Below are 72,089 nucleotides of genomic sequence, written 5' to 3' on the forward strand. Positions count from 1 at the left end.
AATAGAACTTGTAAGGGCTGAATGTGAAAAGTATATCGATGTACGAATAAATCATGAAGTCAAATTATTTAATTCGGTAAAATCTACGAAAAGGCAAATATTAAATAAATTAATATTATTTAGAGGACAATAAATATATTTAAATTATTTTGTAGTTTTATTTAATATGACACTAAAATATACTATTTTCTGAATTACAAACTTAAAATTGAATATTTGTCATAAGATGCAATATAATGTTCAATATGTAATAAAAATATAACTTAATCCGAATCTGCTTAAAGATGCGCGCGATAAGATTACCTTCCACACTCCACTTCCCCGGATTTTGCATTCACTGGTACCCGTGCATTGGATTGGAATTAGATACGGCCAGTCTAGGTGGTCTGTGAACTGCGTCAATATTGTAGAAAAACGCTCATACCCGTCGATTTTAGATTAAAAGGGGACATTCTTTGCTGGTATTTTTGACTCCGCCATTTTCACCCCCCAGCAAGGGTAAGCATCACCCCAAAATATTTAAATGGCATTGGGGGTTGAGTAATATTTCTTTTGACAGCTCTTACAATTCTCTTTACAACAGACTTTAAAGTTTATAATTCCGCCCAATACTTTAAGAATTTTGATTTTAAAGTTGAAACTTATGTACAAATAATTAGTAACAGTAAAAATGTCAGTCATTCGAGTTAAAATATGCCAATGGTGTTAGTATTTCTTGCGTTACATTGGTTTTTGGCGATTTGTTATCACTTTCGTAAAAAAAAACACAATTGTAAAAAACAGAAATGAATGCTATACACACAATGAACGTAAAATTAGTGGATTCCAAATTATTTTCTAGTATTATTTGGATGCGTTGGTTGGTAGTTTATTTAATTGTGTTTTTGAAAATTAAACACTATGGTTTATGCCATTGCGGAAAGGGTAGATATCATTTCGCTTTACTTTATGAACAATAAATGTGCGAATAGAACAGCTCAGCTATTTAATGAACAACATCAAGATCGACATGTCAGGAGGAAGTATGTTATAGAGTTACTAAAAAAAATTCAAGAGACAGGGAACGTAGCCAATAAAAAATGAGAAATTGAAAAACCTATAGTTAATGAAGCTATTGAAGTTGCAGTTTTGGGACAAGTTCATCTTGATCCTACATTAGTACGAGGCAGCTGGCATCTGTGTCTGAGATCAATCGAACTAGAATACAAACCATTTTGAAGAGGAATAAATTCCATTCATACAAAATACATTTAGTCCAGGAACTTCATGAGGATGATTATGACCGCCGTTTGCAATTTTGCTAAATAATGAGTGAGCGAGCAGGGAACGATACACAGTTCCTTTTTAACATCTGTTTTTCTGATGAATGCAGTTTTTTCTTGAACGGGACGGTAAATCGTCACAATTGCCGCTATTGGTGCGATTCAAAACCAAGAGTTTTTCACGAGGTGCATACACAGCCACCGGAAAAAATAAATGTATGGGCTGGAATTTTCGGTGACCGGCTGGTGGGTCCTTTTTTTCTACCAGGTAATTTGACTGGCTAAATGTATTTGCAATTACTGGAAGACGCTATTGACCCTACCTTGACTGATATTATTGAAAATGTTCCACAGTATGATGAAGATCATTTGATTTTTCAACAGGACGGTGCTTCTCCGCATTATGCGTTAATTGTCCGTCAGTATTTGGACCAACGTTTTCTACGGATTTGGATTGGGAGAAGAGGCAGCATTGAGTGGCCTCTACGATCACTGGATTTATTGCCCCTTGATTTATTTCTTTTTGTGGGCATACCTAAAAAGTAAAATCTATAAAACACAGCCAGGGTCGCTGGAAGATTTGCGTCAAAGAATCGTCGACGAATACCGTCGAATCACTCCGGAAATGCTTCGGAATGTGCGCGAACGTTTCGAAGAAAATCTTTATTCTTGTATGGAAGCGGGTGGTCGTCAGTTTGAACATTTAATCAACTAAGTAGTAAGTAAGCAACTAAACATAATTTAAATTTTAAAATGTAAAATTTTTCAAAGTATTGGCGGAATTATAAAATTTGAAGTCCGTTGTAAAGAGAATTGTAAGAGCTTACAAAAGAAATATTACTCAATCCCCAATGCCATTTAAATATTTTGGGGTGATGCTTACCCTTGCTTGGCGGTGAAAGTGGCGGAGTCTGAACGTTTTTCTACAATCTTGACGCAGTTCCTGAAAATGGCTCTGTTTCGTTTTCATTTGGCCACCCTGTATATGCAATTTCATGTATGTGGTCGAAGTATTCGATGTTGAAGGCTACTATAAAGGTCTACAAAAATATAGGAGTCTACATCTAATAAACTTGATATTGCAAGGAAAATCCGAGGAAAATATAGCTGTTCCTTATAAGAAGAGACATTCCGAACTTGTGCAAATTCTTCACAATCTTCGGCAGATGTTATGTGTTCCGAAAATGGCAACAATGCTACAAGGGTTGTTATTAACGGAAAGGAAGTTAAATGTGATAAAACAAAAAACGAAATGTCTATTACTATAAATGTAAATGTTAATGTTAATGAGTAAATAAATTAAATTTGATTTATTATAGGTTTATTATTTTATTAAGTTATGTACTTTATTCCACTAGTGGATAAAGTATCACTTTATACGGTTCATATATGTGGATAAAAGTCCGATTATAAGGTGATTTTAATTTTGCATCATCATCTGCATACGTAACAGAGAGTTTTCAACCATCTGTAGATACGTTATCGAATATTATTTTAAATTAAATGAGAATAGAAAAAGTTCGAAATTGTAATCATACAAATTTATTGATAAATTAGAAAGATCTACAGTGACGTTTTGAGAGATATCTTAATTTCACAGTAAGTTTATAAAAAATAGTAAACACTTTAAGCTTTGGATAATGTAAAATCCAAACCGAGATCTCAACCATTACAAGATGTTCAGATGTTATCGACATTTTGTTAAAAGAAAAAAAATACATGCAAACGATTTTCCTTTGTAGTTAATTGCACAGATAACATCAAAGATACGGTAGGAGTGGATATGAAATAAAATCGGTCTTAATGACTGATGTAACGGACATTTACTATTATTTGATGTGACTGTGAACTTCCATTTCCATACAATGAAGAAAGGCACCGGCTTAGCTATCAAGAAAGGTAAATAGTTAAAAGTTTGTGCAAATATAAAAATTCTTTACATCTTTTAAAAGAATATATAGTAAAGTTTAAAGATTTGTATTTTTAAAATTGCTAAAACAAATAGTTGGTATAATTAGTTAACACTGATTTTATTTCCCGAAAAATTTATGAATCTTAACGAATTATAAATTTAATTACCGTAAGTTATTTGTTTTTTCTCTGCTGTTGGGTATTTTGCCAATTGTGAAAAATTTAAAAATTTAACAATGATAATAATAATACGCTGTTTATTTTTATAATTTTTCAAACTTCTTTTAATGCCTATTTGGAAATAAAATATAAGTGTATATTGAAGATGTTTCCAATTATTAGTAGATAGGTACTCCTGCACACTGTCCGGATGTGCGAGTTCTATATTCGCGAACACGAAGCGAATGTAAATATTGCAAACTGACATTCACTAATCCGAATTCGAAAGCAAATGTTACCAAATAAAAAAAATAGGTAATTAAATTAAATGAAGAAGCTCTATTAATGTACCTAATAGTAAAATAGTAACAGATGGGAAAACAAGGTGTAACTTAAATACTTACATAAAAATAATTTTGAAGGTGATTCTCTGTCGTAAACAATCGTTAATATTCGATATAGAATGTTTTTAGTAAATATAAATTTTGCCTGTTCAAATATTTCTTAGGACAAACAGTGGTAAATATACAGGAGGATATAGCTGCTTAATACCTCTTAATATGGAATTTCGATTAGTGCATTTGATTTCTAATTGTATTTTGAAGAAAACATTTTCCATTCTATTTGGAAAATCATTTTTTCCATTTCCTAATTATTTATTATTGTAACTATTTTTTTTTTATAAAAAATGAGTTTATTACATTTGAATGTTTAGAGTAACTCTAAAGTTACTAATGTTTTATATAGGTGTTGTTACAAATAAGACTTTAAATATAACGTCGTCATTAAATGTTTATAAAAAGTTATTGCTGCAAAAACTTTAATTATTTTGTAAGATTTTTAATTAAAAAATTCAAAGCTAACGATTTTTTTAAAATTTTGACATTATAACAGTATTTATAACAAAAAAAGTATTATTTCTATAATAATAATAATAATAATAATAATAATGATAATGATAATGATAATGATAATGATAATGATAATGACCATAGTGTGACCATATAACAGAGGCATATTCTAATTTTGAACGGATAAAAGAATAATACATAATCATTAATGTTTGATTATTCTGAAAACTTCGACAATTCCTGATTACAAATCCTAACATTTTCAGTGAAGATAATACAGTTTCACAAATATGAGCGTTGAATGAAAATCGTTTAAAACGAGTTACACAGTTTTTGTAGGTTTATTTCGCTTTATTTCGCTTTATTAGATTTAAAAAAGAATATTAATAGTTTAAAACTGGTTCGTTTTCCAAATAAAATTAAAAGTTTTTCTTTGGATTACGATTTAGAATCCAACGCATTTATCGAATTTTGAAAATATTAGTGGTATCATATCTACGTATCCCCACCACCGGTTTACATAACTGTATAAAATTCAACGACTTTTGCCTTTGTCCCAAGTTTCATCAAACGAGGATAAACTCCAATACTTCTGAAAAAGTTATATTCCGCGAAAACATAGTGTATCTCGAAAATCAATCAAACAATTTATAAAAATATGTAGTTCGATATGGACTTAAATAATCATCTTCTTCAATATTCAAATATTTGATATTCAAAAAGAAAATTTTAAAATATATTGAGCATTAATTTGTAATTTATAAAATGAAAATCACAACTAAAAATATATACTTACTATTATGTATTTTAAAATGAAACACGTTTTCTTGCGAATCTCCAAAATTTTTATTACAGATTATTAAATTAAAGATGCACAAACATACTGTGCATATGAGAATGCTAACTTAAATTTCGATGCAAAAGAGGATATTTTATAATTAGGAGGACCACTGTTAGAAACTGTGGAATAAATATATTAGCGAGAATTCCTGTAAAATCATAAATGTGGAAACTACATAAATCTCCAAATCGACATATAGTTTAGTTACTAACATATATATAAATAATTGCACTAGAATGGAATTTCACAATGAAATTCAAAACTGTTTTAAAATTTCTTTTTTTTTTCAGAAAAAATTGTTAATTCATCCGTGAAATCATGAGTGTAATTATCCATACATATGTTGCTTCTGAGATGATAATTCATATAAAAAACATTTTGATTTTTAATGGAAACGGCTACTGGTATATTTAATAGAAAGTGCTGGCATTATGAAAGCATTTACTTTCGTGTATTACTTAACTTCTTTTCTGTTTTATTTGTTGTTATTTAAACCTCACAAATATTGTAAGTTATGAGATTACGGTGGCCATATATCTGGCCGAGAAATAGTCAAATTTCTGGCGTTTTTAGGTACTGAAATCCTGAAAAGTAAAACGTGTAACAAAAGTAAGCACAAAAATAAAATCCTTGGTGTTCTGTTTATTCATTGTTACTATTTAAATTAACTCAAATAAAATAATAACTAAAAAAGCGTTTCAAAAAAATTCGTTTGCTGCTATCCTAACCCCACATTTTAAGAATTATTTTCACGTACTTTAAATAAAAGTAAACAATTTTATACAGGGTGTTTCTAAAATAGGGTTCCAAACTTCTGCTGCGTTTATAACTCATTAAAATAAGCCAAAAAGTAATAATCAATTTTAATTTAAAAAATTAAAGTGGGTTATTCTGATAATGAGAAATAAAACATAATTAAACTGTATTGTTCAAGTGACAATAATGTGCAAGATTTCGGCAGGAATATCGATAAATTCGTTTTAGAGGTAGAATCCCGTCAACAAGCACTGTAAAAAAAGTTTGATAATAATGGATTTATTTTTAACACAATAAATAGTAAATTAAAGTATATTTTCAACTATATCGTTCACAATTACGGGCAAGCGGAAAAGTTGTAAAAATTGGTAGGTATTTTAATGTTATTTCGTTTTTAGGTGCTCTCCTTATGTTGTTACGAAGGTTAGTTATAAAAATAGTTATTTGTTATTTAAATAAGGACGTATTTTATTTATTTTAATGAATTTTTACTTTAAACGTAGGTATATTTTATCCCAGCAAATTTTGTTAATGTCAAAAGAAACAGAGGAAAAATCCTTTTGTATTTAAAGTTTTTTTTCTATCTTTAATGACTGAAGCTGTAAGTGAGTGTTAAAATACAAACAAAACCCTGTACTTACTTACATTCCACGACGTACTAGCAATCCACCTTGTATGTACTCGTAAATTAAATAAATGTATAAAAATTATGGCATCATCAAATATTAAAAAAATATATATTACAAGCTGTTTAAAAATCACTATGAATTTGTTTATTTGAAAATATATTTTCTGCAGTATTTCAATATCAAAAAATGAAAATAGTAGTAGCTAATTAACAAATTCATGATTCAATAACTTAACCATGATACCGCTGCAATATCAGACCATCGATCTGAAGTTCACTACATAGGTTTTCGTTGATCCTTAAAACATTTTACCAATAATAATTAATAAAAAAGTGTACAAAATAAATTCGAGCGTACACGTGACGACATTGATAAACAGTTGTTTATGCGTTGCTAGGATACGCGTAGGAATGCCGGCCGCTGCATTTCATTCTTCCTAAAATTCTGCTGGTGGTACTCTATCGGCCATTCGGAATTTTAAAACTGATGTACTATTCCAAGCGCCGTCTGGAGCGATAAGCTATATTGTCTGTGTAAACTTTGGGGGCGATCATGAAATGAAGTGAAGAAAAATACTTATTGTTAGATTTAATCGAGGCGTACAAAAATACCTCAATTTTGTAGGGTATATACACATAAACCTTTATATGTTCCTTTAATCCATCAATGAGGGCTCCACAAACTTCGGGTACAATGTTTCCAATAACTTGGAAATACGCAACCAGTATTGCAAACTTGTAAATAGGTATATCTCCACTTGCCAAATATCTCAGTCACAGCTAATCTGTCTTGCAATGAAATAGCTTCCCTAAATGTAGTATTTCTTTTTTGATCTTTGGGTCCCACTAGACTGATTATACAGGGTGGCCCAATTAGAACAGTTCACCTGAAATATTTTCAATACAGCAGGTTTTTCCGGAAAACCCCGAAACAGGTCGATTTTGCTCTCAAGGAGAGAATTAAAATTTGTTTGAAAACGTTTTTTTTTCGATTTATTTCACCGACACTTCCTACAGGTGATTTACATTAATTTTAAGGCAGAACAAAAAAATGCCAGCATGTCTGTTAGGGATTTGAACTACCTTTAAAATGATGTGCCACTTAGGCCCCCGTGCCATTTGAGATTGGGATAACCCTACATCCATGAATTTATGATCAAAAGATGTCCCCCTTGAAATCAAAATCGACCAGTTTCGGGTTTTTTCGGAAAAACCTGTTGCAATGAAAATATTTCAAGTATACTGTTTTAATTGGGCTACCCTGTATATTCAAAATCTGAAGTAGGTATACTTGCGTGTGAAATTTTTGTAATCTCCACTGATTGATTGAAATTTCAAATCTGAAAGTAAAGCAGAGCCGTTTCTTTCTTTGTATGTACAAAACATGTTTCCAAAATGTTCGTGGACGTTAATAATTTTCTGCTGTACCTAATAAGCAGCACTTGCTATCATAATAGATTTGTCTGGAGACGATATGTTTTTACAACGAACGCTCTTCGAACACTGCGGATAAAAATGTTTGTAGTACGATAAAGGCCTCACGTACACATTGTGAACCGATACTGTATCAGAGCAATACTTGATACAAATGCAGATATGGAGCTGAACTCACATAGGTAGAGCTTCTGTAACTACAATTCTGTTAACACAAAAGTATCAAATAGCTTCCTGGAAAGTAGTAAGTGTTATTGAAATGTTGGTTGGAAAATATTTTATTTACATACAGGGTGGCCAAATGAAAACGAAACAGAGCCATTTTCAGGAACTGCGTCAAGATTGTAGAAAAACGCTCAGACCCGTCGATTTGAGATTAAAGGGGGACATTCTTTGCTGGTATTTTTGACTCCGCCACTTTCACCCCCAAGCAAGGGTGAGCATCACCCCAAAATATTTAAATGGCATTGGGAGTTGAGTAATATTTCTTTTGACAGCTCTTACAATTCTCTTTACAACAGACTTTAAAGTTTATAATTCCGCCCAATACTTTAAGAATTTTGATTTTAAAGTTGAAACTTATGTACAAATAATTAGTAACAGTAAAAATGTCAGTCATTCGAGTTAAAATATGCCAATGGTGTTAGTATTTCTTGCGTTACATTGGTTTTTGGCGATTTGTTATCACTTTCGTAAAAAAAAACACAATTGTAAAAAACAGAAATGAATGCTATACACACAATGAACGTAAAATTAGTGGATTCCAAATTATTTTCTAGTATTATTTGGATGCGTTGGTTGGTAGTTTATTTAATTGTCTTTTTGAAAATTAAACACTATGGTTTATTCCATTGCGGAAAGGGTAGATATCATTTCGCTTTACTTTATGAACAATAAATGTGCGAATAGAACAGCTCAGCTATTTAATGAACAACATCAAGATCGACATGTCAGGAGGAAGTATGTTCTAGAGTTAGTAAAAAAATTTCAAGAGACAGGGAACGTAGCCAATAAAAAACGAGAAATTGAAAAACCTATAGTTAATGAAGCTAGTGAAGTTGCAGTTTTGGGACAAGTTCATCTTGATCCTACATTAAGTACGAGGCAGCTGGCATCTGTGTCTGGGATCAATCGAACTAGCATACAAACCATTTTGAAGAAGAATAAATTCCATCCATACAAAATACATTTAGTCCAGGAACTTCATGAGGATGATTATGACCGCCGTTTGCAATTTTGCGAAATAATGAGTGAGCGAGCAGGGAACGATCCACAGTTCCTTTTTAACATCTGTTTTTCTGATGAATGCAGTTTTTTCTTGAACGGGACGGTAAATCGTCACAATTGCCGCTATTGGTCCGATTCAAACCCAAGAGTTTTTCACGAGGTGCATACACAGCAACCGGAAAAATTAAATGTATGGGCTGGAATTTTCGGTGACCGGCTGGTGGGTCCTTTTTTTCTACCTGGTAATTTGACTGGCCAAATGTATTTGCAATTACTGGAAGACGCTATTGATCCTGCCTTGACTGATATTATTGAAAATGTTCCAGAGTATGATGAAGATAATTTGATTCTTCAACAGGACGGTGCTCCTCCGCATTATGCGTTAATTGTCCGTCAGTATTTGGACCAACGTTATCTACGGAATTGGATTGGGAGAAGACGCAGCATTGAGTGGCCTCCGCGATCACCGGACTTATCGCCCCTTGATTTCTTTTTGTGGGGATACCTAAAAAGTAAAATCTATAAAACACAGCCAGCGTCGCTGGAAGATTTGCGTCAAAGAATCGTCGATGAATACCGTCGAATCACTCCGGAAATGCTCCGGAATGTGCGCGAACGTTTCGAACAAAATCTTTATTCTTGTATGGAAGCAGACGGTCATCAGCTTGAACATTTAATCGACTAAGTAGTATGTATGCAGGTAAACATAATTTAAATTTTGAAATGTAAATTTTTTTCAAAGTATTGGGCGGAATTATAAAATTTAAAGTCTGTTGGAAAGAGAATTCTAAGAGCTTTCAAAAGAAATATTACTCTACCCTCAATGCCATTTAAATATTTTGGACTGATGCTCACACTCGCTTGGGGGTGAAAGTGGCGGTGTCAAAAATACCAGCAAAAAATGTCTCCCTTTAATGTAAAATCGACGGATCTGAGCGTTTTTCTACAATCTTGACGCAGTTCCTGAAAATGGCTGTATTTCGTTTTCATTTGGCCACCCGTATATTTTTATTTTGCCGACTAAAAACAGAAATAGTAGCTTTCTCTCACTCTCTTCTTCCTGCATTAAAATGAATATTATTTCATTTTCGAATTGTAGAAAGAACTCATTTTATTGTCCTGGACGCATCTATACTAAATAAACCAAACTGACTGTATTTATTCGTCCGTGTATGGCTAATTTCAAAAGTATTCGAATAATCTCTGTTCTAAGTATCTTAAAGATTCTACTCTTTCAAAATTCATTGTAATATGATCAATGTCTAAATCACTACACTAAGTAATTTTTTGTTGTTTCAGTGTCTTTATGTTCCCTGGATAACTATGGATTAGCGACAATTAAATCGAAAGCAGAAAAAGAGAAAGATGATGCTCCAAAGGACAGGTTCTTCTACGTGCACATATTATTTTTGATAATGGGACTAATGCACATGATACCTTATTCGTTTTTTATAACTGCCAATGCTGTAAGTATTTTGTGACTGATACGAAGAGATACTCTAACCTTTTTTGCAGTACTGGATGTACAAGTTCAGAGATGTCAATGCAAATTTAACGGACGCATCCGCCAGGACGCTGCTCCAAACCCATTTTTCTCCTGCCAACAGTATAATGCACGCTATAGTTTCCCCAGCTACTATGCTGATGTCCACTTTTTTCGGGTTCAAAATCAAGGCTAGAGTTAGGGGGCTGATGTCGTTGAGTGTTATGTCCTTTAATTTTATCGCTGCCACTGCTTTCGTCAAGATCGATACGGATTCCTGTAAGTATATAGAGATTATATTACCTAGCTTTTACAAAACGTTTTAAATTATTCCATAATTAAGAGACTTAGATACGGAAAAGCAACCTGTGACACAAAACCAGTTCCTGAGGGAATCTGAGGTTAACTCAAGTTACAGAGACTTACTTGTCCTAATGCATTAATCCAACCTATGTACATATAGTCTAGGAGCCAGATAGGGTTCCGTGGCCAATCAAAATGCCACGACCGCAAACAACTTAGTCGTAAGTATTTTGACCTCCTGAATCCAAAAAACTTGGTCGTAAAATCTGAAAGTGGTCAGTTTAATTGTTATTAACAAATTAAATGTTTAAATGGCTGTAAAAAGTTTATTTATTTTAGCTAGTACAATTTTTTATGCGTTAATAGATACGTTTTCTCATAACAAACATATACGTTTTTGAAAATTAAAAAAATATTAATTTGAACCAAAGTTATTGCAAATTTAGTGCAAATATCTTACATTTTTCGTGTCCGCACGCACTAATTTTATCATATATCTGGTTCTATTGGACGGATTGACACCCACGACATCTTATTTTAAAGCTTGAATTTTATTTTACAAGATCGATAAGTTCCATTTATTAATTTATTTATTTAACAATTATTGGCCGCTTAGAAAGTTGTGAAATTTCAACGAAAATGCTGGTTTTATTTGTTTATAAAGCTTTTTTTATTATTTAACTTCGATGAAAAGCCAAAAAAGTTACCGGATATTGTTCCTCGCATCTTAACAATCATTTCATACCTTATAGTTATTAGTTTTTCTTTATCAAAACCCATCGAAAACTCAGTGCAAGAGCGCGACCGGTCATAAACTTTTATTATTAAGAAGTCACAAAGACTAAGGAATAAAAAAGCATTAGCAGTTGGTTTAATTACTGAAATTTATAAGATTTATATAAATAATAACAACAATTGTTTAGATTTTAATTAATTTATTTCTTTTTTAATAATGGGCTCATCATAGACATTTTTGCAGGTGCTTTGCCTTTGGCAATAGTAAAATGAGCAACCACACAAACACATGATCTTGTAGAGCATACTTTACAATGTGTAATTAGTGATGAGTTCATCTGGTGGAGGAAGCAATATATGTATTTTTTTTTGAGCAAGTGTATCTCCATCATCTATCCAGCCGAACATGTGTAGGTCTTACTTTGCAGCGTGGTTATTTAAACAGTTTACCTGATTGTAAACTATACATATTATACACCTTAAAATGTGCAGTTGTATTGACCCACTTGTAGGGGGGGTAGATCTTCTATTAAAGCGGATTTTGAATGGTGATAAGACCATACTCGTAGGTCAATAAATTTTTTACAGGTTGTACCTTTCTTTACGACTTTAACTAAATATTATTCTGCCATTTTAATATTTGCTTCGATAGTGGTTTCTGAATAATCTATAAAATGAAACATCACATTTTTAAATATTTAAACTACCGGTTCCGGTTATATGATTAATTTTATTAATGCCCTGACAATGAAATTTACTGTGAACTACATTTTACCTATTCCAAAATGTATCAAATAAGGCATGAAATGATTGTTAGGATGCGAGGAACAATATCCGGTAACTCTTTTGGCTTTTCATCGAAGTTGAATAATAAAAAATCTTATAAACAAATAAAACCAGCATATTCGTTGAAATTTCACAACTTTCTAAGCTGCAATTAATTATTAAATAAATAAATAAATTAATGGAACTTACCTATCTTTTAAAATGAAGTTCAAGCTTTCAAATTAGATGTCGTGCGTCTCAATCCGTCCAATAGAACCAGAGATATAGTAAAACTGGTGCGCGCGGAGACGGAAAATGTAAGACATTTGCACTAAATTTGCAATAACTTTGGTTAAAGTTAATATTTTTTTAATTTTCAAAAACATATATGTTGATTATGAGAAAACGTATCTATTAACGCATAAAAAATTGTACTAGCTAAAAAAATAAACTTTTTACAGCCATTTAAACATTTAATTTGTTAATAACAATTAAATTGACCACTTTCAGGTTTTGCGACCAAGTTTTTTGGATTCAGGAGATCAAAATACTTAAGAATAAGTTGTTTGCAGCCGTGGCACTCTGATTGGCCACGGAACCCTATCTGGCTCCTAGACTAATACGACTGTGAGATTATCTGCATGTTTAGTTCGTATTAAATGAACACGATGGCGGCATTCACTTCTGGGAAGTAGTTGATGATGATTTAAAGCCCAATTTGGAATTTCCACCACATCTAACATGACATTCAAAGAATTTTCTTCATTTGTACTGCTTACTGCCCTTCCACTTTTTCGTCGATCTGCAATACCTCCAATTTCACGAAAAAACTACAATGTTTTTGAAACGATTGATTTAGAAATATGTACGTTCCCGATCGAGATGAAATTCATGAAAAATATTAACTATTTCGTCACCACTTCATCTTCTATCACCATATCCTATGATCATTAAAACTTCATTTCGCTCGGTTTCACTTAAACGTGCCATTTCTATCGCCATTCTTTAAATACTTCCTCGTATAAAAATTTTTGTGATATAAATAAAGGCATTTTTATTATTATTTCTGCAAGAAAATTATTCACACTAAATACAGTTTTGACATATTGTCAAGATAATCACTATTAGACAATAGAACGACGCGGCATTGTTATGGATTTAGAACCTTTCAAAGGTATCTTGATGGACTATAAAATTTAATGCACAAATATTTTTGTATAATTTATTTGAAAATGATTTTCAATGTTTGATATCTCGAAAACGATCAAGTTAAGTAACTATATGAATTTTGTTGAGAATTTCGAGAAGGGTTGAAATATGTATTAACATACAGGGTGTTCCATTAAAGAAAAAGCAACTTTGTTTCATTATGAATTTTTACTGGCCCTGTTTACTTAATTTTTCTTTATTTAAAAAAACCCTAAATCGTTTGTGTTTTATGATTTTTCGATAGTTGTCTTATTTAGGAAATAATCGACAGTTTCCATACATATCAGCAACTCTGTATTTGGTGAATTAAACGCGTTGCATTAATAATAGTTTTTTGTAATAAAATCTGAAATTTTAATTCACTTGAACTTGAACGTTTCAAATTAGGTTAAAAAATCTCACGCGCGACGAGGGCGGCGTTCACGCGCGTGCGCGGGCCTGGCGCTCCTTCTCCCGAGTAACGTTAACTGTTACTGCTGCTAACGTGTTTATTACATGAACTATCAATGTAAAACTTTTTGGAAATAAAAGTTTAAACCTTTCTTTGTCTCTAAAATCTCGGTCCGATGCGTCCAATAGTTAATTAACAATTAACATTATATAAAAAAAGTTATCTTGCATGGGAACAGAAAGGTGTAGGTGATTTCTTTCTTTTTTTAAATTACCGTCAAAATAAGCTCTATTTGATGCAAAAAGGGTGAATTCCCGAGCGGCTCTTGACTGACCTTGAAATCGTCTATTCCATAAATTTTATTAACATCCATGGTTTTTTGCAATAATAATGTGCAATTTTCGAAAATTGATTTTTCCGTATTCGACCTTTATTTTACAGTAAACAACTAGGTGAAAAGTTACTTCAGGTACTTTAAATTGTAGGTAATTAATTGTCTACAACATAAAACAATTAATTTTCTGATATGTCTTCTAGATTTTTATGGATAGTAGAAAAGTGAAAAAACACGTACTTTTATAACTTATTTGCAATTTGCCAACTTACTGTCACTTTTTTCATTGTTTCATGTCTGCATTGTTTGAGGTCACATTGAAAAAATAAGAACACTTTCTCATGGCAACTTTTTGCCCTCTATCGAATGGCACAATCAATTTTTATATGTAACGTTTCGTTTTGCCAGGACCATCATCAACTTCAATTTTTTTAATACGACCCTGGAAATTTTATTACACATTTTTCAAGCCTTCATGACCCTCAATACTGTACTGCATCAGCTCGAACCAAATCTAGACATTTTGTCTCGCAAAATTCTTCTTCAATGTATTCGTTCCAAAATCTAAATTTTTTATTTAAATTTCTGTTTATAGAATTATCGGATACTCTAAGTGTCGTTAGACCCTGTGAAATATAAAATCTAATTTGCGAACTCGTATTCATACTTGTACTATTTGCACTATTTCAGTTTGAAGAAAAGATCTGGAATCCACTCTTATTAATTCTCTACTCAAAATAGGGGTTGTTAGTTGTATAGAGTGTTACTGTTACACTTTCACTCAATGGGATTTAGGGGGGAATTTAGAAAGTACCAGAGCTTTCAAGGAATGGTTACATAGCAAAATTTGAAACACATTATCCATTACTAAATTGACTCCGATACTCTAAAGTTAAACAAACTGTCCAGTGCGGGACCCAAAGAGAAACTGCTTTTTTCCACTGATTCCGACACCTCGCTTTGACTCCGCCAATTGCGGTTCAGAAGTTTTGTCTTCGCCTTTCTTGCCTTGTCGGTGTGACCTCCTCTCTAAATCTCGGGTACGCTTTAGGAAAAATTTTACTATATCATGTTAGTAGAGGATCAAAGCAAGTGAGAGGAAAGGTTTAATACCCTGGAAAGGTGGAGCCTAGTATGGTTTACAGATGGCTCCAAAATGACCAGAGGGACAGGTGCAGGAATATATGGACTCAGACCCAGATGGAGTGCAAGCTACAGTCTGGGGGAGTTCCCTACTTTATTCCAAGCAGAAATCTTCGCGATAATGGCGTGTCTGGCAGAGAATGTACGTAGAGGTTATAGACGTAAACTCATATATATATTCTCTGATAGTCAAGCTGCAATTAAAGCTTTAGCCGCACACAAGGTAAGTTCAAAACTGGTGTGGGACTGTTTACAAATGCTGACTGAACTGACCACCAACAATACAGTCAGACTGTGTTGGGTGCCAGGGCACAAAGGCATTTGTGGAAATGAGAAAGCGGATGAACTTGCTAGGAAGGGATCCGAGACAGTGTTCATTGGCCCGGAGCCCTTCTGTGGCACATCTCCCAGTGTGGTCAGGCGGGCTCTGGGCAAATGGACAGAGATAGAACAGAGGAAATACTGGACTTCAAGGCCAGGCCATAGCCATTCTAAGGAGCTTATGGAGTATCCTTCGAAGGGAAGAGCGAATGAGCTACTGAGCTTGAATAGAATTCGGCTCAGGAGAGTGACAGGACTCATAACGGGACACTGTCACTTTAGGAAACATCTACATAAACTAAAGCTTGCAGACAGTCCGATCTGCCGAGGATGTGAATCGGCGGATGAAACTTCTCTGCATATCCTGGGCGAGTGCCCGGGATTTGCACGTAGCATAATGGCGCTCCTTGGGAGACCCTATTTGGAACCCAAGGAACTGAGAGAAGTGTCAGCAAGGAAGTTTTTGGACTTTGTAAAAAGGACAAATCTACTTGCTGAATAGGACTAGTAGTGGGACGCACAATAGGCCTAATTAGGCCACAGTGCTATGGGACTTTTAAAGGACCAACCACTAGATGAAGATGAAGATGAAGATATCATCAATTACCTAATAGCCTGAAATATTAATTTAACCTTATTATTATACTTTCCTCTCGTGACCCCGTATAGCAACATGAGGGCGGATTAGTTAGCTACGTATTAATTTATTTTTTGTAACTGGGAAAAGCCAGCTTTTTGGCCTATTGTTCTTTTCCTTAAAACGGAACGATTTATTATTATCAAATATTCATTTTTTCCCTCCTGTCGAGCTAGCTTGGCGTCCGATAGGCGCAACAGTTGAGGGTCACATGGCGATAACATTTCGAAGAAGTTAACTTGTGTAAAGTGCTTTTGGCATTTCATGGTCTTGTACTAATTACCGGTTTTGTGAATTTATTAGTTTTCGCGACAAAAGCTTTTTCAGACGACCCTCTTAATGACTACTTTGCGACCTTACCAATTGTCTGTCAATAATTGGGCCCCACCGATTCCTAAAACTGACTCGTAAATTTAGTTGTACCGCGTTTTGGCTTTTATTACAATATACTTACAGGTATTTCTTCTTTTTTAGGGCAGGTGACGTTTTTCGTCATAATAATGGCCTTTTTGGGAATGATAACCAGTAAGTAACGTCTTACCTCGTCATTTATGAATTTGACCTGTAAACTATTCAAGTGTATCTAATTAAACCGACAATTTTTATATTTCAGTTGCAAATTCGGCGATTTCAGCAGCAAACTTGGCCATAATATCAAAGTTCCCCCCGTACTATATGAAGGTCTACTTATTCGGTGAAGGTCTGGCGGGTCTCTGTAGCGCCACTTTGCAGATCTTGTCTTTAGCCATGGGAACTTCTACCGAGGTATCAGCTCTGTTCTACTTCATCGCTGGATCAAGTCTTATGGTCCTGACACTAGTTTTATTTTACTTTAGTAAATATAACAAGTTATTCAACCACTACGTCAATAGCGTGGTAGAAGATGTTAACAGGGATGTATTGCGTCTTTCTGAGATTAAAGATTTGGCAAAGCAGATCTGGGCCCAAATAGTAGCATCTCTTTTGATGATGTTAACAATGTCTCCAGTGACGCCCAACATAACTACTTTGGTCGTTTCAGAAAACTATGGTAGTGGTAGTGAATGGTCAGGTAAATTTTTTGACGGTTTTAGTTGAAGTTGTAATAATAATATTGTTTTTGTTAAAACAGAGCTTAAAACCTATTGAATTTTTGAAATGAAAATGAAGAAGACGTACTCTATTAATTTTTATCAGCTACTTATAACGTACAATGTTGTTTTAGATAAATATTTCGTACCAGTAATAACATTTCTGTATTCGGATGTGATCGGTCTCTTCGGACGGATAGCAAGTGCAAAATATAACAAGGTAAAAATATTCAAATTAATTATCAGAATATCTATTTACCCAGGGTGTTAACAAACTTGGGGGAATATTTGAAGGGAAAATAAATCAAGATGCAAATACTCCGTGGGTGGAAATATTTTTAGCAAATTGAATAACTGCTTTGAATACCTTCTTACTTACCAGACGACAGGATAATAACTTTTTTGGAACCGCTGATTTTATCCACAGCTCTGTCTCTGTTTTATTGCATGCCTATTTAGAAATCGTTGCATATAAAAATGTGAAGTTAATTCATAATTTTTATCAGTATTTAGGTATATTTTCACCATGTTCATTAATTCATTGTCACTGTAATTAAGGCCTACCGAGACATTTTTTCGGGCTACAATTTAAAAAAATCATATCAGCAACTTTTTTTATATAAAATCTGAACACATCTTTGTACGCAGCAACTTCTTAATTCAAAGAATTTTTAAAAATTTTTGCTGTTAAATATAATCAAATTTAATTAAAATATTATGTGTTTATTAAAGTGAGTTAAATAATAAACTTCAAAAATACATAACAATGTTAATTCTAATATAAAAAAATGCGTCAATCACAGAATGATCGATCGATACCTATACAAGCGTGACCTATGTCTTTTTGAAAGAAAAGATTTGAAATTTCAATTTAAACATTTATTTCCAAGAAAATAATGTGATTTTTATTTTATTTTCATCAATGTAAGTTTCTTTACGATGGTGTAGTGACAAAACTATTGGCCAACAATCCTTAAGTAAATTTTAGGATGCAATTTTGTTTTCATCGAGGTTGACAACTAGGTATTTCTGGATTTCTATCATTTACCCTTAACTATATTCAACGGTAAAGCCGTATTTCCGATAATTTTATTCTCCATCTATTTAGTCGAGAATTTATATTCTCGTTTAATTCTCCTTAGTGCTGTGTCGTTTAACTTGCTCGCATTACCGATGTAAATCATATCCGTCGTGATTTTGAGATTGGCCTGGGTACTAGAGATATATTTGAGGCATTGATAGTTAGTATAAATACTTATTCAAATTGGAATACTGCAATATTGACGGATTCATCAATGATTCTTTGTGATTCAAAGCATTTAATGATCTTAGGTGTATGTTTAGGAATTTAACATTTTTCTTATGTTGTTTGGGGCATAGGTTTCGTCAATTTCGCCATGCTCGAGATAAACTTTCGGTGTTAAATCGAGAAATGATTTCACGTCGTTTAGATTTTTTATCAATCATTTCGGGGGTAGGTCTTATAACTTGAAGTGTAATGACATGATCTAAATAAGTTTCCTTCTAATTCTCACTTATCCGATTGATTGTCAGTTGTACTCGAATACCTGAAGGCTGGTGTCGATATTGATAATAGCATCAATATATACCATGCAAATCTTATTAGCTAATCCTCTCAGAACATTATCCATAACTCTCTGGAAAGTGGAAAGTACTCCTTCTAATCCGAAGGGCATTCGTGTAAATTCACGGTGTATTTGAATTTGGTGGAAACCTGAATTTAAATCCAAATTGGTAAAATTCATTCATTCATGAAATGATTATTATTGATAGTCATTTGCAACAGTTTCATTTCCCTGATGGTCAGCTTTTTTGGGATAATCCAAACGGAACTTGAATAAACTTATACTGAAGGTTGCCTTGACTAAATATTTTTTCTGTATTGTATATGAAGATATCTATAACTTTTAGTGTAGACTGATTTCACATGCTTGCGCATTTCAGGGACATTCCAAAATTCTACTGTACGGTTTCAATTCGCTGTCACTGGGCAGTGTCCCAGTGGACTGATAGCTTTAGGTCTGGCAATCATAGGAACGAACAAAAATTTAGATTTTTTAAAATTTTTGGGTGCTATCCTGACTGCGCCAGCCATGTTTTTTGGTCGTAGCACTGTTTTTTGAAAGTCAAAATTTTAAATTTAGATTTAAACATTTATTTCTTTTTAAAGATAACAATGTGAAGAAAATGATCTGTACTAAATAAAAGAAGTGTTTATTACTTTTTGCATCATCCTTTAACTGTGGCAAGTCAGCATTTTTGCGTGTACAGTGTTGTACTATAACTGGTTTATCAATAACAGTTCTTGTTTCTCAAACTACATATCATAAATGGTGTAGGTATACGTCCCAGGTAACGGAAAGGAAATGGAAAGACTACGGAAAAATTTATAGATCGGCCTGAAATAACATGCAACTACCAATAATGGTATTATTAAATTTTCCAAATTTTCATCAAACTGTCGTATGGGAAATTTATAGGCATGCACTGTTATTATTATCGGTCATATTAAAAATGCATTAATAATAGATATTATTAGAATTCATTTTATTTGTTGTAAATCTGGTGTTCGGAAATCTAATAATAATATATTTGCCACTTTCTCTACTGAAATAATTAACTTTTATACAGTATAACTTTATTTTCTCTCAATGTTTAATATTTATTTAGTTCTGTTTGTTACTTTTAGATCATCGGTGGAGTACCATTCTGTTTGTTCATGTTCGTGAGGATGGTCATTTTCGTACCACTAATATACTTTTGTAATGCCCAACCTAGAAATTATCTTCCAGTGCTTTTTCCTCACGATTGGCAATACGTCTTAATATTGTTCTTTTACCAATTCACCGGCTCGTTTGCATTTAATTTACTATTCTTGGATGTAGGAAAGTAAGTAACTTAATTTTGTGCTTGTGGATGTAAAAACTTATTATGAAGAGTTGTTTCTTAAGAACATCGAATAAGTACACTATACAACAATTGTAACATGCTAAGTAAGACTGTTTTCTATTTCATTAAAAACAACTGCACCTCTACCAAAGTTTCTAATAACATTAACCACAAATTCTAAATTATCTCGTAAACGGCTCGTTTGCGGATCTATATTTAAGAAGACTTTTTTGCTTCTAGTATCGTAATTGCAGCTGTTTCAGTTTGCGCTTTAATTGTGGTACACCCTATACAATAAATAGTGTGTATTATAAACTTCTACCTCATATTTTTAGGATGAAGTGACAAAATAAAATAAAACTAAATATGAATTAATTTATGTAAACAAATAATAGTATTATCTGATTTAAAACGTTTCTTTTTTAGAGTGGTTGGACCCAAAAAGGCTGAAGATGCATATTTGGTAATGATGTCAATTATGTCACTGTCGACTGTTCTTTTACTGCCTGTTGGAATGTTTTCAGTAGATTTACTATAATTAATGTAAACCCAAATATACAATTTTCTCCAAATATAAGCGTATGTTGCGAAATTACAAAAATTTTAATGGAAAGAAGACAATTTGTGACAAATAATTTTACAGGAGATTTTTTGATGTACTTATATTTTGTTACGTTTTAAATTTTATTCCAAGATAACATTCTGTTCACTGTACTTTTATTGTAAATATTTTTGTTAGTTAACGAATAGGTAAAATATTTGAGATCTGACTTTGAACTATCGTTGATCTTTATATTAAAGAATCCGATGTTACAAACTGATTGCTAGATGTGCTTCTCGCAGTTATAAATAAATGTTTTAATAAATATTTTAGAATTTTGTTTTTGGCTTTCCTTTCCCTTTTAGTAAATTACGTATGTATTTGTATAGTCTTTTCGAAGTTAGTTGAACATGTATAAAAAAGCCTAGCAATAAAATTTAATGAGTTTCATAAACCTCCCTCAAAAGTTTTCTGCTAAAGGTAAAAAATTATAAAATAGGTAATTTGTATATAATCTGTAGAAAATTTCTATTATATGTTCATTTGGCCAACAACATATTTTAATTATTTATGTCCTCAAACAATTTTATTATATTGATGGTAAATTTCGTTTTGTTCAGTTTCAAAATGTTTCCAAAATGTTGTAATGATATTAGTAAACAAAATATCCCTCTTATTTCTCCCTTTCGCAATTGTAATATGAATGATTAATAGAACGTGCCTATAATAAATTAAAATTACCTGAATCACACCAAATTCCGTGTTGCTGCATTGCACTGTCAGGCAATTTGTCAACCACTTGTCAACAACTGAGATTTATTGCCTAGTCGCCCAGTGCAGCTGAGTTATACACCGTTTGCCCGCGCACGCAGTCTTCAACTAGGCGTATACATTTCCACCACTTCCACATTTAGTTCGACCAGACCTGTATATGAGTATGACTAAATAAATATAGGAACAAGTTTTTCAAATATTTGCTGCGACAGCGTAAATAGAGTAAATAACAAAATTACAAACAAAACAATTACTTTAAAAAATTTATTAATATCTGCTCTGGCAATCCTGCAAGTGTCTTATGAAAAACGCGCAATAATTTTATTTTCAATACCAGTGACGTGGATATGGGTGTATTGAGGAATATAATTGAAGGAAAAATATGTTACGTCGAAATATGAGTATAACGATGTGGTGCATCGTGCATAAAGTATAGGTCTCTTATAGTATTCAAGGGCACATCTTCTAATAGATCTGGAAAAGTATGTACACCATTTAAACATGGCGATAGCTCAAATGGTCACCGATAATTCCAGCTCATACACTAATAACAAATTGGTGTTGGTCACTCCATTCATAATTGTGCAAATTTATTACACCATTTTCTGTAAAACACGACTCGTCAGTAAATAGGACTGTGCTGCAGAAGTCGTTCTGTTTATCCTGGGACTATGAACTGTTATCGTTATCAGGTGATAGAGCCGTAATTGTTGTTTCCTTAATGTTCTCTGGGCCGTAAACTTTGAAATACTGAATTCAGAATGAATTTTTCTTACACTTGCGTGTGGATTTTTTTTAACTGTATTTAAAACGGCCTCTTCCCCATCTACAGTCCTTACTGACCGTGGACGAGCGTTTTCCTTAATATAGTACTTTGCCAGATACTTACCTGGAAGTATTCAAAAGTTTGCCTCATCTATAAAAAAAGGAAATAAACAGGATATATCAAATTTTCACTCAATTTCTATTTTATGTAATTTCAGTAAAATCCGTAGTAAAATTTCAGTTTATCACCATGAATTTAAGAAGGGTAGTTCAACAACTTCTAACCTTATAACAGTCACATAGATCGTAGCTGAATCCATTGATAAACACTTGCAAACAGATGTTATTTACAGAGACTTTTCGAAGGCATTTGACAGACTTTGGCCATGAAATATTACTATTAAAGCTTAACAAATTTGGTCTCTCGAATTCCCTATTAAAATTATTTGAATCTTATTTTGTTTGTCAAATAGATTTCAGTATATCGTTCTTAAAGCGTGTAAGTCTGTGGATTACTTAACTACGTCTGAATTCCCTCAGGGATCTGTTCTTGAGCCCCTACTCTTCAACATTTTTACCACTGATTGAAATGAACTGCTTAGATATTGGTTACCTTCTCTATGCTGATGACCTGAAAATCTCCTCAACCGACGAATAGATACGAATAATTTGATTCAAATTGATGTGTTTTTCATAGAACATGCTTGAGACTGAAATTTCTTTTCTGAAGCTCTCCATACTATTTGAATATGGCTAACTGTTGTCCTAGCACTTGAAACATATCCTGTAAGTATTGATGAATACTCAAATTGGAAAAATAAAAAATGCATGATTTTTATAGTTTAGGGTAAGACAAACAAAATTTTATCGATTTTAGCCCAACCGAATTTATCCTCCACTATCTACTGCCCTACATACCCCCCAATAACCGACCCACATCCAACTATGAAGACTGATAGTAATGGCAGAAAAATTACTTTTTACACATTCCTAGAGCCAGACAAGGAATATTCACTTGTTTTGGGCTAATCGGATCCAACCCACCTTCCCCTACTCATGTCCAACTATTATGATAAGCAGTGATGTCACAAAAATGCTTTTTACACATTTCTGGATCAGACAAGAAATATTCAGTTGATTTTGGCCCAAACGGACCCTCTTGAGGTTCCCTGTCTGAGCTTCAGTATTAATATCCCTGTCCCTATAGCTTTATCTCGTAATGAATGCGTAATGTCATTTACCTCAATATGGAAACCTATAGATGGCGTTATTTCAAAGGAATGCCGTTTTATGGATTTTTTTCAAAAATTTTAAATGCAATGCTATAGTTTTCTTTACATAATGAATTCAGCACAAAAAATTGATGAATATAGCATAAGTTTAAGATTTCTAAAAGTTGTTGTTTAAATGTTATAGCCTATTTAGTTATTTATTTGGAAAATTTGGAATTTTATATCAAATTCTAGAAAAGATTTTGGCATATCCAACTCTATGCATTTCAATGATGTTTATGCTTATAATGGTCCAGATGTATGTAACCTTTTCTCATATTACTTTCAAAGTGTTTATGAACCATATGTACAAAAACCACTCCAAATATTTAATTGCACAAATATGATATGGAGGTAATAGTATTTCTTTAGTAGGTACAAATAACAGAGTAGGGTCAGTTGGGGTAATCGTGAACAGGGGTAATTATAAACAAGCTTCATAACTTTTGAATTTGGCGGGTAGCAACGACGTACAACGGCATCCGTGACATGTGGATTTATGTTTTGTTATAGTACAGCAATAACGATTTCATTGTGTTGGTTTTCTGCTTGTGGCAGTTATTTTTCGGAGATATGACTCAAAAGTTTGTTAAGCAGAATTTGCTTTTGCTTTTTAAATGTGCATAAATCAGATTTTGATAAAGATAATGCAATTTATTTATATAGTAGCATTCATTATTGAATGAACAATGTGAAACCACGTTACTTTTTTAGGTTAGGCTTCACAAATTCATAGTAGATGTGTGTTTACAATTGCCCCGTTAAAAAAATTTAAAACGGGGTAATTGTAAAAACATTTAAGGGGTAATTGTAAACGCGTTTCTATATACTCTCAGAAACACAATGGTGCGAAATTATCAGAAGAAACGACCGAACATTGAAAGATACAGCGAATTGGATCTTATTAATGCTGTTAATGATGTACAGAATATCAATAAAACAGGACAGACAGGGAGACGGACAATATTCCTATTGCCGTTATATATCAAAGGATTAAACGAAGAAAAAATACCATGAAGCCTATGAATTTGCAGGACGCCGTCTTGCAATCCCAATAGATGCAGAAACGACCTTGCGAAATGCAGAAACGACCTTGCGAAATGCAGAAACGACCTTGCGAATTGCCTTATAGCTGGAGCTAGAATAGGCTAGAATTTAGAATTTATAGAACAATAAATAGTTAGTTTACATTTGCCCCAATATTTCTATAATTTTTTTTTCCTGGGTAATTATAAACACCCTTTTTTTTCGGTAACGGTTAACAATGTTAAGTTGCATGTTTAAGGCATTCTAGAAGGTGTTCCAGAGAATGTCCAATATTAAGGTTATCTTTACAACTGTTACACTTCAAATTTTAGACTTTATCGAAGTTGATTTTATTATAATCGTTTACAATTACCCCAACTGACCCTATTTGATATCAGATAAATTGGTTCATATCGATTGATGGCTTACCTGCTTATTTTTAAAAAAAACTGTGCTCCAGCTTTGTATGTACCTCTGTCATTAATATTTAATAAATCTCTTAACTTAGGTGAATTTCCAACTTTATGGAAACAAGCTTATTTTATTCCTATATATAAAAATTCAGGAGATAAAAATTGCGTTAATAATTATAGAGGTATAAGTAAATTGTGTGTATTTAGTAAATTATTTGAATCGATTATATACGATAGTCTTTTGACGCCTTGTATACGGACTTTAGTAAAGCCTTTTGATAAAATTGATCACAATATTTTGATAGCTAAATTGGCGAAAATCGGTATACACGGTGATCTACTGCGTTGGTTTTGGTCATTAGTGTGAGAAAGTAAAATAACTCCCTTGTTACTCATAATATGGAGAAAAAGTTTATATAAAAGTAAGCCCACCCTATGTATAATAGATCTCAAATAGTTGTGGTTAGTGGTTTCAAATCTGATCCAATATTTATAACTTCTGGTGTGCCAGAAGGTTCACATTTATGTCCGTTTCTGTTTCTTATATATATTAACGATATTGGTAATTCTATTCATTATTGTAGGTTCCTTTTATATGAAGATGACCTAAAATTATTTCGAATTATCAAATCTATTGATGATTGCAAGCTAATTCAAACTGACATGAATAGTATTGTTCGGTACTGCACAAATAATAAATTAACTTTAAACATGTTACTATATTAGTTTCACGAAAAATTATAATGTTTTTGATGCTAATTATAAATAACCAAATAGTGCATAGGGTTACCGTTGTAAAAGATTTAGGAGTGTTCTTTGATTGTAAGATGAGTTTTGGTCCTCATATAGATCATATTTACAACAAGTGCAATACACTGTTAGGTTTTATAATAAGAATATGTAATGACTTTGGGCATGAAAAGTCAATGAAATCCTTGTATTATGCTTATATTTACAGTAGATTAAATTTTACGAGTGTTATCTGGAACCCCACTTATCATATATTATTATATAAAATCATGTGTGTGTGTGTGTGTGTGCGCGCGCGCGTGTGTGTGTGGGTGCGTGCGCGTGTGTGTGTGTGTGTGCGCGTGTGCGTGTGGGGGTGTGCGTGTGTGCGTGTGCGTGTGTGCGCGTTGACAACCTGTTGTGGGTTCAAAACCTGTAGTATTCCCTAAACTGTAAAATAAAGAAATAAATAAAATTGGCGCTATTTATCCAAGTTTAGGTTGTTTCACGTTTTCTTAAAAAAGTGAAACGTCGGGATAAATCTTTTTATAGGCTAGTTTGAAAAGCATAAAAATAAATACATTTTGACGCCAAAAAGGGTTCTATATCTTTTTTTATTATAAAGTTATTCGCAAATTAGTGAGCAAAAAATAAATAATTATAATGAATTGAGGAACACGACACTAACGGAAAGACATTTAATTATCAAAACAAAATGCGCATTTTCCAGCGATTTCTCTTGGTCGATTTATTAAACAAAAGTTTTTTCCCGAAGCTGTAGGGTCTATACTTTTCCTAATATCGTATCTCGCCGACCTTAATGGGACACCCTGTATATAATAAATGAATACCTTTTACAGTAAATATAAAATTATACATTTTTGTCAATTCCTAGTATTACATTGAAGCTTTATATTTAAATTGGGGGTCATTAATCAAATGACCCTATGTAGAAATTGCCACTGATGAAAAATACATTAGAAGTTTTCGAAACACCATATTGGATACAAAATACGATTTTCTGCAGGACATTTAAAAAACAAAGGTTGCATGTTTTGCTTCAATTTTCAGGTTTTATATGAAAGGTACCTACCTATAATGATCTTATAATAGCCCACTAGACCATTTTGTATATACGTTTTTGTTTATTTGTATTATTATTTTTAAAAGCGTCATTAATAGATTTATCAGGGTATTATTGAAGTGCGTGGTTAGAAAAGTCTTGAAATTCTTTAAATGCTATTAAAAATACAATATGTGGAATTTGAACAATTGCTACTAAAACCTTTTTTCATTTCTTTTTATCAGGTTCTTCACAATAGATAATTAAATCCCCGTTCTCATGCATGTCACATAAACGTGTGACGAATCCACTCGAAATCAATTGACTATGAAGTATTATATTTGTATACGATTGCCAATAAATAGTCCGCATAACTGAAAAACAATTGAATAATTCGATAAGTACTTATATATCATTTATCTTAATTGTACTCATTATTAAATTGCAAAATCAAACAATTATCGCATTATTTATTACATTTTTTCTGTATTCGTTTGGGTTTGTCAGATATTATTTATTGACAAATATAACTTTCTTCAACTTGTTTAAAGGAAGACTAATAGTATTTCGTTTCAAACATTTTGCACCATTGAACATACTTATTATCAAAATGTTATAACTATACTTCTTCAATTTAGCTATTTATAATTGTTAAAAGTAATGGAGTTTTAAATAATTTTTCAATCAATGCAATTCACGAAAATACCACATGTCAAAACAGAAGTCATCTGCGAAACAATGACGTTTAATTTCTGTTTGTTCTGTTGCAAGGGGTCGTTTATTTATTTCTTGTATATATTCATATTTTCATTTTAAATGTGATTAAACATATGTAAATTAAATTAAAATATACACCAACATAAAGCAAATTAATTGATAAATGTACATAATAAAGATTTCTTTATTTGTTATCTTTAAAAAAACAACAAATCAGAAATCAATTGGTTCTTCAATTGACAGCGGAAATTCTAAAAAGAAACGCAAGTCAAGTTCATGAATTGCTTCAACAATAAAGATAAACATTGTGTGCATTGTCTAGGTCTAGACTGTTTTATCTAGATGTATCATCTAGATAAAGTGCAATTATCTTTTATCTTATGTGGATCCGATCAACCATCTTTCATGTTAGCTTACACCTTAAATATTCGATTATCTTTTATCTGAAGTATGGGTGTAGTTAAAGATAGTTTTATTGTTGCAGTTGAATACGTCCTCTTCAAAAGCAATAAGTAAGATCAATCGGTATCCATAAAATTTTAATACATAGAAGATAATTAAATATTTTAGAAACTAATTTATGCTAATAATATTAATTTAAAAAAATCAACTATGACTTTGAATTACTTTATTTTTCTCGCTTTAAAGTTTATTATTATGAACCAACTTCTTACATGTGGCATTTTCCTTTGGTTTTGCATTTTTATCTTTTCGATACATTTTCCACAAATGTCTATTTGTGCATTGTTGTTCTTATTTATTGAAAAGAACACTAGTAATGTTGGAGCCACACTTACGTCCATTATCGCGATGATTATTGCGTTAAAAATAATAGATTAAATTACGGGGTAAAGTGAATAGCTACACTTGTGTTTGATGTCTACTCAACAAATAATGCGTATATTTGATAAAATCATTTTATCCTGGAGATTGAGGCCGGTTTACAGTTGTAGAATATGAGCGTCGATTATTATTTTATGCTTTTTGTCTAGGATCCGTTTGAAACACTTCTACAAACTAAATTATTTTTTCGTTAGACCACTCCATTTTTATGCAACCGTATTAAACCTGCCCGAAGCTTTAATGTGTTGAAATAGACAATGCTAGTGTAGCCACATCAATGCGATAAATGACGCGCAAATCGCTTTGATGTGTCAAAAAAGACCGCCACTCGTGTTATCGCCTAATGTCTAACGTCATTAATAATGACGATGATAAATTAGGGCGCTAATTAACGGCATTAGACGTGGCCCCTGCATAAGAAGTTAAATTGTAACATTTGATTGCCACACTACTACATTTTTAATGAGTTAATAGCTCAAATAGCTGAATGAAACACTATTTCAAATGACTAGGTAACATTTTTATCAATTGTAAATAGAAAGCGTCTTTTTATGGTATAAAATCACAGACAAAGTAGCTATCGCCACAGACGGCTACTGGAATAGGCCGGCAGTTTTAAATTTCCGAATTGCCGGTAGAGTACACCACCAGCAGAATTTTAGGAAGAATCAAATGCAGTGGCCCGCATACCTACCCGTATCCTAGCAACATATAAACAAGACTTTGGTAATGTTGCCAGGCGTACTTACGGATTTCTTTTGTACACTTTCTTTTGTAGCTATGCGTACGAAGTCACTGTTAAGGGTTACTGTTAAGATACGGGGAAATAGTTTATTAGTGAAGATAGGAATAGCAAGGACAGAAGGATACCTATTTTTATGAAGATATTTCATTTTATTTGATGTATAATCCAAAAAGATGCTTACTTGTGTATTTAATTTGTTCTTCCTATTTCCTATAAAAACTTAGAGTTTAAGAGATCTGTGTAACATCGGCAACACTGCATAGCGGATTTACGTTATACGTAAAGGTTACAGTGAAGTCAGTGATTTTCAACAATACCCTGTATATTGTNTCTAAAGGACTGACAATGAGATCGGGGCTGTTTTCTGGCCACCTAAGGTTTCTAATAATATTTTTTAGTGTTCGTTGACGGGATTCTTCCTCCAAAGTAAATCTGCCAATATTCCTGAAGAACTTTTGCACATTATTGTTATTTGAATAATACAGTTAATTATGTTTTATTTTTCGTCATCATAATAATCCATTGTAATTTTTTAAATTTTTTAAATTAAAATGGGTTATTCTAATAATGATAAATCCCATGTATTTTTAAAAGAAGGTTTTTTTCTGTCGTGTTTGTCTGATTGTGTGCGAGAGAGATAGAGTTATAGTGTGCGATAGAGATAGAGTGACTCTGTACTCATAGAGAGCTTTTCTCTCTCTCTCTCTCTGCTGCTTCAGGAGTCTCCCCAGCAATTTCAGGACACCTAGGGAGGGAGCGTGGGGTAGAGCGCGTGGCTTTTTTAGCCTTCGTTATCGATCTATGATGTCACACGGTATAAGAAAAAAAAACGCTTTTTGCTCGTAACTCGGAAATGGCTGGAAATATAAACAAATTTCCCCTTGGTGCTGAGTAGAGCACTCGGTTGTTGTTTTTTATTGATGTATGTTGATGACGTGAACGTAAATATGCAACGGCTCAACTGTAAAACCTTTTAACAAACAGTAGCTATGCGTACGAAGCCACTGTTAAGGGTTACTGTTAAGATACGGGGAAATAGTTTATTAGTGAAGATAGGAATAGCAAGGACAGAAGGATACCTATTTTTATGAAGATGAAAAAGATGCTTATTTGTGTATTTAATTTCTTCTTCGTATTTCCTATAAAAACTTAGAGTTTAAGAGATCTGTGTAACATCGGCAACACTGCATAGCGGATTTACGTTATACGTAAAGATTACAGTGAAGTCAGTGATTTTCAACAATACCCTGTATATTGTATGAGAATGTAACAAAATCTACAAATAATAGTAGTTATACACTTGTAAAAATAATCAGTATGTAATTAGGTATGCAAAATATATCTAATCCCACAGACAAGATACCTAATAATTGTAAATATTGAAAACAACTACTCTGTAGACTATATATGCCGCAACTAGCATTGAATTACATCAGCAAACCTAGTAAACAGCTAGTAATAAATAATTATCCAAAGTAAAAACTAAAAATATGTCTAATGTAATTAATACAAAAGCACACACCTGATGTACTGGAATTGTTAAATAATCATATCATTGTTGTTCTCTAATCACCCTCGACAAATACATTGTAATTAAAAGTAAGGAAAAATTCCTCAAAAGGAGGGTGCCTGATGAAACAATTCTAAGTAGAATCTGGAAACAAAAAAATATCTTTGTTGTAGCTGTTTTTTACGTGTTCGTTTCACTGTAATAAAAAGTATGGTAAAATTTCTGGAACTTTCCATGGTAACCTGTTGCTGTGTAATAATGTATAATTTATGTATCAATTTTGTAATATTAAATATGTATATCCTTTAAGATATGTATTGAATAAATACAGGGTGAAAATAAACTTAAGCCAAAAATTTAAAGAGGCCAAAAAGGAGCAAAAACTGAGTTAACTGATGTCACAAACTTGTATCGGAAGTTTAAGGGCATAGAGAAAAAAGCTAATTAACAATGTGTACAAATACAGTATTTATAAAAATTCTGTAACACTTTTTACGAGTTTGAAGCAGGACTGTATTCGAAAGTCAGTTTGTAATACATTGTTGTAGTGATTGCTGTGCTGTTTTTCGAGAGTACATTTAATAATTTATGGCTAAGCAAACGAAAATACTCACAGAGCTTGTTAAGCCTACCGTGCAAGATATCTTGAACGACGTGCCCCCGCACCGCGAACATTTGTTGCTGTAGTGCAGAGTTTTAGACTAGGGCGACCACTAAGAATATTAAATGTCGAGGAGATGATTTTATATCTTGTCGAAGAAGATCCACATCATAGCACCAGAAATATCGCACAGTAGGTAAATATTTCGCATCCTGTTGTGTGGCTAACATTACGAGAAGCTCAGTTGTACCCATTTCATATTCTACGTGTTCAAGCGTTTACTTCTGAGGAAGTTTCGCTACGTCGAGGTTTTTGCGAATGATTGCATGAGGAACATAAAAGAAATCCTCAATTTACAGCGCAAATACTTGTTGCAGATGAAACATGTTACAGTCGAAACGGTGTACGTCGTAACGTCCACAACACTCATTACTGGACTATCGAAAATTCTCACCAAATACGTCACGGTGCTTTTCAGCAACAGTTTTCAGTGAACATGTGGGTCGGTATCGTTGATGTCATTTTGATAGAACCTTTTGAATTGCCTAGACGCTTAGACGGTGCTTCATATCTAGATTTTTTACAAAATCGCTTGCCGGAGTTATTGGAAAGAAGACGTGCCATTAAATGTATGGCAAAATATATGGTTAATGCACGACGGAGCCCCCGCTCACTTTTTTCGGAGAGGGCGGGACTTTCTAAACATTACTTTTCCCGATCGCTGGATAGACAGCGGTAGCCTAGTTAGATGCCCCGGTCCCCGGACCTCACCCCTTTAGACTTCTTTTTCTGGGGACATGTGAAAAGTGTTGTGTATTCCACGGCAGTTCCTGACATCGACCAACTGCGACGTCGCGTCGTATTGCCAAAGCTTATAATACGATTCGAGAGGACGTGGCAATGTTGCAACGTGTGCGAGCGAATTGGATACTTTGCGCTGAAGCTTGTGTGCAAGCAAATGGTGGCTACATCGAACATATTCTATGAAAATCGGCAGTTCTCAAAAGGTGGCTCCCTGCAATGTTGAAGTATGTCAGGTTTAAAAATTACATTTTACTCAACACAAATCCGTGTATTTACCTCATTTTGACATAATGGACATGTGGCAAAAATATTTGATATAAGTTCATTAACACCCTGTATATGAATTTTACTTGGAAAATTCCATGGCAACAGGTTACCAGGAAATACGTAAAAAAACAGCTGTTGCAAAGACATCTTTTTGTTTCCACATTTTACTGTTGTTGTATTGTTTTATCAGGCAGGCTCCTGCTGTATAGTATTAACAAATATTAATATGACAAAATTATATATAAACATTAAACTTTAAAAAAAATGTAATTTTCAAACGACAGTGTCAAAAACTTTGAATGTAACAAATATTTGCCATTTTTACTATTTTTTTTTTATAAATGATATATTTTGCCGTATTTTTTTACTAAATTTTAAAGGAATTAAGTCAATTCAAAAAATATAAATATTTTTTCTAAAAATCCTTATCAACTGAAGTTAAACAATGTTCTTTGATAAAATCTAGGTATATAACAGGTTTCTAATCACAAGGACAAGATTCCTAACTGATGACATTGCGGAAATAGTCCAGTCGGTATCTGTTTCGGGATGGATGTTTTATATAGTAACACTAATTTTTGTTGGGAATGGTTCTAAATATTATGTAGAATAATAATTGCCATATGCGAACGCTAAAAAAATTGTGCATAATTGTTAGCACAAGAGAATGTAAAAAAAAAATAAAAAATGCGCATTTTCCTCCCTTCTTTCATTTATAACTCGGAGAATATTGATATTAGAGAAAATAGTCAAAAGAAAAAAGTTTCGTTTTGAGATTCTCTTTAAAATAAAAGTCCGGAATATTTATGTGCATTATTGTTGCTGCAATACAGTATAGACCGAAAAAAAATTCGTGAAAAAATATCGGTTTTTTATGAATTTATTTCGGAACTTGACTTTAGAGCAGCCATATAAAAAAATATGGTTCTGAGTAGGTACTTCATGATATGGTAGTATTGCAGAAATTTTTTCATCGAAATCGGCCGGGTAGATTTCGCACAATTGAATTGTTAATTAAGAAAATACAGAATTATACTTATTTTTCAATTCTCTCTCACGGTAAAAGCAATGATTATTTTGAGCTCCCAATTTTTATACATAGCGTTTGGAGTCTCAACTATCAATCCCAATTTCAAAATTTTCGATTTTATCCATTTTAGCATCAATTAGAATTTTTTCAAAATTTCTTCAAAAAAATACTTATAAACATTTCGAGCTGGAGCTATCGCATTTGCATATTCTTCAAATGTAATTATAGGATCAAATAGAGGAAGGATTGACGAATAAAATCCTCTTTTGATCTTGTGGATACAATGAATCGTCATCGAGATATGAAAGCTCATAGTTGAAGTGAGTTTACGGCAAAAACAACGTACTTTACAATAACAATCATACATGATTTTGATTGTTTGACGCAAAGACTTTATAAATGTGAAAATTTGTTTAAATCGAATATGTATTTTAACTGTTCTGATGCAAAAAGATTGATACACTTCACAGGAATCGAGCAGATAGTCAAAGAGTGAGGAGTAGGGGGACTATGCGAGCGGAGCGATTCGAATAGATCTAGCTTCCCTCTATCGATTAAAAAAATCATCTATTTATCTGTTGTAGAAGCTTTGAAAAACTCGATTGAAGTTGCGCGAGGGAATTATGCTGCTCCACTCGCATAGTCCCCCCACTCCCACTCCCACTCGTTGATTCTCTGGTCGATTCCCGTGAAATATATCACTCTTTTTTGTATCAGAACAGTTAAAATACATTTCCGATTTAAACAAATTTTCAAAGTTATAAAGTCTTTGCGCCACAAACATTCAAAATCACTTTTGATTGTTATTTTGCCGTAAACTCATTTCAACTTTGAGCTTTCATATCTCGATGACGAATCATCGTATCCACAAGATCAAAAGTGGATTTTGTTCGTCAATCCTTCCTCTATTTGGTCCTATAATTACATTTGAAATCTAAATCTTTATAAGTATTTTTTCGAAGAAATTTTGAAAAAATTCTAATTGTTGCTAAAATGGATAAAATCGAAAATTTTTAAATGGAGATTGATAATTGAGACTCCAAAGGGTATGTATAAAAATTGGGAGCTCAAAGTAATCATTGCTTTTACCGTGAGAGGGAATTGAAAAATAAATATAATTCAGTATTTTCTGTATTTCTACCCGGCCGATTTCGATGAAAAAACTTCTGCAATACTACCATATCATGAATACTCACTCAGAACCCTATTTTTTATATGGCTGTTCTAAAGTCAAGGTCCGAAATAAATTAATGAAAAAACGATCTTTTTTCAGGAATTTTTTTTCGGTCTATACTGTATTGCAGCAACAATAATGCACACAAAAATTCCGGACTACTTTTATTTTAAAGAGAATCTCAAAACAAAACTTTTTTTTCGTTTGACTATTTTTCTAATATCAATATTATCCGAGTTATAAGTGAAAGAAGGAAGGAAAATGCGTGTTTTTTAATTTTTTTTTCACATTTTCTTGCGCTAACAATTATGCACAACTTTTTCAGTGGACGCATATCGCGATTATCATTCTACATAGTATTTAGAACTATTTCCAACAAAAATTAGCGATATTATATCAAACATCCATACAACCTATTTTTAAAACAGATACCGACTGGACTAAAAACAATTACTAGATTTCTGATAATTAATTTTATTCAAATTACATTGTTCTCTAGTAATCTGTTTATACATATTATGCACATGTATTGATATTTCTGCACTTAAGGAAATGGATTAGAAAAAATAAAAAAATTAAATTTTGTTAAAAACATGTACTTGATAGGTACATTGTCACAAGGTTAATTTCTGCTCATAAGCAACAAATGAAACTGCTGGAAAAAATTGTTCAAAATTTGTCTGCACATGCTGTTTTTTCCCCAAGTGTAGTTGGGAACGGAAAAAGGTATTTTATCCCAATTTTGAATGCCATTTTTATATTCATATATAATTTTATGATCGACTCAATTCAGAATGAACAATGTGAAGGTTAATTAATTTGTTATAAGTAGAAATAAGAATCGTGGCAACTTGATTTTTTTATCGTGCTTCGCCTATAAATATTTTCTGATATAAAATGTGTTTTTTTAGGTGTGATATCAGAGCTTATGTATAATTCTTAACGTTGTTAACTGATCAACGTATAATAGTCGAAAGTGATTTCTCATCACAAAAAAAACCCGGTTACGAAATTCGCTTGAAATAGTCGAAAGATATTAAAGACGTCATTTATTTTTTCAACTTTGACACCCTGTTATTACCAATCCGTTATTATCAATTTTTGGACTAAGGCAAGGTTAGTTAAATCGACTTATTTTGAGCCGTACCATATCTGGTGGAACGTTGTACAGACCCTTTAGAGACACCCTGTATACTGTATAATATATTTTTAGACACTGCTCCTTACCTGTGTACACAACACCCATCTATTTCTGACTCTGTTTAAATAGATAATAAATAAAAATTTTATATTCATTAAAAATGTAATTGGACTCTATTCTTCATTTCATCAGTGAAGGTTTTTATAGATATATACATAGATAATTGTATTCTTTATCGCGAATTACTGAGTGCATTCCACATTGTTGAAAAGAAAAGGACCCACTTGACAATAGCATTTTAAGTGCCACGTATTTTCTTATAAATAGTTTTTATTTGATGCTCCGCCGATACTAGTAGGAAGCAGACTACCGGCAAAGATGGAGAACTTTGAAGAGATGGCTGATGTTCTTAGGAGAGGTAACATTAAAATATGAAAAACTTCTTGTTGATTTAAACCTAATTAATATTTTCAGTTTCCTTGATCTCCACAACGAAACCTGAGCAACTGGCGGATAAGTTAAGTAAAGAGAAACACACCCCAAATGATACTTTGTACCTGGTGCGGATGTTATGTTTGCTATTCGGTGCGCTCGGTATATTGCCTATGAGTTTCTTCGTCACGGCCAATGATGTAAGTTATTGCTTTAATACTTGTTATATTTTTGACCATGTGGTTTTAGTAAAAACATTTACATAGAGATAGGTTAACGCCGAAATAGACAAAATCAATCTCTAGAACACTTTTATTTGACTCCTGTACCTTTACTACTTTGGTACATCAATATACAGGGTGTCCCGTTCATGTTTCAAGAAAACTTATGTGCAAATTCCTCATGGAAAAATAGTAGGGGTAGTTCTTATAAAGTTTTTTTCTTAGACGCCCTCTTTTCGAGATACAGTGTGTTGAAGTTAAAATGTCAAAATTTGTACAGGAATAAACACCTACTGTGCGTTAAAAATAATATGCCAACGGGTTCTTTCTGAAAAGTAGTGTCGCCGATACAGGTAATTGGGGGGGCACAATCGAAAAAAAATATGTTAAAAGTCAAAATTTATTACATTTCTAAATAGTTCTGTAAACTCTAAAGCATTCTACAAAAAAAGGTATACTTGTCGAAATTCGGTACCATGTACCATTTTCGAGAAAAATGAAGTTGCATAGAAGCAAATGGGGGACAATTTTAGCATCTACTTTAGTAGTTCGAGTTTTGTTCAATTATTTAATTGTGCGGCTGTTTTGTTCTGTACGTCTCCGAGTCTGTTCTCTCTCTTTTCTGTTCTTATCAGTTTTTTTAAGCATTCATGTCCATCAACAATTCACTCCATTCAACAATTGTTTATTTTAGTAATGGTAGTGTAGTAGTTTACAAAATCTAAAATTATTTATTAATAGATAATTAATTACCATAATCTGTTTATTTTGTTTGATTCACTTTTTTAAATGTTAGTTCACAACAATCTGAAACTTAAAATAAATTTCAATTTTTTTTTTAGTTAACAAAATGTTTTACAATTTAACTGTTTCATGTGATACTAAGAAATTAAAATTATAGTCTTAAATGCAAATACTGTTGGTAGCTAAATGTCTTCGGCTCATTCAATGGTAAAGCCCTCTTTCAATTTAATATTTTGTTATGCCGGTTTATGTGAGCAAAAAAATGCAACTTCATTTTTCTCGAAAATGGTACATGCTACCGAATTTCGACAAGTATACCTTTTTATTGTAGTATACTTTGTACTAGAGTTTACAGAACTGTTTAGAAATGTCATAAATTTTGACTTTTAACATATTTTTTTTCGACTGTATCCCTCCAATTACCTGTATCGGCGACACTGCTTTTCAGAAAGAAACCGTTTGCACATTGTTCTTAACCCACAGTTGATGTTGTGTACAAATTTTGACATTTTTATCTTTAGCCGATTTAAAGATAATTCAGGAAAACTATTGGGAAAGTAACAACTTCAACACACTGTATCTCGAAAACAGGGTTGTCTAAGGAAAAAACATTACATGAACTACCCCCATTATTTTATAGGAACTTGCACACAAGTTTTTTTGAAACATGAACGGAACACCATGTATTTTTAGACCGGCTAAAATACACTAAAAAAGATATTTATTTGCAGAAAATAAATATCGTTTGCCATGAACGAATCTTAATTTTGGACATTGCCTAGAATATATTGTGTATAAATAACTAATAATAAGTTCGTAGTTTTGTAAAATCTCATTTGAATGTTTTTTGCTATTGAACCGATTAAAGTTGTGAACTATGTTAAATTTTATAATCAACTGGTTAATATTTAAGAAATTTTGATAAATTAACAAAAAATAACATTTCTCAGGAATCTGATTAGTTAATTATAGACAAATTTGATGTAAACGTTTTTTTTTTAATTTAATGGTTTATCTTAATGTAATTAGCGTAAATATAATCTGACTAAACTCAAAACAGGCGATTATTTTAATAGAAAGTAATTGTTTTTTCAGTGTATACCCATTATAGAAACAGAAGTAGAAATATATATTTTAGTTCAACGGGAACAAATCCAATTACAGAACATTACAGAAATAATTCATACAAGTAAAATGTAAAATTAAAATATTCACACAAGAATAAATTGATACAAACATCGACACAAAGAAATAAGTAAAAATACATAGGTACAGGAAAAAATTACTTATAAGAGAAGAAACATACATAACAATAATATTGTCAAATGAGTTACAAAAAAATTAAAAACATAGTTTAAATATGTATAAAAGTTATAAGTGCAAATCTCATAGCGGCTTCATAAACTGTGGAAAGTGAATTGTCTTACGTAAAAGATTGGTTCAGTTACAAACTATTGACAATTAACCTGGAAAAGACGAGCTACTTGCCTTTTACATGCAATAAGTCAGTTTCCCCATCTTTTAATTATCTGAAATTAGAAAGCAAGGATCATACAATTAGAATCTTACATGCAATAAAAACAAAATATTTAGGTGTTTTTATAGATTGTCATTTGAGATGGGATATACATATAAATTATGTTATAAAGAAGCTTCATTCCATTTTATATACCTTTAAGTACCTCTGTAGGATGTTGTCTAGACAATATCTAAAAATGGTCTATCATGCTTTAATACAGAGTCATATAAATTACGCTGTGCTATCTTGGGGTTCAGCGGTTAGTAGTCACATTGAACCTCTCACAATTATACAAAAAAGATTTTTAAAGATGATGTTACAAAAAGAATTAACTTACCCTAGTAATGAGTTGTACCTTGAAGCCTAAAGTCTTCGATGTAAGACAACTTTATTACTACAACTGTGTTTGTAGGTATCATTATACTAATAATAAGCATGAAATGTCTCATAATTATGAAACTAGAAGAAAACAAAAGTTCTTATCTCCCTTTATGCCAAAAAAATTTGGGCCAAAGATCACTACTATATTTAGCACCTAAATTATATAACACTGTACCTGATTCTTTGAAAGTAAACAATCTATCAATGTATGCATTCAAGAGGAAAGTTAAAATGTACATATTAGAAACTCCTCGGGAAACAATAAGTAAATATTTTTATTAATACAATTAATCCGAATTGACTGATTCCGTAAACATATACATACTTTTCTTCTCTCTGTATAATTATGTATTTTTTTCCTGTTTTGTTTTATTATATGCGTGTTTGATGTTTTTCTGTGATAGGCATTTTGTCATGTATGTTCATATTTTACTTTATGTTCTTGAAACAGGTGTAAACTTATCAAGTATTGTTTATTCGTATAGCTTTTAATATTGATTTACGTTTTATATATTCTGGATTTTCTACGAATAAATTATTATTATTATTTATTATATACTTCGTTCATCCTCGACGATTTTACCTGTCGGATAAAAACTGTTGCAAAATTGAGGCTTATGTCCCAAAACCAAAGGGCTAATACGTTGAATTTCGTTTTTGAACTCGAATAGCTCACGTTTGTAACGATTTGGTTACGACTAATTTTAGGTGTGGGTAAAATCGTCGAGGATAAATGCTAAAGTAGTTATATTTTCAAAACATGGAAAACATTGATTATTACTTTACTATCTATTTTTTGTAGTACTGGATGTATAAATTTAGAGATCCCGCAAAGGATACGGTAGATCTGAACAATAAGACAACCCTTGAAAAATATTTCTTCTCAGGAGGGATGGTAGTCCAATCAGTACCTTCTGTAGCGGCCATGTTATTATCAGTAACATACGGACCTAGATTTAAAGCTAGCTCCAGAATTCTTTTATCTGTGACTTTCGTAAACGCTATTTTCGTAGTATTTACTGCCTTCATAAAGATTAACACTGATACATGTAAGTATATATATGTATTTTTTTTCAATGTATGAAAAAATATTAGTTAGAAAAGGAAAAGCACCCGCTACTAATTTTAACACGTTCCTGTCAAATTATATGATCATAAAAGCTATGAATGTTCAGTCAATTAAAACAATCATTTAAAAAAAATCAATACAATACATGTTCAAATATTCAGATTTATATTAGGCCAATTCACAGAGGTTTTGTGACAAAAATAAGTACTAGTTGCAAACGGACTGTGCCATCATTTAAAAGACAGTCTGTAGATATATGCTAATATGTTTCCTACTCCAACATTTTTATGCAAAAAACGCATTTTTTAAAGTTTTTTGCTTATAAACCCTAAACTAACGAAGCAATCTGAATGCTATAAAGAAACAATTTGTAGAGAATCGAAATACGAATAAAACGAGAGGTCGATCGATCCGATCTGATAATAATTAGAAATTAAAAAACCCGGAAAAATCAGAAAATTTAGCGTTTTTTTTTAAATTCATTACTCCGCCATTTTTTTAATTGTAAAGCTTACCCTGTGTACAAAAGTAGTGAATTTATACGTACTTTAAGTGTGCACAAAGCAGGCGCTGTCGGACCATTAGTTTTGGCACATTTGCAATTTGAATATTTTGGTGCACTATTTTGCAAACTTTCTGGATGCGTTGGAGATTTTAAGTTTCAGCCGGATTTTAAAAATAGAAGTATAATACTACAAAACGTATATTCTATTTTCCGATATAATGATGCGAAACAGGTGAAAAATTCCTCCAAACAAGCTCAAAAACGTCCGAGTCCGCGTACGCGGTCAAGTAGAGGCACAAGATCAAGAGATGAGGGGCAGTGTATGTATACAATTTTGAATATTACTTATAGTATAGTTTAATATACAGGTTCGGAATGTCCCCATGGTACATCGGCCGTTACGTGAGAGCGATAAAGTGTCATAGAAATCCGTGCGATAGACAAGGATGGTTACATTGAAGACGTTTCATAATCTGAATAGTCAGTCCCACTTCTAACCTGAAATGGGCGGTGACTATTCAGATTATGAAACGTCTTCACTATAGCCATCCTTGTCTATCGCACGGATTTCTTTACTTTACTTTGTCGTTCTCATGTAAAGGCAGATGGACCATGTGGATTTTCCAGCCCTGTATAGTAAGTGGTGATACATAATAAATAATACCATGTCGTGGAGTGTACAAGCGACTTTCATGTAGCGGAAACATCTGCAACTGCCAATAGGTAAATATTATTGCAAAATCTTTCGTTTATAATAGGAATAAAACGAGGAATGTCACAAACATTTTCGAGAAAAACAAATTTTCATTGTAAATTCGTTCATAAACAACTTACAAAATGTAATAAAATTTCCTTAACGGTATACAAGGTCACCTAAATATATATTCTTCGAAACAGAAAAGTACATTTTGTAAGAAAACTTTCAAATTCACGTTTGATGTCAAGATTTCGCTTAAATTCCTTGGTTAATATTAGGTACAGTTTATTAAATGTACATGGTGTTTTAAACTTACCATTTTCGAGATAATCAGTTGTTTTTGAAAAAAATCACGATTTCGCCTCTCTAAATGAGGCTAGATGGTGTCTAAACCGTAAGGGTTACTTTATCTTGTCATCTGTGAACAAAACGTGTACGTTATTCTTACTCGGAAATAGTGACACCTACATTTAATAATCTTACGAGTTGAAAAACTTTCTTTTTTCAAATAGAATGACCCATATTAATTGTCATGGGTGCATGCAAAATTAAATGCCCTTTCGACTGATATAAGGATGTCCATACTTATCTGTAACAGTTTTCCAGAAAAATAAGGTTCTTTTCTAAAGTCAGAAAAAGTAGCTATGTAACAGCGTCAAGGTCTTGCAAAACCACTTTTCTCTCACATTTCATCAGGTCTAGGACTGACAGTGTCAATATCTATGGAACACAATAAGGAGAAGAATACTTAGACCGTTGATTTACATCAATTGCTCGAAGGCCTCCATTTTGATTAATACACAAACGAATTCGGCTTTTAAAAGACGTTTCAACATTGGTCAGCATGTGCGGCGTAATTTCTTGAAATGCTACTGTAATGCGCTGCCACATATCTTCTGCGGTAGTTGGTGGTGTAATGTAAACTTTGTTTTTTAAAAATCCCCATAAATAGAAGTCCCAACTTGTCATATCTGGACACCTTGAAGGTCAACTCACTGGTCCTCCGCGTCCAATCCATCTGTTGGGAAAAGTTCCATGTAAAAACTGACGAACCGCAGCGGTATTGTGAAGTGGAGCACCATCATGTTGCATCCACATTCTTCGACGTTTACCTAAAGGAATGGCGCCTAACAAATCTTCTAGAGTGTTTGTTAAAAAGTTTAAATAAACTGCTCCAGTTAGTTTCTGGTCACAAAGAATGGTCCAATGACATGGATTCCCAAAATTGCTCCCCACACGTTCAAACAAACCAAACCGACAAAACTCCAGTCTCAGTTGAAAGTCTACTTTTAGTAACTCTTGGTGTAATTGGACGCGATAAGGATGTGCTGTGCTGTGCTTTTGTAAAATCCTATGTATCGACGTTGTATTATAATACAATTGCAAGGCCTTCTTGACGCTGTTACATAGCTACTTTTTCGGAAAAGAACCTGATTTTTCTGGAAAACGGTTAAAGATAAGTATGGACAACCTTATGTCAATCGAAAGGGCATTCAATTTTGCATTCACCCATGGCAATTAATATAGGTCATCAATTTGAAAAAAAAAGTTTTTCAACTCGTAAGATTATTAAATGTAGGTCTTAGTATTTCCGAGTCTGAATAACGTACACGTTTTGCTCATGGATGACACGATAGAGTAATTTATGACGAAACGAACTGTGAAAACTGCAGGTTTGTAACTCTTACGGTTTAGATGCTATCTAGCCTCATTTAAAGAGCTGAAATTGTGATTTCGTATTTGTGATGACGTATATTTAATAAACTCTACCTAATATTGACCAATGAATTCAAAAACGCAATAATATACATTGTTCCATTTAAAATAACGAAGTTATGTATGCCCACGCGAAATGGTACACCCTGTAAAGCCAAAAATATTTTCTTTACATGGCCTATACGATTTTTTGATAAATTTTGCAGTTACAGAGTTACAGAAGAGTCCCTCTTAGGTGGAACACCCTGTATATCCACTGCCCCCAACTCCCTCTACAATAAAAAAAATGGTGGAGTAATGAATTTTTAAGAATACGTAAATTTTTTGATTTTTCCAGGTTTTCTTCGTTTCTAATTATCCGATCAGATCGACCGACCTCTCGTTTTATTCATATTTTGATTCTCTAAAAATTGTCTTCGTTAGTTTAGGATTTTTAAGAAAAAAACAAAAAAAAATTAATTAATGGTAAATTGGAGTAGGAAACATATAAGCATATATCTACAGACTGTCTTCTATATGATGGCACAATCCGTTTGCTACTAGTATATTTGTCACAAAATCATTGATTTAATGCTCTACTGATTGGCCTCTATACTATAGATCATGAAGATAAGACCTTTTTCTGTGATTTATACATCTAATGTTTTATTGTTTTCAAGATATAGAGCTAATTATTTTTAAATGAATTTTGTCAGTGTATCCGAAAGTAACCATTTGAAACTTGGTATAAGACTGGCTTGGTTTCATTAACTTTGAAATAAATCATAGAGCTTGTTTATTATGCTGCAAACTAGGAAGTTTTCTATATTAGAACAATTCCTTAGTATTATTTTGACAATTGCAAAAGAACTGAAATCCATTTTTATTTAAAAAATACATGGTAGTTTCATAGAACAACTGTACACCTTTTATACTGAATATTTTAAATATGACATTTTTCCGAAATTGAGTTTGAACTTCCTGTTTTAAATTTTGTAGTAGAGGTAAAATATAATCCTCCAAAGTCTTATAGTTGAATACATCAGTGACGTTTGACTGATTTGTATCTGAATACCCTGTATAAGTAGCAACTTCTTATATTTTTGTTTATAACTAAGATATTTTTTAGGGCAGGTGGCATTTTTTGTGCTTACTCTTGCGGCAATGTCGCTTCTAACAGGTAAAAAAATACAACTAAAAAGAAGCCAGGATATCCTGAAATACATATATTCTTTCAGGTACCCTTAACCTGTTTCAAGTCACCTCTACAGCTATTGTATCGAAATTCCCCCCAGTTTACATGAAGACCTTCTTATTCGGTCAGGGAATTGCCACGATTTTCAGCGCACTTATGCAAATTCTATCCTTGAGTCTTGGAACCTCTACAGAAGCTTCAGCACTGTTCTACTTCATCGTAGGCGATCTAATAATCTTTTCAACCTGGTTTTTGCATCTGTTCGTTCAAAACACGACTTTCTACAAGTATTACATGCACCTAGAGGTGGAAGATACGAAGAAGAAGCACACGAGAGAAGACATTAAGGTCGCCTTCTTTCGAATATGGCCTTGTTTGGCTATAATGATTCTTGGATTCGTTACTATGAGTATGATGCATCCCACTATTACCACTTTAGTCGTTTCAGAGAACTATGGCAATGGGAATAAATGGAACGGTAAGAAGTTCTTTTATCGAATATACCCCAGATTTTTGCTAATCAAAGTTAGCGAACATTGTTATTTTGATATAAACTTTAGCATGAGAATTCACTAATTGTCAGATATATTAAGCTTGGTGCAGATTAAGCAAACCAAAAAATGACACTTCGTTAGTTGTTAATCTACAATTATTCTTTAGAATTTCTTTGCAAAACCATCAAGTGACAAGTTTTATCATTTTGAAAAAATTTGAACAATTCTGAAAAATTTGTGATGATTTTGTAAATGATGATATCATTTCGTATGTTGTAGCAACAATGGTAATTTGATAAAACATAAAGAAAATTTCTTTACATTATAGGTTAAAATTTTATCAAAAATACGCATCAGATTTTCTCTATTATTATATTTTAGAATAGAAGGTCAAACTGGTTTTAAACGTCTAAAAGTGATGTCAGACGTTGAATTAATAAATTTGATTGGTTCAAAGTTGCTTGTCAGTATAGTTCGGGAAAATTAAGCTCAAAACATTTGAGATATGGTTGTCGTTTGACGTAGATTAGATATTAGTAAAAATCGCTCAAAAATAATACAGGGTGTTAGAAGTTTGACTGCCCTAATTTTAACAGACAGTAAAATACATTAAAATAAGCAAAAAAACCTTATATCCTATCCTATTCAATCATTTCCGAGAAAAAAATTTTCAAAATCTCCAACTTGATGTACAAAAGTTCGATTAATTAAGGAATATTGACATAACTGCGTATATAGAATACCATAAAATACAAAGTTTATGACTTTTTTGAACTTCTTTATGGTTAATTCTAAAAAATAATTAGCGTTGTAATAAATTTAAAATTCGATAAAATTAATATCGATCTATCCAGCAATAAGCAATTCATGGTCCAAACGGCATCTGTTTCCACGGAGATTTTTGGCTTTCAAATACCACTAGAAATGAAAATTTTTCTATGCGCATAAAAAAAAACGTGGGCTTAACTTCTAGCGGCACAATATGTTAAAAAAATTCGAAAAATGTCATATTTTTCTTCCTCTTTAATTATGTATCTTTTCAAGACTTGATTTTATGCGAAAATGGAAGAGGAAAAAAATGTTTGTAATTAAATTTTTTACAAAACGTAACTAGTTACAAATCGAATGAATCATGATTATTATGGTAAAAATCGAAAAAATCGCAAAAATGGGGTTAAAAAACGATACTTTTTAGGGAATTTTTTTGGGGTATTTAAATTGGGTATAGGACCTATATACTATATACTTGGCTCAATAAAACTACATGTTATGTAGAATCCTCACATCAAATTTCATCAAAATCGATTCTATAGATTTTGCATAATAACTTTGCAACCCAGATTTTGAAAAAAAATTTTCAAAATTTTGCACATCAAAAACCAAGGGCGTTAGATACTTGAAAATTTAATCGCATATAGAAGGGCTCTAAAGCTTTCAAACTTTTTTTGAAAAATTCGAATCCATCAATTAGGAGAGCTCTGGCGCTTGTTTAAACATTGGTCGAATTTTTGTACTTATAAACAATTAGAATCACTGTGAATATTCAATCAAATCAAATTTTTTAAACCAGGTTTTATAAGTTCTTGGAAAGACACTTCTTTTAAAAAAAATAAGAAAAATTTACAAATAATTCTTTCCGGTGTTGCCAGATTTCTGCAGTAGCTACTAAAATGATATATTTTTAAATGGCAACACCGGAAAAAAATGTTTGTAAATTTTTCTTAACAAGTTATTTCCTACAACTTTGCATTTGCAAGTATTAGTCTATTACTTCAAATAAAAAAGTTGGACTGTCAGGTTTAAAAAAAATAACACTGTATATACAGGTTGTAGAGATGCTTTTCCTAACGGTATATACGTGTATCTATTTTTTTTCAAGGTCGTATTTTTCAAATACGAAATAATACATTGAAATGAAAGAAATATACTTTTTTAATATTATTTTTTTTGTGATTAAAGTATAATTCAAATATTATTTATTGTTTAAAATATAAGCAAATGAGAAATTAACTCATTATTTATATTACGAATTTTCGTCACATTTTGAAAATAATTGTTGTTTGAACAATTTCAGAATATTTAAATAAATTTGTTTTTGACAATACAAAAGAAAATACAATAGAAAAATAAAGTTGATAAGTAAAGGACTGTTCGGACTGTTGAAAGACCAATAATTATTAACGATAGGCATTTGAAAATACGCTAAAATTAAAAAAAAAAAATCAAAATCGGACCTCTAGAAGGTGAGATATTAAAAATTTTTAAGTGCATCGCGGTTTTGAACTCGCCGATTCAATTTCGAGCAGGCCAAAGGGGCCGCGCTCTCTGCTTCCCTAACCACCACCACCCATACGATTTTCTTGAATTTTTCGTTTACGTAAATAACTTTATACACGTTTTAAAGTAGGTTGCTAATGAACAAAAGTATTGTAATCTTAGACCTGGTAAGTACACGGAATACCAAAGGTATTTTTCGAAAAATTAGCCCGGATGTCCCAGTACATTTAGTGTAAATGACAGTTAAACTTTGATCGGCTATAACTACGTAACTAATTGATCAATCGATCTGTTTTTTTTTAAAGAAGCGTCTTTCCAAGAACTTTTAAAATCTGGTTTAAAAAATTTGATATGATTGAATATTCACAAAGTTATTCTAATTGTTTATAAGTACAAAAATTCGACCAATGTTTAAACAAGCGCCAGAGCTCTCCTAATTGATGGATCCGAATTTTTCAAAAAAAGTTTGGAAGCTTGAGAACCCTTCTATATGTGATTAAATTTTCAAGTATCTAAGGGCCTCGGTTTTTGCTGTGTAAAATTTTGAAAATTTGCAATTTTTTTTATTTTGAAAATCTGGGTTGCAAAATTATTATGCAAAATCTATCGAACCGATTTTGATGAAATTTGGTGTGAAGATTCTACATAACATGAAGTTTTCTTGAGTCAAGTATAAAAGTCCTATATCCAGTTTAAATACCCCCAAAAAAAAATCCCTAAAAAGTATTGTGTTTTAACCCCATTTTTGCGATTTTTTCGATTTTTACCATAATAATCATGATTCATTCGATTTGTAACTAGTCATGTTTTGTAAAACATTGAATTATAAACATTTTTTTCCTGTTCCATTTTCGCCTAAAATCAACTCTTAAAAAGATACATAATTAAATAGGAAGAAAAATATGACAATTTTCGATTTTTTTTAACATATTGTGCCGCCAAAAGTTAAGCCCACGTTTTTTTTTATGCGCATAGAAAAATTTTCATTTCTAGTGATATTTGAAAGCCAAAAAGCCAAAAATCTCCGTGGATATACGATTCACCTAAACCAAAACAGATACCGCCTAGTCTATCAGTTGGTGTTGGTATCTGGAATTGGACACTGGAGTTTTTTTTTTTTTTCATTTTCATGAGGTATTTTCCAGCGAGTGCGCGAAAATTGGATTCGAAGGTGTCGCGCGTGCATCGAAAATGGTGGTGGACATTTTGAGCATATGTTGTAGTTTGTTTTGTACTTGCGTTTAAAAATTATTATTGATTTTTGCAAAGTCCCTAAATTATTTTTAATACGTATGATTATTCGGACGACGTGCATCTTTGGGTACTTTAATTACATATTTTTCAAATTTATAATTTGATTAAAAGTTAAGTTCCTGTTTTAAGAGATTCATAAATAATAAAATTCGACCTACAATTTAAGCACAACACTATCTTCGTACTACAAAATCGATACATTTTATTTTATTTATTTAAAAACTGGAAAACAATTGTCTTGAAATTTACTAAATGTTTCACAATAATAGTTGTTTACATTTTTTCCGTAGGACAAGTCTGCCATGTGTACCCGTGGTGTGCATCAGCTGTGTAGCGCTGTTGTCATGTTGTGATAAAACTCCCCAATATTAATACTCCCTTATTTTGAAAACTGTTATTCTTACACTCCTAATATACAACTTATTAGTTCATTTATGATTACTCTATCTCATGCTGAAGTTATGGCAGTCATACTTGTTACACGCTGTATATACCTACAAATACAATGAAAATACAAAGAAAAATATTGTGCTATTTGTAGGAAAAATTAAAAAGTGTAAAAATACGCAAAATTGACGTATTTTTTTTCACATTTTCCAATATCTTTGTAAATATGCAGTTTAGAGAAAAAATCATTATTAATGAAATTATTTGTTATGAAACTTCTTATAAGACATAATTGTTTTGATACTCGCGTATGTCATATTTTTGTTCCTAGATAGTCAAAACCGCGTAAGAAAGTGATGAAAATCGAAGTCGTTTTGAAGCGTTCAACTGACAGGTAAGAAATTGTCCAATTCTAATATAAATGGACCCTGAGAGTTTAGAAAGTTTTCGAACGCCCCTATTTGTTTCGTACTATTATGCAAATACATACATATACAGGGTGTCCCAGAGCTATCTTGACAGGCATTATCTCGGAAACTAGTCGAGATAGAAAGAAAAGTATAGATCATGGTTAATCAAATATGTTCAGAAATAAAAGGAGAACCCAAAAACTTAAAAATATACAAGGTGTTCCATTTAAAAAATTGAAGTTCCGCAATATACCATATTTTTGGGGCACCCAGTATATTTGAAAATAAAATGATTAAACGCATCTTTTTAAGCTGAAAACCTTTTCTATATAACATTTTTTTCCATCTCGATTAGTTTCCGAGATAAAGCCTGTCAAGTTAGCTCTGGAACACCCTGTATATTCTTATAATGTAAATAATGCAGTTATAAGAGGGCAACGCTTGTGTTACTTTTTGTTTGATTAAAATTACATAAAAGAGAACCCGGCCTACAACTAACCCTGTACCACATTGCAGCAGCCCTAACATTTCCGATCTCTATTGATTAGCAACAGTCAGTACCAATAATATTCCAGCTTCTCTAAAAGCATTACAAACTATCTCATTTAGAAATAGAATTAGACAATTCTCTATTCATTTTCATAAACACTGTCTAAAAACATTGTTTTCATCACACACCTGTATATTTGCATTAAGAATACTTATTCATTCACTTTAAGAGGTCGGTTTATACTGTTCATAGTTAAATTATTTAGTTTGATAGCAAAATTTAATCTTTAACCCCTTAATTGTCTTCAGTTCCGTTTTGCTACAATTACCTAATTAATTTAAACATATTGTTGTAATGTATCTATGTATGTCTTGCAAATATGTTCTACCTAAGAGGGATTCTTCTGTGACTCTGTAACTGTAAAATTTATAAAAAATATGGTTGTAATAGAAGTTGCCTGGAATCATGTGGGCCAAGTAAAGAATATATTTTTAGCTCTACAGGGTGTTCCATTTCGCGTGGGCGCTACATAACTTTGTTATTTTAAATGGAACATCCTGTATATTATTGCATTTTTGAAATCCTTGGTTAATATTAGGTAGAGTTTATTAAATGTACATGGTATTTAAAACTTACCGTTTTCGAGATAATCATGTTTTTGAAAAAAATCACAATTTCATCTCTTTAAATGAGGCTAGATAGCGTCTAACTCGTAAGAGTTAGAAACCAGCAGTTTCCACAGTTCGTTTTGTCATAAATTACTCTATCTTGTCATCTTTGAGTGAATCTTTTTTATTCAAATGGATGACCCATATTAATTGTCATGTGTGAATGCAAAATTGAATGCCATTTCGATTGACATAAGGTTGCCATACTTATCTTTAACAGTTTTCCAGAAAAATCAGGTTCTTTTCTAAAGTCCGAAAAAGTAGACAGTAACAGCGTTAAGAATGCCTTGCAAAACAACTTTTCTCTCACATTTTAACAGGCCTGGGACTGATAGTGTCAATATTTACTGGCATGTTTAAAAAAGGGTGTGACAAACAAACATAAACCACTAACAACTGAACCAATACGCAAAACGAAACAAACTGAAACTCGGAACACAACAAGGAGAAGAATACTTAGGCCGCTGATCTACATCAATTGCTCGAGGTGTCCTCCATTTTGATAAACACAAACGAATTCGGTTTTTAAAAGACTGTTTAACATTGGTCAGCATGTCTGGCGTATCTTCCGCGGTAGTTGGCGGTGTAACGTAAACTTTGCCTTTTATAAATCCCCAAAAAAGAAGTTGCAACTTGTCATATCTGGACACCTTGAAGGCCAACTCACTGGTCCCCCACGCCCAATCCATCTTTTGGGAAAAACTGACGAACCCTAGCGGTATTGTGAGGAGCACCATCATGTTGCATCCACATTCTTTGAAGTGTGGGTAAAGGAAAGAACAAATCTTTTAGAGTGTTTGTTAAAAAGTTTAAATAAACTGCTCCAGTTAGATGACGGTCAAAAAAAAAAATGGTCCAATGACATGGGTTCTCAAAATTGCTCCCCACACGTTCAAAGACCATCGTTGGCTATGAGTTGTTCGGAATTGGTGAGAAGTTATTGTGTCATAATAATGGCAATTATGTCTATTAACGAAACCATTTTTATGAAAAGTAGCCTTATCGGAGAACATGGCCCGTTTAATCATCTTGATTTAACATCTCCAGTGCCCACTGACAAAACTCCAGTCTCCACTGAAAGTCTAATTTCAGTAACTTTTGGTGTAATTGGATGCGATAAGGATGTGCTGTGCTATGCTTTTGTCAAATCCTATATGCGTCGGCATTGTAAAGGGTCTTCCATTAAGGATGTCCGAATTTAAAATGTAAAGAAAACACACAATTGAAAAGATAAATTTAAAATCTCTTTTTTATTTGAGAGGTAACATGTCGCCATTACGTATGAAAAATAATGTCATTCATATGACCTCCACGGCTGCGCTGGACGTATCGTAATCTCTTGGTCCAATTTATCATTACTTTTTCGCATAAATTGGCCTCTATTTCACCAATTACTCTTTCAATATTGGCTATTAAGTGTCCAATTGTTGCTGGTTTATCGCTGTACACTTGTGACTTAACAAAACCCCACAAAATAACGTCACAAGGCGTTAAATCGCACGATCTTTATGTCTAATTGATAGGGCCTTTTCTGGACCAAATTGATTTTCAATAAATTCATTGTTTCAGTGGCAGTATGGCACGTGGCACCATCCTGCTGAAAAAAATAATCACCTAAATCGTTTTCTTCAAGTTTAGGAAACACATAATCCGTTAACATAGCCCGATAACGTTCACCATTCACTGTAATATAACGCCACCAGCATAAATACCGCACCACACAGTCACTTTTTCAGGATGTAAAGGGTTTTCAACAACGGCATGAGGATTTTCATTGCTCCATATTCTGCAATTTTGTTTATTCACAAAACCATTCAACCAGAAATGCGCTTCATCAGTAAAGATGATTTTTCGATAAAAGAAAGGATCTTCTGTTAACTTGTCTAATGCCCAAGTAGCAAAACCACGACGTAATGCATGATCAGCAGGCTTTAATTCATGCGTTAATTGAATTTTATATGTATGTAAACTCAAATATTTACGTAAAATTCTCCAGGTAGTGGTTTGAGAAATGTTTAATGCTTGAGAGCGACGTGAAATGGACATCTCACTATCCTCTCTTACACTTCGCTGTACTGCCTCAATATTTTCTTGTGATCTTGCATTTTTTGCACGTACTGGTACAGCAACATCGTGCAAAGAAAATGTTGTTTCAAATTTGCTTACAAGACGACGAATATATCGTTCATTATGTTTAGTGCGACGACCATATTTTTTTCGAAGTTCACGTAAAGTTTTCACAACACAACACTGATTTTGATAATAAAATTTAATAAGTTCCAACCGTTGTTCGAGCGTATACTTTTCCATGATGAAATGGCAATATATACTGAATATGTTTGACAAGTAACATGTCAAATAATAATACGCAGTGTTGCCATAGTAATATATTGAAATCCGGACATCCCTATTGGAAAACCCATTACTAATACATTTGCAAGACCTTCTTGACGCTGTTAGAAAAGATCCTGATTTTCTGGAAAACTGTTAAGAGATAAGTAGGGATAACCTTATATCAGTCGAAAGGCCATTCAATTTTGCATTCACCCATGACAATTAATATGGGTCATGCCATTTGAAAAAAAAAAGTTTTTCAACTCGTAAGATTATTAAAAGTTCCTGTATCTAATATTAACCAAGGAATTCAAAAACGCAATAATAACAGGGTGTTCCATTTAAAATAACAAAGTTATGTAGCGCCCACGCGAAATGGAACACTCTGTAAAATTAAAAATATTTTCTTTACATGGCCTACATGATTCTAGACAACTTTTATTAAAACCATTTTTTTTATAAATTTTACAGTTACAGAGTCACAGAAGAATCCCTCTTAGGTGGAACACCTGTATATTATTATTATTGTTATTATATTTTTGATCCATTACATTTTTAGATGTGTACTTTATACCTACCATTACGTATTTGTTTACCGAACTCTGCTCACTGTTTGGAAGGTTAACGTCTAGGGCCATAATTACGGTAATTTTTTTAATATTCACACTTAATAATGCAATGCTCATTGCTAACAAATTTTCGTTTTCAGAAATCTAACAGTATCTGGGTAGTAGGCTTTGTGCTCCTTAGGATGGTAATTCTACCACCTCTGGTGTGGTTTTGTAATGCGCAGCCCAGAAATCACCTTCCAGTTCTATTTCCACACGACTGGGAGTACATCCTAGTTCTTGTATTGTGCTCTGCGAGTTCCGGCTACTTAATGAATGCTGGTATGCTCAGCATCCGAGAGTAAGTTTAAAAAACGACAGTCCAGGAAGTAGCAGTATTATACAGGGTCGCTGATGTGTATGGAAACGGTCGATTATCTCCTAAAGTAAGGTAGCTATCGAAAAGTCGTAAGATACACACTTTTTAGGTTTTTTTAAAATCTATTGCAATAAAGGAAATTTAAGGTAAACAGGATCAATTAAAAAGTCACGACAAAACAAAGTTTCTTTTTCTTTAGTGTAACACCCTGTATATTATTCCATATTTCAATTCTTCTTAAAATCTAAACAAAATTCATACAGCACCTCATGTACCTGAATTAACCGGTTTTGAGATATCGAGCTTTGAAGTTACAAAAATATTAGTCCCTTAAGTTTATAATCCATCAAGTCACCTATGAAAGTTTCTAGTTTCATAACAACGCCCCGTCGTTCTTTTGTCTAATACTGATTATCTTGACAACATATGTCAAAAATACATTTAATATGAATAATTTTCTCGTAAAAATGGCATGTTTAATTGAAATCGAGCATATTAAGCTTTTAATGATCATAGGATATGGTGATAGAAGACGAAATTGTGACGAAGTAGTGGATATTTTTCATGAATTGCATCCCGATCGGGAACGTATTTCTAAATCAACCGTTTCAAAAACATTGTAGCGTTTTCATGAAACTGAAAGTGTTACTGATCGACGAAAAAGTGGAAGACCAGGAAGCGTTACAAAACACAAAAAGAAAATTCTTTGAATGCCATGTTAAATGTGTTAAATAATCCAATAAATTCGACACAACAGAAATTATAACATGAGTCGATATTCCATTTAAAAAATTTGCAAACGAGGAAAATTACATCCATATAAAATTAATTTGTTATAAGAATTGAGTGAAGACGATTATGATCGTAAAATCGAGTTCTGCGAAATTAAACGAAAATGTCAACTTTGTCACCCATTGTTTCCTGACGAATTTATATTTTGTTTAATCGGGCACGTAAACCGACACAACTGTCCATCCATACGATATTGATACGATCAATAACAATAACAATCCCAATTTACCGGCAGAATAAATATGGTTTCAACGTGATGGGGCTACTCCACATTTTGGACGTGTTGTACTGGCATATCTAGATGAAACTTTTCCAATTAAATGGATTTGACGCAGAGCGGCAATTGAATGGCCACCTAACTCTCTCGATATGACCCCCCTTGACTTTTTTCTGTGAGGTGACATAAAAAATGTAGTCTACAAATTATCGAAGAGCTGCAGGAAAGGATAAGGCATGAAATTTCCACTATTCCTCCCAACACCCTTTTAGATACACTACAAAATTTTGTTCAGCGAATTCATTACTCTCAGGAGATAAATGGCGAACATTTTGAGCACTTTATAAAATATAATTCCAAAGAAAATATTTGTTGTTTATTATAACTTGTTTTTCTCTCGTTTTTTTTATTCTGGCATAACTATTGTTTTCATAATATTTAAAATATCCAGGACATTCATTAAAAAAATATATTTTTTCGTTTCTTATATTTTTATCAACCTTGAAATATTATGCTTTCTTATTTTATGTAAAAAACTAATAATAAAATTAAATCATATCGATATTCTCCACCCTGTGTTATTTTCAAAATAAATATCCATAATTTGGGGCCCTTTTTCTTCTATAAAATTGAAAGTAATAAAAAGTTACTTTAAAAAGTTCGATATCTCAAGAAAGGTACATGATGTGTAATATAAATGTTGTTCCATTAAAGAATAAACAAATTTGTTTCGTCATGACTTCTTGACTGATCCTGTATATTTATATTTTCTTTATTGTAATAGATTTAAAAAAAAACTAAAACGTTTGTGTCCTTAGGAAACTGTTTCCATTCATATCAACGACCCTGTATATAGTTCACATTTTCTAAAAGATAGTGATAAATCCCTGCAAAAACCAAACGATGTGGCACTCTTCAGGTTGGATATCGTCTACGATATTTTTTGAAAGCACACTTTGCATTACCATCAAAGAACACAAAAACGAAATGCATCTCTCCGTTTTCAAATGTGAATTGTGGCATTATTATGTTTTGTTTTTATGAAAATGCGTCGGAATAAATAATCATATCACTAGTATTTATGATGTAATCGATAATAATATATTTCGTTTTTGTGAAAGTCATGGCACACCTTGTCAGCATCCTTGAATGGAATTGTGCAGGTGTTTTTTGGATAATTATAGTGCTTTAGATTGTAATCTTTGAACTGACGAGTGAATACCCTTCAGTTAGAGAGTACTATTTAACACGACTAATGCAACAAGCTAATTACATATACACTTTTTTAGACTCGCAGGGGATAAAGAAGACGTGTCCTATTTAATCATGCTTAGTGTCGGAGGAATATTTGGGTGTCTACTTTCTCCCATTAGTCTAGTAATCGTTCATATACTGTGATAGAATATAATCTTACCAATCTTTGGCTTTGGAACTTTTCAAGGATTCGCCATTGCACGGAGCAATTGAAGCCCAGAGTGAAAGTGTAGTTTGTAGAGAAATTCTTCTTCAGTTGAGTTATGGATTGTCTATGCCAGTTATATATAATACCAATTACATTAACTGGTAACAGAAGAAAAGATTAATAGGAAAATATTTAAAAAGGGGTTTTTACGTGAAATATCAGTACGCATATAGCGGAGAAGGACAGAAACACACTGTTCCGGCACAGTATAGATAAATATTTTGCTGTGGTCCAGTGACGCGTGTTGCCACGTTATACGCCACCACGTCAGCAAAATCTCTTTATGTTTAAGAAGGGTATAATCGTTCATTGTGTGCATATAATGCGTACACAGTGCACATTGTTGTGATGCCTTCTCTCACTTGCTTGATTTCTTATCATGCAGGTAAATAAGACTGCATCAAAAATTCACCAAATTTTGTTAATTAACAAGAACCGGGAAAACTCGAATGTGTATAATATGATTAATAATAATTAGACCCTATAAAGCCTAGAATATGGAGGTAAAAGCCCGACAAGAATAAAGTGTTTGCATCAAATCCTTATTTTTCTTCTGAAATTAATAAGCTCATTGCACATTAAATCTCTTCATCTCACTTATCAGAAGAACTTCTGGTAGCCTTGATTGTTGACTTTCATATGACAAAGATATAGTAAACGATACGTGGTATCGTATGGTGTGGAAACGGTGTCCATACATGATAGATACGTACATTTAAGCATTATATTAGAACAATGTGTCTTTGTCTTAATAGATAATGTCTATGTTTTGTAGTAATATTGTATAGAATTAGAAATTTTTGGAAAATAATTCTTAGATATATGATTTGTAGTAATATTGTGCACAAATAAATATTTTTGGAAAAACGTTTATTTAAATAATTTTTTCACCTGGATTTTCAAGTGTATTGGTCCCTTAATAGTTACACCAGAGTTATTCTTATATAGTCAGTTGTTTCAAGGCAAGGTCCTGAGGCTAGGATTTACAGTGGCATTGAAGAGGTTATAGCTACTGTGGGTTACCTGCTGTCTGGATTTTCATTTTATTCAACATCAAGTGCCCCTCTTGTTGATTTGCACTGTTAAGGGCTCAAGTAAAATATCAGATGACGATGATTAATAATGATGATGATAATAACAGAACAATAACAATGACAACGGCAATGACAATAATAATGATAATAACAATAACAACAACAACAATCATAGCAATATAGCAATAGCTATAGCACTAACACTAACACTAACACCAACACTACCAGTACCACTACCGATACCGCTAAAGATGGTATGCTCCAAAAAGATGGTACATTGCAGAGCATCAATTTTTTTAAATGGAACACCCTATATATTTTTTTAAGTTTTTGGGTTCTCCTTTTATTTATGAACATATTTGATTAACCATGTTCTATACCTATCATGAACGGTTAAATCTTGATTCAGACCTTTTCCATACTCTTAAATAAATAAAGTAGGTGTTGACTACACGTCAAAAATTCTTCAATGTAGCTTTGCGACAGTTTCATTGACAGTAATTAAATTTCAAACTCTCCATTCAATTTTCAAATAAGTATTAGATATGCCATTAATTTTTACACTAAATGAATATGTTGATATGTTACTTTTTATGGCGAGTGTCCAAAGAATTCCAGAGCCGCGGAACTATTGTATAGGGAAAGATTTCCTAATAGACATGTGCCATCTAGACAAACATTTTCTAATGTAGAGCGAAAATTGCGTGCTGGCTCATTTCTAAACCCAAGAGGAGTTCAGCATGTACGCTTGGCAAGAGACGAAGAAAATACTATCAACATTCTTGAGTTTATAGCAGTCAATCCACATGCGTCTGTTCGTAATTTTGCTGAAGAAATTGATATAAGCAAATCTGGTTCACCGAATTCTAGCAAATAATGGACATCATCCTTACAAACTATCTTTGGCTTGTAACGTTATTTATTATTTGTCACCATGGACGAGTAACTCTTGGGGATAATTGGTACAAAACACCAAGTACACTTTAAAGATGCATCCAGCTAAGCTACAGTAGGGTGCAGTGAGATCACAAGGTCGTGGGGTGTAGTACAAAGTTATGAATGTGTAGATAGATTCTTAAATTATGAGGAAGGACTAAATTTAAACGAAATATTCTTAAAATCAATTTAATACAATGGAATGTTAATGAGTGGTTAAATTTTACAAACAATAAAAAAAGTAGCAATTTTTATCAACTTACAATCAAAATTTTAATTTAAATGTCCGACAATATATGACACAACAGATTACTTTTGGGTTCAATATCACTACTTGATTATACAAAAAAAAACAATTACAATACTGAGGTGGTGTTCACTTCTGACAAGATTTGGTTAAGATTGGATGGGTCTTACGTTGGTTTGTCCGGAATCTAATGGGGGTGTTGACTTTATGGTCGTCTGTCTGATGGAGATGGCCAGTTGGTTATCGGGTGACAGACTCCATGACAACCTCCTCCCAAAGATGTTGATAGAGAGATGCCCTGGATCCAATACTATGTTGTCTTGGTCAGAAGATCCGTCGTGTGGTGAAGTGTTGTAAGTTTGAAAAGCAGAAAATAAAAATATAAGCAAGTAGGATATTTACAAGGATGAGTGTTAGACAATACTCAATCTGGTTGTCGGTAATTAAAATGTAATGTACAATTTCTTAAAATTAAGTAATATTTACAATTAATGTTATGTTTAACTATTTTAATACTATGATTATAAGTAATACGATGAAATCTTAACTAAAAATGGTGAAAAGTGAAATGAATTTATACTAGAGATAACTACAGAATTTGAGAATCTGTGCAAGATTTAATTCCAATTATTTTAAACAATATTTCACATATCAAATTGTTAACTAAAATTTACTAAGTCAATTTAGCCAAAAAATAATTCGAAAATAATCAGATCGTATCGTGGATATATAAAATTTACTGCAAAAGTAATAATAAAAAAAACACCCTATAAAAATGGTAATATAGGAATCAGATTTTCTTTGTCTGACCTTTTTCAAAATGGTGGTTTTGAAAATGTGGTATACTAAAAGATATTTAAATAAAAAAACACTAGATAATTTTGCTATAGCTTGACAAAAAACTTATAATAAAAAAACCAGAAAGATACGATAAATAGGTACGTTTAGTACAGTTTTACATCCCTGAAATTAATATGACTACAAAAAAGGTTTCATTTGGTGGCCGCAAGGATTGGTAAAATAAGCTGCCTTTATTAAAAGAAAAAACAATAAAAGAAACTTACCTCAATCAATTCCTTTGGATCGTGAGCCAACCAATTCCGATCCAGACTGTGAAATTTGCCAGGGGCCCAGAGAGAAACTCTGCAAGTCTGCGAAGAAATCGGAAGTTTAACTATCCTCTGTGTAATCGTCAAAATCCAGGCGATGTCCCGATCAAATACTCTGAAAGTCTGAAAGCATAAAAAGACAACAGAACGGGTTCTAAAACTTCACTAAACGAAAAAACTAAACAAGATAAGACACCTCGTGGATCTTTTCTTGCCACATGCCTTTGACCAAAAATGGAGGTCAAAGTGAACCTAAATTAAATAAATAAAGGTACAAGCGTTAGCAAAATATTATAAAGCAAGGCAATTAATTAAAGCAACAGTTAATTAAAAGGAAATAAACCACATTTACATACCAGACTGAAAAATTTCGGTATTCTTCCACGATAAAACAAAATGGATGGTCTCTCGAATACGATCTAGTTCGTTTCGATGACAAAATCAAAAAAGGGAAGAGAGTGGGTTCGTCACATCTTTTAAAACTCCGGTGTCACGCCATCTAATTTAGATGCGGGACTATTCTATGACACGGATTGTTCGCCAAGGTAGTACGGGATAGTTCGGAGTAATTAGGGAGTAACTATAAGTGTTATATTAAAAGTGACGTTATACAGTGTGAATAAAATAAATGAAACAAAATTAATAAAAATTTACAGGTTCAAAATTTAAGACCTAATGATTACAACAGACGTCTGGAGTATATTGCCTACGTTATGGTTCAGTTACATGACGACCCTCAGTTAATAATAATAATTTTATGGAGGATAAAATTATGTGGACCGATGAAGTACGTTTTCACAATAATGGTATGGTTAATCGGCATAATAGCCATTACTGGTCTGTCGAAAATCCTCACTGGGTCAGAGAAACCCATTTTCAATCCATTTGGGTAATGTGTGGTGCGGCTTGTTTAATGGACGAATAATTGGACCATACTTTTATCAAGGTACTCTGAGATTATTGTTCCCGATCTTATTGCAGAAATTCCATTAAATGAGCGCCTCACTATGTGGTGGCAGCAAGACGGAGCACCACCTCATAACACACATGTAGTAACGCATTTTTTGACTGAACGATTTGGAGGGAACTAGATTGGTAATCAGGGACCTGTTAGGTGGCCTGCACGGTCACCTGACCTGAATCCTCTCGATTTTTATCGGTTGGGACATTTAAAGCAAGTTGTGTACGCTGAAAAACCAAATAAGCTTGAAGATCTACAGAATAATATCAATCACTCGTGCTTGCCGTCAAATATCACCAGAAGTTATACGTCTTCTTGTACACATGCACTTTTAAGGAGGTATGAATTGTGTCAAAATGAAAATGGCCTACAATTTGAGCACATTTTATAATAGCTATAATGTTTTTTATTTTGTATTATTCCTGAGAGTAGGTACTTATTAAAAAAATGTTACTCCAAAAATTGTCTACATTACCTCAAGAACGGTTAATGATAGGTATAGAACATGGTTATTCAAATATGTTCATAAATAAAAGGAGAACCCAAAAACTTAAAAATATACAGGATGTTCCATTTAAAAAATTGAAGTTCGGCAATATACCATCTTTCTGGGGCTTCCTGTATATTTGAAAATAAAATGATTAAACGCATCTTTTTAAGCAGCAAAATCTTTTCTATATAACATTTCTTTCTATCTCGACTAGTTTCTGAGATAATGCCTGTCAAGACAGCTCTGGGACACCCTGTATAGTGAAAATATGTACTAGTATCCGGTGATGCATCCAGCCCAAAATCCGCATCAAACAGTAACATGTTGAGGATTTTTTGAACCCCAAATGCGACAATTTTGTTGATTAATGAAGCCATAAAAATGAACCTCATCTCTGAAGATGATTTTGTTCGAAAAATCAGCATGTACTTGTTCCATATTCCATTCAATAAACTCTCATCGCTCTTCGAGGTCAGTAAGCTTCAATTCTTAAGTCAATTGAACTCTGTAAGCATGAAGATGCAGTAAAGACCTCGAAATGTTCAATAATTAATTGATTATGCCGAATGGATGTTCCTGGACTCTCAACAACACTCTCACGAACTGTTTCGATATTTTGTGTCGAGCGACTTGTTGAAGGACGGACAGACTGTTTAACATCACTAATTGATCCAGTCTGCCTGAATTTTTCAATTAATCTCTTCACAGTTGATGTTGTTAAATCACCATTCCGTCTATATTTTGTACGAAAATTACGAACTGTAGATGCCTGCCAAGCCTTCATTATTTTTAAACTTGCTGAACAATGAAAACGCGTTGTTCCATCGTAAAACGCTCCATTTTTAGTAACTTTGAACCGTCAGCTGTCACGCTGTCTTTTTTTCGTTGGCAGCACTTACCGCACCGCAATGGCGCAAAATTCAAAACTTGCGTGAATTTTGGGACACCCGATATTTATATTTGTCGGAACTAAACTGCCATAAACCCTAGAAGTACTGCAGTATATTAAGATTGGTTGTATATTGAAGTAATTTAAAATAGATACTATAAAATAGTACTTTCTGGGGTATTTTCAATAAATTGTCAATATAAGTTACTTAAAATAAAACAGTGAGAGTTTAATACATAAATACTGGTGTTTGTTATTACATAGTCCACTATTACCACTTACAAGCAACCAAATGATAAAATGTACAATTAAATGAGCAATAAGAGAATAAAAGTTATCATCAGTTTATTAGAAATCTTAGTTCATAACGTAGCGCATTTCAGACACATGTTCTAAGCCATTTTAACTTCGTTTGTATAATTTATTTATGTCGTCACATGCATCTATATGTACTATACAGGATGCAGCGTGTAAAATTAATCTACAGCTTCCTGATGATATTTGTAATAGAAAAGTCTTATATGAAAATGTTCTAACTTCGCGTTTTTTTTTTGTAAATTAGTTCATTTATTCAACGAGACCCTGTATTATTTATTAAAAACTTTGGAGATGTTTTTATGCGACCCGAGATGCAACCATATAATTTAAGTCGGTATAATCTAATACTAGTAGATAATACTAAAAGAAGGTTAGGTTACATTGTCAAAAAAATTTGTGCAGTCAACTGATTTTGTATTTGTATTGAATTCATTGTTCACTTAATTATTAAATATTAAGCATCGTCCATCGACCCATCAGTGTTAAAAAGTGAAAGGTTCCAAACAAAAATTTTTATTTTTTATTTCCACGATAATGTAATTTTTATAAAGAAGTAAAAAATAAGAAAAGCGTGCCGATTACATTAAAAACGAGATTCTTATTTCTTACTTTGCTAATTTTTTTAGTTTGTGCACAAACTAGTTTTACAATGAACCAAGAAAACAATGCATTTACTATGGTGCAGCCGGAGAAAATGCGCTCACGGCGACTAGGTTGTACCGGGAACTATGGTCACAACGTCACCCCCCCATGTGCAAATACAATCCTACAGTGCGTTCAGTGCAAGATACGGGAAGTGTTATTCCTCGAAGAGAAGGACGTGGTCAGCAAGTGAACCTTAATATTGAAGATGCAGTGTTGGAAAATCTTGACGAAGACCCCACAATTAGTACTCGATGACTCGCACAGCAAGTAGGAACCTCATCTCGTACCGTACATCCCATCTTAAGGCGCCAGCTGTTGCACCCCTATCATCTGCAACCAGTTCAACAGATTTTACACCCGAATTGTGATCAACGAATGCGTTCTTGCAGATGGTTTTTACGGCAATGTACCAATCGTAGACTTTCCTGCTTATGTTTGTGTAACGTATGAGGCGACATTTACCCGTGATGAAGTGAATATCCATAATGTGCACATATGGGCCCATGAAAATCCTCACGCGATTAAGGAAACTCATTTTCAACATCGGTGGACCAACATATATGCTGATTTTTTGGAGAACCGGTTGCCTAAATTATTGGACGATATGGCATTACAAGTTCGGGCACGCATATTTTATCTTCAAGATGGAACTCCTCCACACAGTACTCGAGAAGTAACAATACTTTTGAATGAAATGTTTCCTCAGCAATGGATTGGACGCTTTGGTCCTGTGCCGTGGCCACCTGGTCACCCTATCTAACTCCAATGAACTTTTATCTTTGGAATCACTTGAAGTCATTGGTTTACAATACTCCATTTGTTACGGTGGAAGAATTGCGAAACCGTATACTTAAAGCTGCTGACACAATTAGGGGAATACCTGGAATTTGAGAAAATATTCGCCAAAATTGGGTGCGTCGGAGCTATGCCTGTACCCGCGCTAATAGGGATCAATTTCAACATTTTCTCTAGAAATGGTAAGTTTTATTTCATTTTGTTCCATATTTTAATGGAGTTTGTTTAGTGCACGCAGTTGGCAACTACAGATGCTTATGGATGTGGTTTTGTTTGCGAACTCTTGCAGTAACAACAATGCATCTAAGATTGTAATTACTATTAATTATTGTAATAAGAAAATATCAGTTTTTTAAATATCTATTTTTCTTAGTTTGTACTTTTGCATTGAAAAATTCCCTAAAAATTGAGAAGTATTTTTCTATCTTTCAACGACGATTTGTTTACCGGCTGGTCTACAGCACGTAATTCATCGTACACCACGCGGACAGGACCGTCCCAGAGAAAATATTTTGATCCATAATTGAACTTTAATTTACGAAAAAAAAACACGAAATAGAATTTTTTCGTATACGACTTTTCTTTTACAAATATCGTTAGGAAGTTGTAATTTATAGATTATACACGCCACGCCCTGTATGAAGTATGAAAACATGTAAAAGCGGGGAACTTCCTCTTCAGTGTATTTTCTGTCCTGTTTGCATTATTTGTATGAAACAGTTTTTCAATATGCTTTTCTGAATATTATGTAGATTCGGCTGGAGACAAACTTTATTATTAATGCTAATTATGGTTTAATTTATACCGTAAGTCCCAAAAGTTTGGAATAATACTTTTATTATGTATTTGTTTGCAAAATATGGGAATAGATCGACTTTGTTTTTATTTGTTTCGTACTTTTTGATGTAACGCACGCATAGGTGATACTAGTTGCGTTTAGGATATGACGTCACTCTAGTTTTTTTTAAATAGGGTATGTATATTATGCCATTATTAGTATTAACATATATCACACTTAGACCAAACAATACAAAATGGAATGTAACTCGAATAAGATTAAGTATAAAGTTGTAATCGACATTCTTAAAATGAATTAATTTTTTTATTCGAACATGCGGAAATTTGAAAAATTTTAATTAATTTAATTTATGGCACATTTATGTATATGTTATTTATTATAATTAGTTAAAAATTATTAAATTAGAGGTATGGAACTATTTCAATTTTCCTTTGAACTCCAGCTAGATTCTATATTTTACTCCAGTTTTTTCTCTTATTCAGATCTAACTATAGGTTCGCTACAAATAATTTGTTGAAATTATGAGCACTTCAAATATTCATTCCATTGCAATGAACATATGCTGGCAAATTTATATAAAAAAGTGCTAACAATTCGATATCTCTATATAGAAATAAAGACACTTGTGATAAGAAATTATATCTCTCTTATGTAAATTTTTCCTATGAATTAAAACATGCATTGTAACTTGACGTAATTATTAGAAACCCCCATAGTGGCCTCACTTACTTTGTTAAACGATTTTACCCGTTCGATAAAACTTACAGATCAAAATTTTGTATAACTGAGATGCGTTGTATAGCTACGGTGACCATATGTACTTATTTAAGTAGGACAGTACTTACTTTTAAAAGAAGAAGAAGGCTTTTTATTTTTTTACTGTTTTTAAACAAATATCTTGATATATTGTTCTCAGTTAATCTCTTTTGGAACTTTTAGTTGAATATTGATCTACTGTGTGTTCAGTTAATATGAAATCGTACGTTCAAAAAATGTGATATAACATTCGACCGCACCCAATACTTTTATTTCTATCTAATTGCAAACGATAAACAGAATAGCCGTCTGTACTAATATCGATAGTCGACCGATTTGAACGTTCTTTTTTTAAAGATAAGCATCTGTCCGAGAACTATTTTGTAGTACTTTGGTATGTTTTCCAACCTGAAAAACCGCTTCACGAAAATATTTGTTTATGAAATCAAAATTTTTCGAACTTTTAAAATCGCTAGTAGAATAGTGAAAAAATAATAAACAAATTTAATTAATTTACTTCACGTTAACATTTACATTTATAGTAATAGACATTTCGTTTTTTGTTTTATCACATTTAACTTACTTTCCGTTAATAACAACCCTTGTAGCATTGTTGCCATCGGATATCTGCCGAAGTTTGTGAAGAATTTGCAAAGTTACGGATGTCTCTTCTTGTGAGGAGCAGCTATATTTTCTTTGGATTTTTCTTGCAATATCAAGTTTGTTACTTATATACTCCTGAATATAACTTTCTGCTCTTCCATACACCACGCCGTTTGATGGTTGTAAGATCAGGACACATTTATTGGCCAATAAAGTTGTTGAACTGCGCCTCATACAATTAGTCCAATTAAATAAGCCTTTAAATCGAAATTTTGGTAAACTTGACTGAATTTTTGATATGAGTTAGTTTAAGATATATTATAACAATAAGTGAGAGTAATTTTTTGTTCAACCCCCGGCCAAGGGTGAAAAAAAATAAAACAAAGGGTTTTTTCAAGATAACTCAAAAAGGGTAAGGGCTAGAAAAAAATTTCATAAAAGTCGTAAAGCATACAATTCTACATAAAAATGGCCTCTTGATTTTTTTTGTACTATTAAAATTAACAGAGTTAGGGAGGTTAGGGAGATTTCAGAAATTTAAAAAAATCATAACAGAAAAATGAATGAATTTTGTAATTTTATTTTTCAATCTGTTCTAAAAAATGTAACTTTTCTTTTCAGAGAAATAGATATATATTTTAATTTTTAATAAGAAAGTTATTACAAAATCAAATTTTTAATCGTTAATTTTAATGATTTAACAAAACTAAAACAATGTTATTTCTATACTATTCGATTGATTATTATTTAAAATAATGAAAAGTTGCCTTCGAATTTTTTTTACGTTGGTTTCTTAGACAGCTACAAATTTATTTACCTTTTTATCATCTGAATTTTATTTAGCTCCTACGACACTGCCAAGACAAAGACAAAAAAATCACGTTCGCTTTGTCGCACCATGGTACCGAAGTCGTGGACAACTTAGTATGCCTATGACAAAGATAGATAATTTCGTTCGCTATTGTCAATGCGCGTGCGTTAGTAAACGTGTGTTTCTTTGAATTATTGTAAGCTCAATATCCATTGGTAATTTCAAAAAGGTAAATATTAATAAGGAGTAATATTTTTGTTGATTAAATTTTGTTAAAGCTCGATATTTTTACGCATTCTTGTCTATGTAAAACGTGGAAATTTATTTATTAATACTTGTAGACTTGTAGTTTGAATTGTAATAACATAGTGATAACAATAATATAAATATACCTATATCATATATTTTTTTGTCTAAAACATTAAGAAAACAAGAAATTTTCTTACAAGGAAACTACCCCAACCCGAACACCCCGATTTTCAAGATTTTTATATATGTTGTAGAACATAAAAGATTAAAAGACACGTATTTTTTTATCGGCGGAAAAACATTTTTACGGGGCGAAATACACCCTTAAAGTTCGACACCAAAAACAGTTTTAAAATAAAAATGTCATTTAAATGTCATTTTAAAAAAATAATACTTTCGAGTGTGTAGGTATTTAAATTTTGCGTGTTTTATTGGCAATTCTCGTGCGACAAGTAATATTACTACACGCAAATCAATAGAGTGGACAAACAGCTAGTTACCGACCTAAAAAACATGCGAAAAGATAGGACTTATCCGTCATGAGTAATAAAAATATTATTTTTAAAAAGTGACATTTAAATAACAGTTATTTATGTCAACTTAAACTGAATAGAATATGTGGACCCCACCGGAGCTTTGCTCCTGGACTCTAAGATTTCATTTCATTCGTAATAAAAAATAGTATGTGCAATTCGTGCGGTTGTCTATTGCCCACTTGAGCGGATGAGCGCACTCAGTTCACTTCGTGGGCAATAGACAACTTACCGCACTTATTGCACAATGTTGCGTTCGCGTTTTAATTTCTTTATATCCACTTAAGAATAATAAACTCTCGAACTACGTTCTCGCGTTTAAACATTCGTGCGTGGATAAAATGCTACTTAAAATACTTAGACAATAAATAACTATATATTTCAAAACCTAACAAAATACCAATTTATAAAGATGCGTTTGACTCCCAGTAATGAAATGGAAAAATAATGGGATACGGACTAAATATTTGTATCTATTACCGACTCTAGAACAATTGTAACAGAGCAATGTTGTACGACTACCCTCAAAATGACAGGGGCTCTCGGAATTTCAACGTTTAACAGCAGTAATTGAGTGATGAAAGTGAGTTTGCTTATTACTTATTTACTGCGAAATTACTGCAATTTGCTTTTATTAACGCTGATTATTATCTATTCTTCAGTGAATATGTGGTAAGTATATCTTTTAGTAATCAAAATTTATCTTCATATGAGGAATTACGGATTATAACGTAAATTACTCATATGACATTGTTTCAAAAAGTATCCACTTCACAATAGTATTTTAAGTATCACGCATTATCTTATATATACATATATAAGAGAGTTTTTATTTCATTCTCCGCCGTTACCAGTGCGAAGGCGAACACCAGCGAAGATGGATAACTTGCAAGAGATGTCCGATGTTCTGAGGAGAGGTAATATGAAAACCTGAAAAACTTCTTGTTGATTTAATCCTAAATAATATTTTCAGTGTCCTTGATCTCCATAAGGAAACCTGATGGATTGGTGGATAAATTAAGTAAAGACAAACACAAGCCCAAGGATACTTTGTACATGGTACACACTTTAAGTTTACTATTTGGTGCGCTCAATATGCTTCCTTTGACTTTCTTCATAACGGCTAACGATGTAAGTTCTAAATAATTGCTTTATACAGGGTGTTCCTAAATAAGTGTCGCAACGGAAAACTGTAATTCCTCTTGAAAAAAGAAACATTCTTTTCCTTTTCAATTTTTCTCTCCGGGCTTTCGTTTTCGAGATACACGGTGTCAAAACTTTAATTTTTTTTTTATTTTTTGCCAATATCTTAGGAACCGTTTGAACTACAGAACTTAGTTTTTGTACACGCATTACCACTATTAATAGCTACTTTTTCGCACCCTTCTCTAATTCATTGAACGTCCCAGTGGTGGAGATTTTAAGGTATCGTAAGGGTTTCCCCCCTAACTTTTACGCCACTGGAAAAATTGACATTTGACAGCAAATTCTGAAGCGCCAATGAATTTTACACAAAAAGAGTTCTCTTGGTTCATTGCTCTAAAGTCAACAGTGTTCAAGAAAAATGACTTTTTATGAACAAAAACAAACATTTTGCTAACGTTTCGAAAAACTTTTGTAATTCAGATAGGTAGTAATAATTAACAATTTTAACGAAATTTAACAACATTTGCAGCAAGTAGCTATTAATAATGGTAATGTGTGTACAAAAACTCAGTCCTGTAGTTCAATTCCTAAGATTTTGGGAAAAATCTGAAAAAAAGTTTTGACACCGTGTATCTCGAAAACGAACGCCCGGAGAGAAAAATGGAAGAGGAAAAAATGTTTCTCTTCTCAAGAGGAATTTACAGTTTTCCATTGCGACACTTAATTAGGAACACCCTGTATACTTATAAATAATTTAATAAATAAAATAACTCGAATGTAGAATTTCTTTTATGTTCATTATTGACTTAAAAAAACTGTGTATGAAAGAAATTTGAATATTTTTAGATCATCTAAAATATAGGTTATAAAAATACGACAAAAATTTTTTCTGGGAGATTTGTCTAAGCCAACCTATCATAATTGAAAATTTGACATAATTGGCAAAACGCTTGCAAAAATCTAACAAATATAAATTATTGACTTTGATAGCTGTCTGATCTACATACATAAACTTTACACCAATATATTACCAGTTTAAAACGTAATAAGTTTATATAAAAGGACTAAAATACGCTTAGGTATATAATAAATGTTAATACTTTATTACATTTTTTTAGAATTAAACGTTATATCGAGTGTTTCAGGAAGAATAGTCAATACTTCGGTATGTTATAGTATCGTTTGAATAAAAAAGTTAATATCTGGGCATAAATGTGTTCAAATCTCAATGGCTACTGAGATACAGCAATTTCAATGTCGATTGCGTCGAGCGCAAAACAGATAAATTATCGAGTAAGCTTTTTTACTCACTTTAAATACGCTGATATGGTGTTTTGTCATGGGTTTTGCAATGGGAGAGCACCTGCAGATCGTAGAGAATATCAAAGACGATTTCCTAACCGAGTGTTACCTACCAAAAGCATTTATTAGAACATTCGACACTACGAAATGCGGTTTTTTTCCAAAAACGTGCAGTTGAACAAAATGTGAATGAAGTTGAAAATATTCTTAAATTGGTAGAACGCAGTCCGTTTACAAGCACAAGAAGAATTTCTGCACGGTTCGAAATTCCTCATGTAAGAGTATGGCGAACAATGGGTAAGTAAGGCTTGTATCCATTTCATAACCAACGAGTGTAACACTTTGAATCAAGAGATCATGCCAAGAAATTGGAAATTTTGTGAGTGGATAAATGTTAATCGCCAACTTGTTCTGATACTTTTTACCGATGAATCGACTTTTAATATATTTAACATATATTCAACAATCAGTTTTGGTCTGACGACAACCCATCACATGCCAGTGTAGAATCAAATATCCAGCAAATATTCTCACTAAATATCTGGACTGGAATGATTGACAATAGATGTCTAACAGCGACAAGTTATTTAGAGTTCTTGCGGAATGAACTTCCAATATTGTTAGAGGATGTTTCCTTGGCCACAAGGGCCAGTATGATTTTCGAACATGATGGTTCTCCCTCTCATTACAGCCATCAGGTGACATATCTAAATCAAGCTTTTGGAGACCAGTGGATTGGTCGCAGTGGTCCTATCAATTGGCCAGCTAGGTCTCCAGAACTAACTCCAATAAGTTATGGATTATGGGGATGAATGAAAAGTGATGTTTATAAAGAAAATGTGAATACGCGTGATGAACTGATCGCTCGCATTATGGACATTGCAACGATAATAAAGCGACGCCCGGAAAAACTGCACAACACAATACGCAACATTCTCGTTAGAACAGCGAAGTGTGCGGAGTTTGACGGTAAAACTTTTGAACCATACATTTAATCTCTAAAAATCAAAATTCTATTTTATATATCAAATATTGGATATTAAAATTAATAAAATGATATTCGCTTGTGCTTTATTTCCACTGGCCGTATCTCAGTAACCATTGAGATTTGGACACACATTCATATGAACTTTTTCGTTAAAAATAAACGATATTATATCATATTAAAGTATTGACTATTCCTCCTGAAACACCAGATATATTTGATTTATGCGATTACCTATGTAATCTATACAATTCTACATTCAGCTGCAGACATAAAGATCATTGTTATTATATCGGTATTGATTTAAGTACTATATATTTTAAACTACTAAATAACTGATATTATGTTCGTTATTCTGTTAGTATTGTCATAATATTACGCTTTAACCAAGTACAATATAAAATGAAATGTACCTCAAATATGATTAATGGAGCTATTCCGTAGTTTTCTTATTACCTATGCTCTAAATTTATATTTATATTTATAATAGTGATAAAAAAATATCATAAATTGTAATCATAACGTTTACAGAAATATTTATATTTGCTTTTTTGAGATTTTAACTAAATCTGATAAATACTTTTTGCAATATTATTGATTACATTTATTAAAAAATTCTTAAATGCCATCGCTTACAGTCGCTGGAATATGTTATAGAATAGTACCATAAATATATATATGGATATGTTGGTTATTATAATTAACAAAAATGGTAAAAATAGGCACATGGATTCTCCTTTGAACTCCATCTAGGTCTTATATTTTGCTCTAATTGATTTCTCAAACCAAAAAAAATAAGATACCGATTTTCTCTTATCACAATTTATTTATAGGTCTGCGTGAAATAATTTAATAATTTATTAAAATTATGAGTACTTCAAAATCTTTATTTTAATACAATGTGTGTATGGTAGCAAAACTTAATACAAGTGGTAAAAATTCGATATCTCTATATAGAAAAAAAGACAATTGTGATAAGATATTCTTTTATATCCATTACCTACTAATAATTTTTCAAAAATCGTTAAACAGTGGTACATTACCAACATATTCTAAAATGGCTAGGATAACGCTTATACACAAAAAAGATGATAAGAATTTGGTAAAAAATTAGAGACCCATTACTGGCCTAAACTGTATAGCAAATTTGTCATTTATGATAAGATGTACATATGAAGTTACAAAAAATCTGATTGTGTGTCAACAACATGGTTTTTTCTGTTGCAGGTCAGTAGAAACTAATTTAGCTACTTTTGTTAATAAAGATAATATAACTTTCAATGAGGGAAAAGAGGTTGATTTTGCCTTTGATCGAGTAAGTCATGACACACTACTTTTCAAATCACATGCACTTGGTTTGGGTGACTATCTAGTAATTTTCTTCCGAACCGAAACAATTTCTTTGTTATCAGAGTATTGATTCTGATACATATCTGGCCGGTTTTGGCGTCCCACAGGGTTCAAATTTGGGACCACTACTTTTTTAATTTTTATAAATGCAAAACGTATAATATCAGACTGTCTCAT

General features: G+C 32.4%; 3 protein-coding genes across 4 annotated transcripts in view; all 3 read left to right on the top strand.

The window, feature by feature from the left end:
- The first annotated feature begins 2,996 nt into the window (after positions 1 to 2,996).
- Positions 2,997 to 21,251, top strand: LOC108906742 (equilibrative nucleoside transporter 3). Of its 2 annotated transcripts, XM_018710094.2 has the most exons (8): positions 3,020 to 3,161; positions 10,369 to 10,535; positions 10,585 to 10,831; positions 16,865 to 16,915; positions 17,004 to 17,441; positions 17,595 to 17,680; positions 20,171 to 20,370; positions 20,797 to 21,251. In XM_018710094.2, the coding sequence occupies exons 1-8, from the start codon at positions 3,128 to 3,130 to the stop codon at positions 20,906 to 20,908; spliced, it is 1,335 nt and encodes a 444-aa protein (XP_018565610.1). In that variant the 5' UTR covers positions 3,020 to 3,127; the 3' UTR covers positions 20,909 to 21,251. The 2 variants fall into 2 exon arrangements, with proteins under 2 accessions (XP_018565611.1, XP_018565610.1); XM_018710095.2 differs by lacking the exon at positions 20,171 to 20,370 and having other exon boundaries at positions 2,997 to 3,161.
- A 14,898-nt stretch (positions 21,252 to 36,149) lies between these two features.
- On the top strand, positions 36,150 to 56,493 carry LOC108906741 (equilibrative nucleoside transporter 3-like). Its single transcript, XM_018710093.1, has 8 exons — positions 36,150 to 36,202; positions 36,259 to 36,416; positions 39,884 to 40,130; positions 44,177 to 44,227; positions 44,286 to 44,720; positions 53,116 to 53,201; positions 53,266 to 53,465; positions 55,782 to 56,493. Exons 1-8 carry the CDS (start codon positions 36,163 to 36,165, stop codon positions 55,888 to 55,890), a joined length of 1,326 nt encoding a protein of 441 aa, XP_018565609.1. The 5' UTR covers positions 36,150 to 36,162; the 3' UTR covers positions 55,891 to 56,493.
- Positions 56,494 to 68,001: 11,508 nt separating this feature from the next.
- LOC108906713 (equilibrative nucleoside transporter 3-like) overlaps positions 68,002 to 72,089 on the top strand; it is an 8,224-nt gene continuing 4,136 nt past the window's right edge. Inside the window, exons 1-2 of the mRNA XM_023454353.1 lie at positions 68,002 to 68,046; positions 68,103 to 68,260. Of these exons, the coding sequence (XP_023310121.1) occupies positions 68,007 to 68,046; positions 68,103 to 68,260 (198 nt within the window). The 5' untranslated portion in view covers positions 68,002 to 68,006. The remainder of the gene's footprint in view (positions 68,047 to 68,102; positions 68,261 to 72,089) is intronic.

Source organism: Anoplophora glabripennis, unplaced genomic scaffold, assembly GCF_000390285.2.
Source record: "Anoplophora glabripennis isolate ALB-LARVAE unplaced genomic scaffold, Agla_2.0 scaffold187, whole genome shotgun sequence".
Lineage (NCBI taxonomy): Eukaryota > Metazoa > Arthropoda > Insecta > Coleoptera > Cerambycidae > Anoplophora > Anoplophora glabripennis.

Bases quoted from the DNA above. Each gene is read 5' to 3' on its own strand.
- LOC108906742 (XM_018710094.2), top strand. From the start codon at position 3,128: ATGAAGAAAGGCACCGGCTTAGCTATCAAGAAAG. The intron at 10,832-16,864 runs GTAAGTATATAG...CTTCTTTTTTAG, and splicing joins CAAGATCGATACGGATTCCT to GGCAGGTGACGTTTTTCGTC. The intron at 16,916-17,003 runs GTAAGTAACGTC...TTTATATTTCAG, and splicing joins CTTTTTGGGAATGATAACCA to TTGCAAATTCGGCGATTTCA.
- LOC108906741 (XM_018710093.1), top strand. From the start codon at position 36,163: ATGGAGAACTTTGAAGAGATGGCTGATGTTCTTAGGAGAG. The intron at 36,417-39,883 runs GTAAGTTATTGC...TATTTTTTGTAG, and splicing joins TCTTCGTCACGGCCAATGAT to TACTGGATGTATAAATTTAG. The intron at 40,131-44,176 runs GTAAGTATATAT...GATATTTTTTAG, and splicing joins AAAGATTAACACTGATACAT to GGCAGGTGGCATTTTTTGTG.